The sequence below is a fragment of the Lactuca saligna genome, chromosome 3, assembly GCF_052625555.1.
Source record: "Lactuca saligna cultivar CGN05327 chromosome 3, ASM5262555v1, whole genome shotgun sequence".
Lineage (NCBI taxonomy): Eukaryota > Viridiplantae > Streptophyta > Magnoliopsida > Asterales > Asteraceae > Lactuca > Lactuca saligna.
This window is the reverse complement of record NC_136419.1, coordinates 42,348,218-42,420,306: the sequence shown is the minus strand read 5'-3', so window position 1 is coordinate 42,420,306 and position 72,089 is coordinate 42,348,218. Positions and strand designations below refer to the sequence as shown.

The following is a 72,089-nucleotide window of genomic DNA, read 5'->3' as shown; positions in this document are numbered from 1 at the left end:
TTCGAGCGGTTTTTGGCTTACGCAACGTAAATGAGAGTTGAAGATCTCATTAATAGGAAATCAACGGTAAAAAGACAGACAAAAACAGAGTCCGTATGTAGAAGTTATTAATTTTACGCAGACGTTTAACAGTATAATCTCCTTGTACTGTTAAATTTAAGATCGGTCAAGAATTAGCTGACGGTGTCAAAATGAAAGTTATAGATCTTATTATTACCTACGCGTGGATATAAAGAACGTCAAAAACGGAGGTCGTATGTGAAAGTTACGGATTTTAGAAGTCGGAAGTGTGCTGTGCGAAAATGGGTGATGTGGCACAATCTTGGCCATTGCTTTCTCCCCAAGGCTTGCCACCAAATGGTGACATGTGGCACCAAGTTCAGCCACATTTCACCCTATAAATACCACTTCTCCCACCCTCATTTTCTTCACACCTTTCCCATTCTTTCTTCTCTTTACTCTCTCTCTCTCTCTCTCTCTAGAACCTCTCTCTAGCCCCAAAATCCCCCGAAAAGCCTAGGGAACCTCCCTAGCACGAGGCGGAAGCCCCGAAGTGCTCGAAGGCTCTGAGAAGAAGAGCTTTTTGGCTCGGGAACGCTGCTCCAAGCAAAGCCCGGTTTTCTATAAAACCCGCTGTAAGTGAGCTACGCCTACGCTATTTTTAATATAACTTTTATTTAATTATAGTAACGTTATTAGGAACTTATAATAAATACTTGGGCTATTATTATGGGTTATATAAGTATTTTTTTGACGCTTATATAATAATAATAATAATAGCTAGACTATTAATTAGTCTCGACGAATAATAAACTAAACTCTAGTGGTAATAATACTAGGTTTCGTCGAAGAAAAAATTCTTTTTAAGAAGCGAAGCGCTGTCTGAGTTCGGAATCACCACCTTTTCCGGTGAGTGCATAGTTACTTTCAGCTTACACATAGATATGAAGTATTTTATATAAATTACGTGCTATGTGTGCATATTATCTGAATACTTGCTATCTACGTTAGATGAACGTTGTTATACATGTTTTCAATGATTTAAACTGTATATGTATTTTATATCTACGAAAATGTTGGGGTAAAACATGGGTAGATGTAATAGGTGATGTGTGATAAAATGATGAGAGGCCTCGATGTTGTTGTTGTTGATCCAGTCATCTAGCGGAGTATAGATGACGACCACGGACTCTTCTAGACAGTCCAGTGGAACACTAGCAGGCTCGCAACCTGTAGGTGTTGTGAACGATGTGTTCACCGGTGTACTCCATCCCCCACATGGTTGCCTATTAGGACATTTATTGCTGAGGAATCCCCTTAGCAGTAGTGTTCGTCCCGATGATGATCCTCAGGCTAGGTCCCTTATGATAGGTGTTTAGGGACGTAAAGTGAGGATAACGGGAACGGGTAATCGGGTTACTGTTGATTGATGAAATTAATAAACTTATTTATTGTGGGTTGAAAACCCTATGTGCTCACCAAGCTCCCAAGCCTGACCCACTCAGTTTTATGCATTACAGGTAGTGGCGCATGAGCATAGGTGTGATGTTTTGGACGAGGGATTACGGATATGGGCCTGTAGATATAAAATAATGTAGTAAGGCTTATATTGTACTGTTTATACTTTTGATCTGTACGAACATGACATCCCGAGTCTTTTAATGAAATACATTTCTATGGAAATGCTTTTGATAAATCTTTATCATATTATTGTTTTGGGACAAATTCCGCAACCCTTTTATTAAAAGATAACTCTGATTTTGAAATAAAGTATAAACAAAACCGGTCTTTTCTGGCCGTGATTTTGGGGATGTCACATTCAGCGTGCCCGTTTGCATGCCATCAAGCCTTAAAATAATTGACGTGTTTAATGAGCCGCAATTGTCCTTATTCATGTTTGTTGGGCTGCGTCTTTCACATTCAAGTATCATCAAGTGTTAGTAAATCAAACTACGTTAACATTAAACATATTCATGAGGGAATCATTGGGGTCTAGTGAGAATTATCGGTCGACACCATTGAGTGTTTGGTTGTAGCCTGTAGTTATAATCAGAGTCTCCAGGAGGGAGAGCGAGAGTTTTTGTATAGATCTATATGGGGGTGACTCCCCCACACCTGAGCTGTTCGCTACAGTTAGACTCAGTCAGTCTAGGGTGACAAAATCTTGATGAAAACCGACGTTTGGAAAAATGCCAGGGCAGAAAAATTAGTCATTTATCATGCATGGTTATAACGACTCACATAGAGATCCATTACCATCTATACTTTTCAGGGGAAATCAAATTCATATATTGTGGTGATACAAAAAATTTCATACGATAATACAATTGTTACAATACTATTATAGATCGGGAAATATCGGATTTTCCGGAAAATATCATCATTCTCTTTCTTTTACATACATCAAATGCAAAACAAGGAAAAGTTTTGGGATTCATTCATTTACATATGTTGTAAAATCACATATACACACATATTAGATCATCACATCATATCGTAAACAAACTTTTACAGAAAATATCGGATTTTCTGGGTTACACCATCATTACAAAGTTTTAATCAAACTTGCTTATGAACTCACCAACATTATATATGTTGACCGTTTTCAAAATAACTTGTATTCTCAAATAACCATTATATCGAAGAACCTTCAAGTGTATTTTTGGGAATCTTATTTTGAGAAATGACAACTCTCGTACAATTTACGTTTTGAATATGTAATATTAGACAATGCACTTGATGTGAACAATGTTGGTTGTAATATGCAATGTTTGGCAATGATTGTGTTATGATTCATGTATATTCATTATGATGATAATTCAATTGATAGTCACACGAGCCCTCAGACGTTTCCGCCGTCCAGTACGAGGGTGTGACACAATTAGATTGCGCTAAGACTCATGAGTACTTGAAAATAAAGATTTTAAGTATTGGAACAACATACACTTAGAGATTACATCGTGGATCTAGTCACAAGTAATTCTAATATGACAATATCTTTTATTCTTCAAATTGAGATGCTTTTTTTTTTTTTTTTTTTTTTTTTGCAAAATCTGTTGTATATTGGTTTACTCCAACACTATTTGTAACTGATAGTCATAAAAAATATGTTCGTTTGTGATTAGACGGGTAGGCAAAAATTATGTAGCCAAAGTTTATTTGTTTCTTCTCGTAACTGGAAAATCGATATTTATGGACCCTCGATAATTTGGTGCTGACATCTGAAGTGTTTGACCAAGCCCTAACTAAATTAATGTGTTCAATTTAGAAGTCAGATGTATTATCAGAAATCGTTTAACCAGGAAATAGAATGTTGAACATTGATATTAACCTATATTTATGTCTCATGTTCAGAGAGATATCTTAAACAAAGTAATAAGTTGATCACTTGTTTAAGAACTGAATTTTGATTATAATCGAAGTTTGGCAGTTTTATTGGATGACTATTATCTGTTGATTGTTAGTAAAATATTTTGATCTTAAAAGTTAACGATTGTTCAGACGGAAGACTATTAAAAATAGTATTCGAGATCATTAATTGTTTTGGTAATATTTCTAATAATAATCGTGATCTTTTTGGATTAGCATCATGACACAAAAAACATAAGATAATGAAGATAAATGAAATGAAAATTTACAAAGAAATTAATAATTACTTTGAAATTAAGTAAATTATTTTAATTAATTAAAAATTTTGAATATTAATATTTCAATAATGTTTTTACAACAATTACAACCATTAACAAGAGTGGTGAGCAAAAAATAACCAAATTAATACATATCAACCGATCACCCAACCAACCAATGTATACTTGATAATCCAATATATTTGGATTAGTTGGTGACTTGGTTCTAAAACTACAATATCCAATTGGATATGTTTGGTTTTTATATAACAATGAAAATCCAATTAAACTTGAACCGATCCAAACCACATTACTAACCAATTTAAATTATCAAATTATTATCCAATTTCAATTATAAAAAATGATTAATATCCATACTTTTATAAAGGATATCCAACATGAAATTCCATTGCATAAAATCATTCAATTTCAATTTGGAATAGATCAGTTCCGCATTATCCAATTTCTAATAGATGATTGGATTGGTTCAATAAAAAATTATTTTTTATCGTATATAAAATAATAAACACCTCCTAGAAAATATAAGGTCACGGTTCCTTACTGAAGAACATTGAAAATTTATAAAGACACATTAATTTGATAAAGAAAAACTTAAGATAAGTTATAAACAGAACCAGATGACAAAAAAGAAGTACGCAAAAATTGGGAAAAAAAAAAAGAAAGAGTCAAGATTTCCCATTTGAACCAAAATGAATTCAAAACACTTTGAAGTTTATGTAGCTTCAAAACCAAAACGTCTAAAAGACACCCAAAAATAGTTAATAAAAAAGCAAGTCACTGACTTTATATACTACTACGCTATCGACAGTTGCGGCCTACATGATTTACTCAAATGCCCATGCATTCTCCCTGCGCACTTCTGCTTCTTCTTCTGGACTGAAATCGTTCTTGATGTTGAAGAGCACGCGAATTTGTTCAGGAGTCTTGCCTTTCATCATGTCAGCAACAGCTTGACAGGTCAGATCCAGTAAGTTCTTGATGTTTAGATAGTTAGCAGCCTGAAACATAAAAAGGAATCATTAAACAATAAACCACAACATTAATTCATATATCATCTCTCTCAACAAAAGAATTTATATGATAACAGCTGAAAGGATAACATAACAAGAAGGTAAGAAACAGTGTGACATTGAAATTATTGCTGTCAAAAAATTGATATTAAAGCATAATTGCTATTAAAATCGGAAACAAAAGCAAAACCCTAGAACTATCCCCAAAACTACATCGAAACTACCTACATAAAATTCGAGCATAAACATAACAAAACAGCAATAAGAGATAATAACATTGACGTTAATAAAAAGAATTACGAACCAGAATAAGATCAAACAAAATGCCCTGATCGACATTCACGAATTCGGCATCAAACGACCTCAGATCTTCCGCGGCTGTCTTATCATCGGTGTTCGGTGTTTCAACATGCTTCTTACAGTATTCAATCACCCTCGAGAGGATATTACTTGTGACGTTGGGTAGAGGGATGCAGCTGTCAGCGCAGTCATCTTCGATCATGTGCTTGATCGTCTGAGACTCCACCGCCACCGCCTCATCAACTTCGAACGTCTCACCGTCGGAACTTTTCAGAACGATCTTCTTTGAAGACGAGGTCGCCATAACGAACGACGGGAAGAGATTGAGAACCGAAAGAAAAACCCAAAGTTAGAGTTTTAAGAAAACTAGAAAACTTCTGATTTACGTGAATAGTTGGGTTCTTCTATTTATAGGGAGATGAGACCTTGCGTGTGTAGGACTCTATTTTTATATTTATTTAAATTTTACAAAATTGATCCTTCTTTAAAATGTTTTTAACGAATTACGTCCTTTAACTTTACGTCGCAAAAAGAATTTAAATTAAAAATCAGACTAATTGTCAAAGTCATAAGTTTACATTAATTTATTCTTCAATTTTATTATACCATTATTTTGGCAAGATTAAATATTATTTTTATGTCTCTTTCAATTAAAAATATATTATAAAATCTTTTAGTAAAAATTTGTTGTATTAAACAAATTAATTTGGTTGAGGGATATTTGTAAAATCGGTTATGTATTATAATCGCGTGTCAAGATGGTGAATAATTGATGGTATATTTTTCATTGTATTATTTAAGTTTTAAAGATATTAGGCAAGTTTTAAATCATTGTTTGAATATTACTTAAATTGTAATATTATTTATTATCAGTCATTATCTCTTACTTAGGTTCCAAGTTATCTTGTATAAGGAAACTCTTTTGCATAAATACCCTTGAATATGGAATGATGATAGAAGAATAGAAGAATAGAAGACACGATTTTGAAGTCTAATGAATACTATTATTTTGTTATATGAGGATTATTGTTTTTTATGTGAATTCAAATAGAAATAGACAAGAACCATTCTGCCGTGTGTGTGTATATATATATATATATATATATATATATATATATATATATATATATATATATATATATATATATATATATATATATATATATATATATATATATATATATGAATACGAAAATGTAGTATCAATCATATTTGCAAACCATTAAATATTATGATTTGGGTTAAAATGAGCTATTACAACATACACCACTAGCAACTAATTTTTACATATTCTAACTAATAAAATTTGAGCACAAACCACTTGATACTCGCTTTTTTTTTTCCATAATTAAAACATTCCTACTTGGTAACAAAATTTTATTGAAAACAAAAAAAAAGTGTTATTTATGTGACCATAATTGAGATTATAAATCTTTTTTTACGAAGTTGTAGTGGTAAAATTAAAAACAATAACAATATGGCTGTTTGTCTTTAATGTAATAATAATTTTTTTTTTTTGGAACAACAAATATATTTTATTCCTACACTACTCTTAATTCTCCATTGTACATTGTTCTTGATAACGTTAATTTTAAAAGGTCTAATTTAAAGGTGACCAAAACACAATTCAATTAAATAATAAATCATTACATCCTTAATCATGTTTTGACATCAACAAACCATCCAAGATAAGTACATGTTTAAAACTCCTATTTTAGCAAATCTTATAACAACATTTTTGACAATACATATAAACAATGTGTTTATATTGGTAAATACATAAGTTTGAGGATCGGTATGTACTTTTTGAAATATTGGTGGGCATTTCTGAAAATTTGTAGACATGCATTAAAAAAAATTTGTAGATATTTGTTGAGAATTTTATTATTATGCATTCAATTACATGTGAAAGGAATATCTCTAGCTATCATTGTGAGATGGGGACTCTCTCTCTTAATATTGCAATTTGAATGCATTAATTCTTGCTCATTACGTTTGTTTATTTTTTATTTTTGTCAAACCAATCACACTTAACAATTATGTAAAAAATGGTGTAAAATATTGATTTATAAAATAATGTTGAATAAACAATATAAAACTCCTGAAATTTTGTGTGTGAGTAATCTCAAAAAGTATAGAAGATGTATACTTTGTTTTTTTAGGAAAAGAAGAAGATTTATACTTTTTTAACCATGTACATGACTTTAAAGTTTAGTCAAAAGTTTATTTAACAATATCCAACGATAAACATAAAATCATCTTATAATACGGGAATTCAATAATAACACTAACTAACATTTCACTACAATAAATAATAAATGTGAGCATTAGCGGCAAGAGGTGTGGCCGCCAAAGCTATTTGCGGCGACATGCCGTCGCTAAAGGATCGTCGTTGTTGCTTCGTCGCAATTGCTACATATGTTGCCGTAAATACTATCTATCGCCGCTAATGTCTCGTCGCCATTAGTATTACCTGTCGCCGCTAATGAGTTGTCGCTAATACATAGGTGTTGCGGCTAAAAACATTTTATGTTTTTTTTTTTTAATTTAACATTAAAATATATAAATTCCTATAACATACATACAAACTGCTACAAAACTTAATTTTGTTGAAATGTTAGTCCATACACAAACATACATAGACGGTCCAAGTATTCATTCAAACCAAATACTCATCCACACAAAGTGCAATATATCCAAAATATTAACTTAGACAAAACATTTCATAAAATCTCAATAAAGTAGCTACTCGTCCTCATCACTCTCATCGTTTCATTCGTTATCATTTTGTGGCGGCAATGAGTGAAACTAGTCTTCCAGTTCCGCACAACAGGCCGGGTCCTTTAGTATTATTTGCAGCATTTCCAACTACAAAGAAAGGGAAATATATTACCAACATATCATAATAGCATTGTACTTTTAAAAAATTACCAAAATAAAAAAATACCAACATGTCAAGCCATAACTAATATATCATTATAACATTCTACTTTCTAAATACACTTAAACATACATCATGCACAATATATACATTATAGCATTGTACTTTCCAAAAAGTTACCAATCTACAAAATACAAACATATCAAACTATAACCAAACTACATGATACACAATATTGCATATATATTATAACATTGTATTTTTTTTCCATTATAGCATTGTACTTTCCAAAAAATTACCAAACTACAAAATACCAACATATCAAACTATAACCAAACTACATGATACACATTATTGCATATACACTATAGCATTGTCACTACAACAAACGAGACCTATAGGGTAGGGGTGAGCAAAAACCGAACCGTAAACCAAAAAAAACGAAAAAACCGCATAAACCGAAACCGAAAAACCGAAACCAAAATGAAAACCGATGGTGCGGTTTTTAGTTTTGCAAAAACCGAAAATACTCGGTGCGGTGCGGTTTCTAGTCTCGCAAAAACCGCAAAAAACCGAACCGCACCGCATATATATATATATATATATATATATATATATATATATATATATATATATATATATATATATATATTGAGTATTGATATTTATAAGAACTAAGAACCTATGACAATTAAAATTACTATAAATGTAAATATCTATTTTATTTATCGGAGGATAATTGTATATTTTTAAGCATACATTCAGTGGTATTTACAATAACAAATAATGTTTATGATATTTTTTTAACATTTAAATATGAACAGTACTAGTGATATAGTATCATTTTTATGAATACATTAATTGATATTATCGTATGTACTTTTGAAACAAATATTAAATTAAATTCCTATTATATTGAAGCATTAGAAACATGTTGAATGACTGGTTATATAATTTGATTTCAAACCAAGAGGTAGTGGTATATATTGGTTTTATCTCAAATAAATGATTAACACTCCTCATCTGAGTCAAAGTAACTCGCTTACTTGAGTTTTAGTAAAAAGACAAAACAGGGCAAAAAAGCGCAATAAAAAAGCGCAAAAACCGAACCGCATAAAACCGAACGGTGCGGTTTCTAAATTTCAAAAAACCGAAGTTGCGGTTTTCGGTTCGGTTTTGATCAAAAACCGCACCGAACCGCACCATGCTCACCCCTACTATAGGGACGACAATTGTTGTCTCTATAGGTTCAAAAAGTCGTCCCTATAGGTTTCTGGGGCGATATGTCGTCCTTATAGCTTTCGTCTCTATAGGCCAGTCGCAATAGCTCTGTATTGTCGTCACTAAAAAACTTGTCGCAATTACTAGCCTTTGGTGATGATATGTCACCCTATTCTGATTCGTCGCTATAAGTTTGCTGGTCTCCTTTGATAAAGCTATAGGGACGACATGTCGTCTCTATAGAGACGACTTGTCGTCTCCATAGATGCAACGATAGACACAATGAGTCGTCTCCATAGATGGATACATAGTGGGCAGCAGCCACCCTATAGCAACAGTGTTTCGTAGTGGTTGATGCATCTGAAAAGACGGCATGTCGTCTCTATAGGTATGCCATGTTGTCTTTATAGATTCCCCTATAAAACAACATGTCGTCTCTATAGGTATTTGTAGAGACGACATGTCGTCTCTATAGGTATGCCCATATAGCTCCTTTTAACCACTATAATTTCCCAAAATTTTAAAACAGTAAATTTACAAAATAGCTAAATCGGTAAATTTAATTGAAAAATATTAAAATACAATATAATCTCAAAACATTAAAATATAATACAATCTCAATACATATATCAAAACATTCATTTGAAATGTATAAAAGTTTCATAGAATTACAAATACTACCTAATTTAATCTGATCCACTAGAAATTTGTCAATCAGTACTTTGATCATCATCACTTTGAGCATCATCATTATATATCACTTATCTGTTCGGAAGTTTTACTTGTGAGAGATCAATATTGAATTGAACTGGTGATGGAGGCTGGGCGTTTGGATTTTGAGACATTAACATTTGTTGCATTTGTTGATTAAACTGTTGAGTCAACTGAAGAGCAAATGCATTGAGGTCTACATTATTTGTTGAAGGAGTCGGGGATATTATAAGGTGCTACATTTTTCACTTTTCGACCAACATCCCGTGTATGACCTCTCCTTGCTCCAAGTACACGAGCCAAGCATTCTAGCTGTTTGACTTTTGATTCATCACCACCAACCTCGTCCAACATTTTCTTATACTCATGTTCAATTTTAACCTACAAAAAAAATAATAAACATACAATAGTTTTTTTTAACTAAAAATCGATAGTATGAAGACTATAAGAAGTCAACCAACCTGTCCAACTATAATTAATAAGAACAATAAGTCTAAAATTTCAACATACCTATCATAGCAATCTACTTTCAATATATTTAATCTACTTTAAATAGCAATATAAGCAATATAGGTAATCCACTTTTAATACCATAATAATATATAAACTTTTTACTTACCCACTCTTGTTGTGCTCGCATGTTGCACCATCCACGACATTTTTTATAGTGACTCTTCTTCCAAACCTCAATATAATTCACCTTTCCTGTTGCTTTTCTCTATATAGAGTCTAAAAAAAACTATTATTAAGATTTCATATAACTTTTAATAAATCCTTAAATAATACTAAAAAAACTTACTTCCTTAAACCGTTTTTGGGAATAGGGTTCACTCCCATGTGAACTTGGATAAAGTGGTTTTCCTTTGTCCTCACTATTTTGTACAGACTTTCCCTTCCATTTTTCATTTGTGTAAAGCTTGTCGATAACTTTTCCCAACTCTTTTTCAGATTGTGTCCGTGGGGGATTTCTCTTTACGAATTCTACATCCTTATAGCCTCCCACTGTATCAAAATGTTCCTTTAACTCCCCTTTCTGATGCCTATAACACGATGCACAATCACTGTCGATTCCTTGAATCGTTTGATTCCAGAAAGGTGTGTCTCGGAAAGCTTCAATATCAAAATAGTTCTACAAAAGAAAGGATTATTACACATCTAAAAATTATAAGATTTAAATAAAAATAAAACATTATATTGTATACTTACATGCACTTCGAGATAAACTTTGTTTTTGAATTTTGCAGGGACATCTTTCCAACTTGGATAGGGAAAAGGTACAAATTTTGCAACACTATTTGAGACACATCGTATGTAAACTTGGTAATTGTCTCCACCAAACTTAAATTGTTTTCCCGTAAGTTCAATTTCAAGTGGTAGTGGCCCTTTGTTCTTATCAAACATTCGATTCAAATTTATGTTTCGTCCATTCATACAAGTTTTCTTTGGATTTGCTACATTGACACATGTAATTGAAAAGTTAGTATGTTAAAATTATATTCAATATGAAGACATATTTTATCATAAGAAGTTACTTACATGACTCACAGGATGTCGGGATCTTCTGTGGATGTCGGGGAGGTTCATTCCCACCATCTCTACCATGGCCCCGTGCAACAAGTTCCGACATGTCTTTGATTGAAAAAAATAATAAAAATAAATTAAACAAATATTATAAGCAACAATTAAAACATTGTAAAAACTAACCATTAAAGATACAAAAGCATCACAATACATTCAATCATAATCATCACTGGAATAATATGTGTCTACAGGATCATCATTGTTTTCATCATTATCATCAATAATTTCGTCTTTTGAAGGGTATGTATCACTGTCTTCCTCATCATATTTAATGAAACCTTCATCGACCACAATAAGAGCATCACTTGATTCACCAACTTCGCATAAAGTTGCCCGCATGGGCAAATAGCCTAAGTCGGCGACCAAGTTAGAATGAAATGATTGATCATCCACAATAGGGGAAACACATGTACAACCACATTTGATTCACCATCATTAACCACGTCGACAACCAAGTTATAAACAAATGATTGAGTGTCGTGTAACACATCAACATCATTAAAAAGAATGAGACGTGGATGGTCCCAATGTTTTCGATGGTGAACTTCTTCCACAACTCTCCAATTATTGCCATTTCGAGAAGGATCTTGAAGATGAAACACTTGTTTCGCTTGTGTGGCTAAAATGTATTAGTCACCATCGTACCATGCATTACCGACATACCATTCACGATTGATGTCAATAGTAATGATACCATTTTTCTCAACAGAGCGTCTTTTCCCCGATGTATTAAACCATTTGCAACGAAATAGAACAACCGAGTAACCACTTAAATAGTTCAACTGGATAATCTTCGCCAATTGACCATAAAATGGTGTACCATCTTCTCCAAGTGTAAAAACACCACTCTTCTGAGTAGTACGCCGAAGCTTACGATCATTTACTACAAATCTAACACCATGGACTATGCAAGCAGTGTAAGAAAACGCATTCAACGGACCATGTGCCAATGCCTTTAATTCATTGGTACATTCAGGGGACGAATTTCTTTCCAGATGATAGACCTAGAAAGATATAAGATTAATAACTTCTAATAATATTATACTTTGGATTTATATATAATATATTTATAAAATATATCTACCTTATCACTAAACCATGAAGAAAATTTCGCTTTTACATCTCTTCCCGACTTTTTAGATGTAAATTCGATGTATGTAAGAGAAAGGGTTCAAATTATTTTATCACAATACCTAAAAAGAAAATATAAAAAATAAAAATACTTACGATATATAGCATTTAACTTCATCGCAATTGTATAGTACAAACCAATGCAATGCTTTCGAGGCCACTTTAGAAACAGAAATGATTTTCTTTTTCGACATCGGACGACATTGTAATGAAAACACAGAAAACCGACTCTTCGAAATGCCAACATCAGCATTTCTTTCAGGACAATTAAATTTAGTTTGTATACCATCAAGATACATGGAGCAGAATGTCAACACTTCATCTACAACATAACCTTCTGCTATTGAACCTTTTGATCTTGCTTTGTTTCTTACATAAGCTTTTAACTTTTTCATGTATCTTTCAAAAGGATATATCCATCTCATATGTATAGGCCCTCCAAGAATAGCTTCTTTAGGTAAATGTAGAGCTACATGAACCATTATATCAAAAAATGTTGGAGGATATATCTGATGGGTTTTTGAGATAAGAACTTTCCCTATGTGCACATACAACCCTATAACTTGGATCTAAGTTTCACTAATTGAACATCCAACATATCCAAGACTTTCATGGCTAGATCTAATGGAAACTAACAATCAAAATCATATGAAAATAGATCTAGAATAATACCTTGAGTTACTTGCTTGAAACCTTCTTCTTATAGGAGCTTAAAGTTACAAATGTCACTCCTCTAATGGCTTACAAACACCAACTAGCAAGAAGATGATTTTAGAGATATGAGGAAGAGGAAAATCGGCTCTAGGGTTTCTCCAATCACAAGAGTGGCCGATTTCCTCAACCCTATGGGTCTATTTATACCGTGAGCTCCTAGGGTTTCACCCTTAAACCCTAATTGGATTACTTAGCCTCAAAGCAATCCAAACCCCTTCCTAGATAAGGCCTTGGACGATTTCTAGGTGATCCATATTCGTAAAATCGTCCAACCCTATATCCATAAGGGTTATCAGCTCAAATACAACTTTCATACATTTGACAGTTTATACCCCTTTATTCAATTAATCTCTTTAAGTCACCAAATTAATTCCTAATTAATTTATGACTTATATTAATAAAATAATATTATTATTCTTTTAACATATTATTCCTGTAATACATTAATAATAATATCTCTTCTCTCTAAATCACCCTATCAAGTTTCTATGGTGAAGGCAACCCAAAAGGACAATGCACAACCGGGTCAAGTACTTACCAAAAATAGTTACAACCTTAGACACTAATCCAACAATCTCCCACTTGGATAAGTCTAGTAACTATAAACGCAAACACAATCCGATTAGCAATCGTAGCTCTCAAAGACGCTGTCAACTCTGATCTTATCAATAACCTGTCCTTTAGATAAGGGATCGTACAGTCCTCTGTTTTAATATCATGCAGACGATTATTATACTTGTCGTCCAGCAACTATTTTCTCGATCTCATATTTATTCGACATAGAACTTAATTGAACACATCAATTCAGTCCTGACCGGGCCCGACACATAAGTCAAATCAGATCATCGAGCGGCCGCGATATCGCTTTTACCATCTTAGAATAAAAGTAACTGATAAATTTCGACTTATATGCATTTACTTATCGACTAACCGACTATACACAACAATGCGTTTTATGACATCAATTTACTGATGCGGTTTCACATTATCAATGTACAACCAATTAGTAAATAATAAACCATATATCTAGGTTATAAGACCATATGATATTATCGTCTTGCGATCACCTCAAAGTGATTCCAGCAAGCGCGGGTTTATTCCAATGATCAAAACTTATTCATAAGCACTCATGAACATTGCAGCAAACCTTTTCTATGTCTAATACCATTTAGACAATCTACACACCAATTCACGACAATCTTCATTCATACCTACTTCCAACATATGAACGATTGTGGACAGCTTGAATAATTCGATTATTCTTAATAAACTCAATTATTCTGGAAGTCAAAACATGCAAAAGTGAAACAATAGCTAAACAATTAACATAAGACAGTAACAATACTTATACATAATACTCCTTTATTTAATCATCAAATGTCAATTACATTTATCTATTACATGTTTCTAATACTATCTAATCTAAACTAATATCATCCTTCAACCCAATACTCCTAGCATGCTGCAAGTGATTAACCCTGCTCAGTCCCTTCGTAAGCGGATTTGCTGGGTTATCTTTTGATGATATCCTCTTAACTACAAGGTGTCCTTCTTCTACTCGATGCTTAATCAAGTGATATATTCTGTCGATATGCCGAGATCTACCATGATCCCTCGGTTCCTTGGTCAAGGCAACCGCTCCTTCATTATCACATAAAATTTCCATGGGCTCCTTTATAGCAGAGACAACACCAAGATAGCCAATGAAGTTCTTCAGCCATATTGCCTCTTTTGACGCTTCGCTTGCTGCAATGTACTTTGATTCGCACGTTGAATCGGCTACAATTTCTTGTTTGGAACTTTTCCAAGTTATCGCTCCTCCATTAATGGTAAATACCCATCCCGATTGTGAACGGTAGTTGTCCCTGTCGGTCTGGAAACTGGCGTCACTATATCCTCGCACCTTTAAGTCATCACTCCCTCCGAGAACTAGAAACCATTCATTGGTCCTCTGAAGGTACTTAAGGATGTTCTTGACGGCAATCCAATGCGCTCTACCAGGATTCCCTTGACATCTACTGACCATGCTCAAGGCAAAGGCTACATCGGGTCGAGTACAAGTCATAGCATACATGATCGAGCCAACTGCGAAAGCGTAAGGTACTCGGCTCATCTCAACTATCTCAGCTTCGGTACTCGGACTTTGAGTCTTACTCAATTTGGTATTACTTTGTATCGGTAGTTCTCCCTTCATTGAGTTTTCCATACTAAAATGTTTTAGTACCTTATCTAAGTAAGTATTCTGACTAAGTCCTATTAGTCTCTTACTTCTTTATGTCCCTATCCTTATTCCCAAGATATAGGAAGCCTCTCCGAGGTCCTTCGTAGCGAAGCACTTCCCGAGCCAGGACTTTACTTCCTACAGAGTCGGGATGTCGTTTCCTATGAGCAGTATGTCATCGACATACAAAACGAGAAAGCTAACTATGCTCCCACTGGCTTTGACATATACACATGATTCATCTTCGCTTCGTACAAATCCAAACTCTTTGACTTTCTCATCAAAGCAAAGATTCCATCTGCGAGATGCTTGCTTAAGTCCAGAAATGGACTTCTCAAGCTTACACACTCTATTTGGATGCTTCAGATCAACAAAACCCTCTGGCTGATCCATGTAAACATCCTCAGCTAACTTCCCGTTAAGGAAAGCGGTCTTGACATCCATTTGCCAAATCTCATAATCATGAAATGCGGCAATACCTAGCATCACCCTAATAGATTTTATCTTCGCAACTGGTGAGAAAGTCTCATCATAGTCAACTCCAGGAGTTTGAGTAAAGCCCTTCGCAACCAATTGCGCCTTGTATGTGTGCACGTTTCCATCCATGTCGGTCTTCTTCTTGAAGATCCATTTTCACCCAACCGTATTACGTCCGGGCACATTGTCAACCAAATTCCTGATGGGTTTTGGTCATAAGAACATCCTATGTGCTCATACAAACCCTAATGCTTGGATCTAGGTTTCTCTATTGTATATGCAAGTTATCCAAGACTATAAACCGTAATTCTAGCATACAAGTAATCATATTAACATAAGAATGGGTTTAAGACATTACCTTGATTGTTATGTAGCAATAACAATCCAATTCCTCCTTGTATTGACTTTAGAAAACTTAGAGTCACAAATGTCACTCCTCTAATGGTTCACAAACACCAAGAGCAAGAGGATGAAGAGGAGAGAGGATGGAGGCTGCCCAAAAAACGTGTGAAACCCTAGAAGGATGCTTAGCCACGTTTTTAGGTCATAAAAGATGTATATATAGTTAGGCTATTAGGGTTATCTAACAAGGAAACCCTAAATTGGATGCTTAAGCCCTAAGCAACCCATAGATTCCTTTCCTTAAGGCCTTGGATGATTTCCTCATGGGCATTCCCATAGAATTCGTCCACTCCTTAATATAAGGCAATCTATAGCCCAAATTGCAATTATCTTATAATTACAATTCCAGTCCCTTAAGTTTAATTAATCTGTTTTAGTCACAAAACTAATTACCAATTAATTATTGACTAATATTAATTAAACAATATGATTTCTCCTTTAATATATTATTCTCATAATATATTAATAAATCATATTTAATCCTTTCTCTCCATAATTCATCCTTTCTCTCCATATTTAATCCTTTCTCTCCATATTAAACAATATGATTTCTGCCTGACCTGCTGAATCTGCTCGGTCGTCTGGAGTACAATCTCCGTGCTACCCATCACCCGCTGCCCCACCTCTCCCCAGCAGATGGGGGAGCGACACCTCCGCCCATACAACAGCTCAAAGGGTGGCATACCAATGGTCGAATGATGGATGTGGTTGTACGAAAACTTTGCTAAAGGTAGATAGGTGTCCCAGCTCCCTCCAAAATCCAAAACACATGCTCGGAGCATATCCTCAAGCGTCTGAATCGTCTGCTCGCTCTGTCCGTCCGTCTGCGGGTGGTATACGGTACTGAAATGCAGTCTCGTACCCAACTCCTCATGAAACTTCTTCCAAAACTTGGAAGTAAAACGCACATCTCGATCTGAAACAATCGACATCTGAACCCCATGCCGCGATACCACCTCTCTCACATATAATTCCGCCAACTTCTCCGCAGAAGAGCTCTCGCTGATGGCTAGAAAGTGAGCGCTCTTCATCAGTCTATCCACGATCACCCAAATCGCATCAACTCCCCTCGCAGTCCGTGGCAATTTGTTCCCACTTCAATTCGGAAATCTCCAGCGGCTGCAATTTGCTGTGCGGATGCTGGTGCTCGGCCTTAACCTGACGACAAGTCAGGCACCTCTCGACGAATCATGCAACATCCCTCTTCATACAAGGCCACAAATACTCTTTCCTTAGGTCCAAATACATCTTAGTAGCCCCGGGATGAATCGAGAATTTCGATCGATGCGTTTCCTCCATCAAGATAGTACGCGCACCGCCCACAAACGGTACCCAAATCCGACCCTGAAAAGTCATAAGTCCCCGACCATCCGTAACGAATTCCGATACCTGACCGACCACCCGCTCCCTTTTCTGATTTTCTGATCTCGCAGCCTTAGCCTGAGCCCCTCGGATGGTGTCCAAAATCGGGGTCATCACCGTCAACCTCAAACAAATATCTCGCATCGGGGCACCCTCTGCACTACGACTCAGGGCGTCGGCTACCACATTAGCCTTGCCCGGGTGGTACAGGATCTCGCAATCATAATCCTTTACCACATCCAACCATCTCCTCTGACGCATATTCAGATTTGGCTGATCCATCAAGTACTTCAAGCTCTTGTGGTCTGTATATATCGTACACCGAACCCCATACAGATAGTGACGCCAGATCTTGAGGGCGAAAACCACAGCCCCCAACTCCAGATCATGAGTGGGATATCTTATCTCATGAGGCTTTACCAGCCTCGACGCATACGCGATCGCATGCCCTCTCTGCATCAACATCGCTCCCAACCCCGATATCGATGCATCACAGTACACCACGAAATCCTCCATCCCTTCCGGTAATGCAAGCACGGGAGCTTCGCACAATCTCTGGCAAAGGGTTTCAAATGAGGTCTGTTGTTCCGGACCCCATGAGAAAGTAACACCCTTCCGGGTTAACTTGGTAAGTGGCACCGCAATTTTGGAGAAGTCCCTGATAAATCTCCGATAGTAACCTGCCAGCCCTAAGATGCTCCGGATCTCCACAGGTGACCTCGGCACCTCCCAACTCATCACAGCCTCGATCTTGGCCGGGTCAACCAATATCCCATTCTGGTTAACGAGATGCCCTAAGAACTGGACCTCCCGTAACCAAAAATCACACATGGAGAATTTAGCGAATAGCCTCTCCGATCTCAGAACTCCGAGGAGCTCTCTCAAATGCTCCTCGTGCTGCTCTCTGGTCCTCGAATACACCAGGATGTCATCGATGAATACAATTACCGATCGATCCAACATCAACCTACACACCCTGTTCATGAGGTCCATGAATGTCGCAGGTGCATTGGTGAGCCCGAATGGCATCACCACAAACTCGTAATGCCCATAACGAGTCCTAAACGTCGTCTTCTGGATATCTTTATCCCGAACTCTCATCTGGTGATATCCCGACCTCAGGTCTGTCTTGGAGAACCAAGACGCCCACTGCAATTGATCGAATAGATCATTGATCCTCGGTAGTGGATAACGGTTCTTGACCGTCAACTTGTTCAACTCTCGACAATCAATGCACATTTGGTGTGAACCATCCTTTTTCTTGAAAAAAAGGATCGACGCTCCCCAGGGAGAGCTACTGGGACGGATGAACCCTTTCCCCAACAGCTCCTGCAACTGTGAGGATAACTCCTGCATCTCTGGTGGCGCTAGGCGATATGGCGCCTTAGCGATAGGCGCGGCCCCGGGAATCAAATCGATACGAAACTCCACTTGCCTCTTAGGAGGGACGCCCGACAACTCTTCGGGGAACACGTCCCGGAACTCACGCACTATCGGCACATCATCCACTGAACTTGCCCTCCCAACAGCCTCTCGTACATACGTCACATAGGACACGAATCCCTTGTAGCCCTGCTGCAAACTCCGCCCTGCTTTGGCATCCGAACAGAATACCGAACCACCACGAGTCCCCTCGCCATAAACTGTCAGCACTCCCCCACTAGGATCTCGGATCATCACCAACTGACGCTCGCAATCTATGACAGCCCCAAAACGGCTCAACCAATCCATGCCCACTATAACACAAACATCCTTCATGGCAATCGGTATCAAGTCAATCGGAAACTCCACTCCGAAGATCTCCAGTACGCATCCACGTATCACCTCGGTAGAACATACGCATCCACGTATCACCTCGGTAGAACATACCTCACACTCATCGGCTATGGAAACCTGCAGAGGTCGACTCAACGCCTCCCTCAGAATACTAATGTGCCGACTAAAAGTCACAGATATGAACGACCGACTCGCACCCGAGTCAAACAACACTAATGCAGGTACAGAATTCACAAGAAAAGTACCTACGCATAACATAAAATCATCACAATATAAACTCAGCATAAATAAATGAAGAATATGTACCTGCCACGACATCAGATGTTGCGCGAACCTCTTCCGCTGTCAACTGAAAGGCTCTCCCCCTAACCTTCGGTGCCTTGGCCTTTGCCGGCGGGTCTCAGTAGCTCGAACTGCAAGTACGGATCCCTGTACTGTCCTCTGAAGCTGGGGGCACTCGGCCTTCCGATGGCCGGTTTGGTTGCAATGGAAGCAAACCGAGAACCCCTTAGGACAATCCCTCGCGAAATGCCCTTCATTCCCACACTTGTAGCATACCCCAGACTTGCATGACCCATCATGGCTCTTGCCGCACTTCCCACAAGTACGTCCCCTCGAACTACTCGTCCTCGAATCAGCGGGATTTGTCCACTTGGCGGCTGGCTACGACTGTGCCGGTCGCCGATCACCCCTCTGAGACTCGGCTTCCTCCCTCGCCTGCGTCTCAAGCTCAATCTCCCTCTTCCGGGCATTTTCCTGGAGCTCGGAAAACGTCTGGTAAGTCGATTTCGCCACGAACTCACGAATGTCCCTCCTCAGAATACTCAGATATCGGCTCATGCGAGCCTGCTCAGTGGACACCTGTTCCGGGCAAAACAATGTCCGCTCATGAAACATCCTCGTAATCACTATCACCGACTCAATCCCCTGCTTGAGGGTCAGAAACTCCTGGGCTAAACGTTCCCTCTCCACCTGGGGAACATACTCGTCACGAAACATCGCAATAAACCTCTCCCAGGTCACTGCAGTCAGCTCAATTGTCGAATAGCTCGCGGTCACAAACTTCCACCAATCCTTCGCCCCCAAGCGAAGCTGGTTGAGGGAAAACCGCACCCTCAAGTGCTCAGGACACGAGCACATATAGAAACACCACTCTATGTCTGAGATCCACCTCATGGCGGCGATCGGATCCTTTGTAGCATCAAACTCTGGTGGTTTCGTGTTGCTGAACTCTCGGTACAGCAACGAATCACCACCCTGTGGCTGCAGCAACAACAGCATCAGTCAAAGCAGCGTAACGCTCGTCAAACGTCTCGATCAGTGTGGTCTTAATAGACCCAAACATCTCCAGAATCTCGGCTGTGATGGCAGCAGCCAGCTCATCATGGATGATCTGACGGATCTCCTCATCACTCATCCCACTGCCCTCGATGGTATGCCGTGTCCTGACCATGATCAATCTCTGAAATACAACATAAGAACTATTAGGGACACTTTCGAGCATACTCACACTCGACAAATTAATCACTCTCAACTTCTGGTACCCCATGGATTCTTACTTGGACTGCGCACCAATCCGGTGTCTTCAATAGTACGGGCCCAAAACTATCGTCCACACCGAATCAATATACAACCCAAGTCCTCCTCCTAGGATCCCAAGTCATAGATACTCTACTCTTGCTATGCAGTGGCTACCCTCAGTAGACCTCTCACGAGCTCCTCACTGCTACCTACTCACTCTCAAAGTATCTCATAGCAACAACAATCTCCTAGGCTAAAGCATCACAAATCAGGCCACTCTAGTCCTAATAGGAATACATAGCCTCTTTAGCATGCACAACATAATATCTCATAACTCATAACATATAATGTAAGGGTATTTTGGGGATTCACCGTTCGGGCGCAAGATTCGAAAACCTGCAATTATGCTCACAAGATTCGAAAGTACCCGAAATAGTCATAAAATAACAAAAAGGAAAATATGCATGGAAATTATCTAAATTATGAATGAAATATGCTAAAATAAACTATAAAAAGAAGTAAGCAAAACTAACTATCAAATCACCCCAAGCTTAAACCTTACTTGTCCTCATGTAAGACAAGACTAAAATGAACTCGGGATGAACTATCCTAAGAAAATAAAAAGAATTGATAGAACCGTAGAACCTGATCCCCGTTAGTCAACATGGTCAGAATTGATCTTGCTATTACCTCACGAATTTTTCATCCGATGACAATGGAACCATAAACCACACCCAGGACAACTCCTTTAGGTGAATAAGCAGGGATGAGCAGTCGCAGCCTCAATGGAACATGCATACAATGAAGAATATCTGTAGTAGGGAGAAAGCAGCTGGAAGGGCTCGGGTGGAGCTCTTCTTTAAGTGTCACTCTGATCTCACATTTGCCGGTTTCTCTCATGTGTAACTAGGTTTAATCGCTCGGGCACCGTTGTAGGAATCGATTCACTTGGTGTTGGCCCAAACCTCCCGTAGTATCCGACTCGACAGTCTCCCTAACATCACCAATTTGCGAAAAACAACTCGATCTATATACAATAAAACATACCTAAATAAATGAATATCAAACGCCGGGTAACCAAAATGTTAGAAAATTTAGTTCAATAATTGAACCGGTCACCCTTCTCAGATTTCTGCAGCTGGGAATTTGTCTGCACACCATTTATTTTTATTTTTATTATATATATATATATATATTCAAAAATAACGAAATTGTCCACATACGGACTAAAAGACTTCTCTAAAATCCTAAGAAAATCGCAAAAAGATATGGTGATGTAAAAAGACTGGATATGGATTCTACTCGGGGACAAGCACTAGTGCTTCATCCTAACGGTTCAAACATGATCAAGTGTGATCCTCTCGGCGGTAGTGACCGCAAGGCTAAGACATCCATTGCTATAGTATATCCTACAGTCATTAGTATTGTATGCATAATTCTTCATGAAAACTACCTGGCCATGATCACTTACCCCTTTAAGCTACCAGCATCTGATCCTAAGTATGAAATCCCAAACTGCAGCTAGTGGTCTCAGTTCGATGGGTGAGATAGCAACAAGATCCTGGACCAATAATGATATAATAACTATGAACCTGTTCCATGGCATCCAAGGAGATGAGAATAAACAGATAACAAAAATGCCTGAATGTTAATGCCCTAAGCTAAATGTTATGCAAAAATATAAAAGGTGAAAAAGAAGAAAATAAAATCTTTTTGGAATTAAAAAAAATGAATGAAAATTAGCTTAAAACTAATATGTTATGCAACCTAATTAAAAATGCATGAAAAAATAAAAGGAAAATGAAATGCCCCACCCCAAGCTTAAGAACAAGCATTGTCCTCAATGCTTAAGGTAAGGGCAAAAATGACCTAAATCGGAGGATTGGATGACAGGAGATGTTTGTGGCGGTGGTTTCTTGAAATTATGACCGATAGAACTCCGCTAATCTTGAATTTTCCGGTGAGGTGGGTGTTGGAAGGTTATATGAGAGGAATGGAGTGGGAGGTCAAGATGATTAAATGAAGAAGAAGGGAAGCTGAACATTTTAATCTATGGGTCAAAAAGGGTCAATTTCGGTCAATGTTGGTCAAGAAAAGTCAAAAGGTCAACTCATTAAAACCTTTGGTCAACACCTGGTCAAATAATAGCCAAAAATAGCCCAAATTGCCCAGCACAGTGCGCGGGTCGCGTAGTGTAGCACGCGGGTCGCGCAGACCTTGCAGTTAAGTCTTGGGCCAATGTCGCTTCATCACACCTGGCCGCGCAACCAACCCGCACAACAGCACGCGGGTCGCGCAACCCCCTGATCCTGATCTTCATTTTTGCTTCATTTTTCTTTGTTTTTCACCCGTTCTTGCTTTGGAAGGCCCCAAACACCTAGAAACTCTTGATTTCTTCAAAAACAACTCTTTTGAATCCCAAAAATATCTTCCAAACTCATTTATTCAAATTAAAAACATGAAAACACAATGCTTTCCAAAAATGCCCTTCTTTAACGTCTTTGGCGAGACGCCTCCAAATTTCACTTTAACACTTTGGGGCGTCCAAATGGACAACATCTTGGACATTTGAATCAAAAAATTCATTGAATAGCTTCAATCGATGTCCATTAACCTTGTAAATTTTCCCCGTGTCGACATTTTTTAATTTCCGCACCTCCATTGGGACTCTTTTCTTGTATTTGACTTTCTTTTTACGGGAGAACCATACCAGACTCAGACCTTTGATGATAGCAATCATCCAACCATATTCTTTCTTGTACTTGTTTAGTAAGGTGACCAACTCTTCCCTCTTTGACATGGTGGTTGAGTAGGTGACCGGTTGGGCGTCTTCTTTCTCGGGATAGGTATCCTTTGAAGGGTCCGGCAGATTTATCGTTTCCGGATCTTGTGGTTGTTCTACCACTAGAGTTAGTTTCTCATTGGTAGTGGGTGGCTCAATCTCTCTTTCGTTAACCCTTATTACTTCGTTTATAGTTTCATTGACAACATTCTCAATTTCTTCTTACTCTTTGACAACTTCTTCCACTTCTACTTCTTCTTCCTCTTCTTCATATAACACTCTTGAGCCATCAAAAGTTTTCTCATCTTTCAAAGGAATGCAACATGCGTTATGACATGGGCTCTCTTCAGATGGTAATTTGTGTTGAGCTTCCACTATACTCAATGATTGAGCAATTTGTGTTATTTGTTGCTCTAAGATTTTGAGGCTAGCTTGAGTTGTTTCTTGGAAAATTTGGGTAGAAGTGGCAATGCTTTTCACAATGTCCTCTAAGGACATGCTTGGCGTTTCAGTTTGTTGAGGAGGGTAAGGATAGGGTTCTAGGAACAGTGGAGTTGGTTGGTATTGGTTATTTCCCCATGTTTGGTATGGATTTTGGTAATGGTTATTTTCCCAAACTTGGTTGTTGTCCCACCATTGATCATGTTGAGGCTTATCATAACTCCATTGGTTTGACCGGTAGTAGCTTCCCTTATCTTGCACTTCTTCCCATTCTCCTTGTAAATATGGACACGTGTCGGAATGATGTCCATTTTGGGCACAAAAATCGCAAAGAAGAGGTGTGGACTGCACACTTTGGTCACTTTCAATCATCATAACTAACTGAGCTAGCTCAGAAAATTGGTCTTCAGTGCAAGGAGTGTTCATTTCCAAATCATACTTTTTTTTAATTTCTGGGTTTTAAATTAGAGTACCTGCACAATGAGATGTAGGCATAGAGAAACAAACTGATTAAATCAAAACCAATCCCCGACAACGGCGCCAAAAATTTGGTGGTTGTCGAGGCCAACACAAATAATAACCCTAAATATTACACACTAAAATAGTGTATAGTGGTAAAGGGATCAAATCCACAAAGATTGGTTCAATTTATAACTCTATGAAAAAAAATCTCTTTGTAAAAATACTTGTAAAATGACAATAAATATAAAATGGGGGGGGGGGGGTGTTTGGTGTTTTGAAACACTTGAAACAAACTAGAATTAACTATGATTTAAATAGACAAATGCAACAAAAATAAGAGTTTGATGTAAAATCAATAAGGGAGAGAAGGTTGACTTAAAGTTTCCTCACTTTGACTTTTGATGAACATATCATTAGATTCCAATGGTGCAATACTTTGATTTAAATCCTTAATTTGGCTATAGTAATCCAAGGAGCTTGAGATTACCTAGACTTTTCTTAATTGTTGAAATGGCTAGAGAAGCTCATAACAATTTCCTTAGTCAAAGTCACTAATTCCAAATAGCATGTAATTAGTGAAAGTCAACTAGCATTAAGAACCAAAAAGTCACCAAATCCAAGAGGGGTCAAATGCTTTCACCACCATGTTGGAGGAAATGTTTTTATGATTGTGTGAAGCAAAAACAACACAAAAATCATTTGTTGCTTGCTAATTTGAGGATCCTTTACTTAATCAAGAAATTAGCCAACTAATCACCACAAACACATTTAAACTCATGAACTAAAACATACAAGTAATGATAAGATGTTAAAACACAAAACATTCCCATAAAGATTCAAGAACATGTTCATGGATTCTTCAACATTCAACAAAAGTTCAAAGGATTAACCAAAAGTCAACCAAGATTAGCTTAGCCAAGCATGGCTAAACCCAAAGAAACAAAGTTAGAGAAAATTGTACCAAACATTAAGCAAGAATCAAGAGGTAAAAATATGATGTTCTTCAAGGGTTCTTGGCCTTCAAAAGTCTTCAAAACTCCAGAGAGAATCTCTAAAAATCGGATGTCTAAGAGTCTTTAAAAGATGGGCACCAACCTTCCTCAAATAGCCTTCCAAATGGATTTCCGAAATTACCCCTGCAGAGCCTTGCGCGACCCGCGTGATGCTGCGCGGGTGGGTTGCGCGGGTGGTGCCTGACATGGGCTTCTTTGAGATTTTGGGCCTCCGAAGCATATCCCACTAGCCCAGATCGAATCCAATCACCTCCTAGCCCATTTTCTTCAAGTTTTTCTTCATTTTAAGCCCAATTTGACCTCTCCAAATCCTCCAAAGCTCGTGAACTCGCCCGATTAATAATCTACGTACACTTGAATATTCCCCCGCATCTTGCAAATTTAAAGTTTATTTCTCTCCAAGCCTTCAAATAATCATCAAGATCACTCCATGCATCATCTCCACTACCCATCAAGCCCAACATCATTTTTGTCTACCAAATCTCATCGCCACCCATACGTCCCGAACACTTCCGCTCCGCTAGACCCGAAAACCTGCAATTATGCTCACAAGATTCGAAAGTACCCGAAATAGTCATGAAATAACAAAAAGGAAAATATGCATGGAAATTATCTAAATTATGAATGAAATATGCTAAAATAAACTATAAAAAGAAGTAAACAAAACTAACTATCAAGTCCCCTCGCCATAAACTGTCTGCACTCCCCCACTAGGATCTCGGATCATCACCAACTGACGCTCGCAATCTATGATAGCCCCAAAACGGCTCAACCAATCCATGCTCACTATAACACAAACATCCCTCATGGAAATCGATATCAAGTCAATCGGAAACTCCACTCCGAAGATCTCCAGTACGCATCCACGTATCACCTCGGTAGAACATACCTCACGCTCATCAGCTATGGAAACCTGCAGAGGTCGACTCAACGCCTCCCTCGGAATACTAATGTGTCGACTAAAAGTCACAGATATGAACGACCAACTCTCACCCGAGTCTAACAACACTAATGCAGGTACAGAATTCACAAGAAAAGTACCTACGCATAACATATAATCATCACAATATAAACTCAACATAAATAAATGAAGAATATGTACCTGCCACGACATCAAATGCTGCGCAAACCTCTTCCGCTGTCAACTGAAAGGCTCTCCCCTAACCTTCGGTGCTTCGGCCTTTGCCGGAGGGTCTCAGTAGCTCGAACTGCAGGTACGGATCCCTGTATTGTCCTCTGAAGCTGGGGGCACTCGGCCTTCCGATGGCCGGTTTGGTTGCAATGGAAGCAAACCGAGAACCCCTTAGGACAATCCCTCGCGAAATGCCCTTCCTTCCCACACTTGTAGCATACCCCAGAATTGCATGACCCATCATGACTCTTGCCGCACTTCCCAAAAGTACGCCCCCTCGAACTACTCGTCCTCGAATCAGCGGGATTTGTCCGCTTGGCGGCTGGCTGCGACTGTGTCGGTCGCTGATCACCCCTCTGAGACTCGGCTTCCTCCCTCGCCCGTGTCTCAAGCACAATCTCCCTCTTCCGGGCATTTTCCTGGAGCTCGGCAAACGTCTGGTAAGTCGAGTTCGCCACGAACTCACGAATGTCCCTCCTCAGAATACTCAGATATCGATTCATGCGAGCCTGCTCAGTGGACACCTGTTTCGGGCAAAACAATGCCCGCTCATGAAACATCCTCGTAATCACTGTCACCGACTCAGTCCCCTGCTTGAGGGTCAGAAACTCCTGGGCTAAACGTTCCCTCTCCACCTGGGGAACATACTCGTCACGAAACATCGCAGTAAACCTCTCCCAGGTCACTGCAGTCAGCTCAGCTGTCGAATAGCTCGCGGTCACAAACTTCCACCAGTCCTTCGCCCCCAAGCGAATCTGGTTGAGGGCAAACCGCACCCTCAAGTGCTCCGGAAATGAGCACGTATAGAAACACTCCTCTATGTTTGAGATCCACCTCATGGCGGCGATCAGATCCTTTGTAGCATCAAACTCTGGTGGTTTCGTGTTGCTGAACTCTCGGTACAGCAACGAATTACCACCCTGGGGTCTCGCAGCAGCAACAACTGCTATGGCTGCAGCAACAGCAACATCAGTCAAATTAGTGTAACGCTCGTCAAACGTCTAGATCAGTGTGGTCTTAATAGACCCAAACATCTCCGGAATCTCAGCTCTGATGGCAGCAGCCAGCTCATCATGGATGATCTGACGGATCTCCTCATCACTCATCCCACTGCCCTCGATGGTATGCCGTGTCCTGACCATGATCAATCTCTGAAATACAACATAAGAACTATTAGGGACACTTTCGAGCATACTCACACTCGACAAATTAATCACTCTCAACTTCTGGTACCCCAAGGATTCTTACTTGGACTGCGCACCAATCCGGTGTCTTCAATAGTACGGGCCCAATACTATCATCCACACCGAATCAATATACAACCTAAGTCCTCCTCCTAGGATCCCAAGTCATAGATACTCTACTCTTGCTATGCAGTGGCTACCCTCAGTAGACCTCTCACGAGCTCCTCACTGCTACCTACTCACCCTCAAAGTATCTCATAGCAGCATCAATCTCCTAGGCTAAAGCATCACAAATTAGACCACTCTAGTCCTAATAGGAATACCTAGCCTCTCTAGCATGCACAACATAATATCTCATAACTCATAACATATAATGTAAGGGCATTTTGGGGATTCACCGTTCGGGCACTGGCTGACCGTACACACCTTCCACTCTGCTTGGTTCCAAAACCTGTTTTTCTTTTTAGAAAATTTTAGTTTTGTTTGAAAATTTCTCAAATCCTCGGTTTGAGTTCAAATACGCCCGAAGGTGCATCCGAATCCCTCAAACCAAGGCTCTGATACCAACTTGTAACAACGTAAAATTTCGAATTTAATTTTTCATTTTTAAATCACAAAATGTATATCATATCATAATCTCAAAGCCATAACAACAATGTTTTCAAACAAATCCCAAGATCTCTCTAACATAAACTCCATCGGTGTGGGTGGGTACAAGTCAAGCCTTCGCCTTCCCACGGTCCTCGCTGGTACCTGAGACATCAAACACAACAACTGTAAGCATAAATGCTTAGTGAGTTCCCCAAAATACCACATATCACAAATATGCCACTCGAGGCTAAACCCGACCCTCCGGTCAAGATGTCTCAGCGGGACCCTCCAGTCCCGCAGCTCGTCGGACCCTCCGGTCCAATCATAGCTCGTTGGGCCCTCCGGCCCGGTCAGTATCGTTGGGCCCTCCGGCCCGGTCTATATAATCATGCAACATACAAATAACACATAGCACGAAATCTCTAAGACAACACATAAACTCATACATAGCACATGAGACCCTCTGGTCAACTCGAAATACCTACTCAAGGTAATGTATAGTGAGAAGACTCACCTCGCGTATCTCGGTAACTCGTAAATCTCGTAACTACTAGTGCTCGATCTCCCGAGCTATCATCCTCCTACAACACAAGCATAACTCTACTTAATACCACCTTGACTCTGGCTGACTAACACTATAAAGTCAAACTAGTCAACCCTGGTCAACGGTCAATGGTCAACGGTCAACGGTTGACCCGACTTGCCGAGTCTGGCGTGGACTCACCGAGTCCCGACGGGAACCCGATCCCTCTGAATCTCTTCCGACTCACCGAGTCACTCACCCGACTCGGTTACTCAGTCCCTGGTTCGTAATCACTGAACAACCTGCACCAACTCGTCGAGTCTGGGATTGGACTCGGCGAGTGCATTCCATGCACAACCTCAAACGACCTTCTAAGGTCAGATCCACTCTAGTAACTCATAGATCCAGTCTCCTTAAGCTTATTGACCACGTAAATTCCAAGTCTTGGTGCTCATTAAGCATCAAATAGCTCATTAATGGAGTTTTAGCCTCAAATACATTGATCCCAATCCAAAACCTCCATGGATGCACATAAAGCTTGGGCAAGGAGGTGCTCTGGACCTCTATGGGTCCAGATTCAAGGCCATAACTCGCCAAGGGACCATGAGGATGCTAGATCTAGCCACAAATGGGTTCAAAAACCCTAAATCTATATGAACATCACAATAACAAAGAAGGATTTGAATGGTACCTCAGATGTGATGTCCTAGACCTTAGTTCTTCAAGAATCCACCCATCTCTTGCTTCCTCTTGGCTAGATCTCCTCTTCCCTTGCTAGACAACAACTCCAAGAATCAACAATGGCTCCTTCCCTTACTTGAATCACTCAAATGCTCTAGGGTTTCACTATGGGGACTAATGAGCGCAAATGACAGCCATAAGGCCCTTTAAATAGGCCTCAAACCCGGGGAATTAGGGTTTCATTAAACAGCGCAGACTCGCCGAGTCCACCAAGGCGACTCGCCGAGTCCGGGCATCAATCCGGGTGAAAAACCGCGTCTCAACTCGGCGAGTCTACGCACCAACTCGCCGAGTCCCTCCACAAAACTCAAAATAAAAAGATTAATTAATATACCTGAAATCCCGGATGTTACATTAATGAAGTTTCAAAAATTCAATCTCTCAACCCAAGTAAGTCTATTTTCGTAATTTATTCTTGGTTTGGTTTTCGAACTATGATTACCCTTTATATTTGATAATTATTTATTTAGCTATATATGTTTTCAATTTTTTTAGTATTTAATTATTTTCTTATATGTAGTTGAATTTTTTTCATCAAATTTCAAATAAGTTATTTTTTATCTTATATTTGGTAATATCCGATTTATTAATTTTATCTTTTGTATTACAGGACGGTTATTGGAAGCATGATAAAAATGGGATATTTAAGTACACGATTGGTTAAAACAAATATATGTTGCTCCAACAAATGTATGTTGCTCCAGAAAAAACATAAGTGAAAATATCACATTTCTTTCTAACCGGATGAATCAAAATCATAAGTGAAAATATCACATTTCTTTCTAAAAATTGTGAAATTCCAAAAAAAACTTAACCCCTTTTGACTTATAAGTGATTGAGATGGAGCTTTACATCAATTTAGGTATCATATAGCAGTATCAAAGCAATCTCCAATGTTATTTACCTTTTACTCACACCCAAGAATACTCAAATCCTCAAATCCATAACACACCAATCAAGTTTAAAGGATTCTAACTTTCTAAGAGAATTGGCTAGGGTCCGTAGGTGAGATTTGTTTACCTCTAATTCACTAGGAATTTGATGTTTTCCGTATATTGAATTCTAATACACTATACACACATAATTCCATCGCTCTTAATTGCACCGGAAATCAAATTTCACCACTTCTTGTTGCTCTTGATTGACCAAACACACAAAACATACCACTATTAAGGTTAGTGGCATTCTTATGCTTCCCTCTAATAAGGTGTCGTTTGTTTTGGAAGTGGTTAAATATCTTTTGTCTTTTTCCAAGTTTACGGAAGAAGACGTGCACTTGCGAAACGTCTACTCGCCAGAAGTGAAAAGTGCTCAACAAGTACTTTTGTAGAAAAACATTTATTCTCCTCCGAATAACCCAACTTTAACCCAGGTCGTGAACGCAAAAGTACAATAATTTACCCTACATTGCGAATTTATTAAATATAAAGGACATATAATAATGATAATGTGCTATAACTTCATTTGAAAAAGACTTTGATGTTAGTATGTAGATTTATTTTAGGTGTTTACATGAATGGGTAACACCAATGTAACTTGAATAGTTACAATACTAGTTTGTTTTGTTCAACTGTTAGGAGTTATTAGGGCTATAAACGAATTAGATTTTCAGCAAACGAAAGTTCATTTATTTAATAAATGAACGGACATGTACACAAATTTTCATTCGTTTAGTTAAATGAACGAAAATGAACAATGGTCATATTCATTCAGTTATGTTTGTTTATATTTGTTCATTTAAGTTCCTTTTATATTCATATATGTTCAATTATATTTGATTACATTACTATATTATATGTTTAATTATGTTTGTTTATTTCCGTTCGTTTATATTCGTTTAGCATGTTACAAACTTAAGCGAACGAACATGAATAAGAAAACCTGTTCATTTATCCATTCGTGTTCATTCATTTGTCCGGCTAACTTAAATGAACGAACCTAAACAACCAACGTTCATGTTCGGAGTTATTGTTTTTCGCCTTTTGGTGTTCCTATCATATGTTTGAATTTCATTTAAATAAATAAGAAAATTTTAGGTTACTATTTTCTTGAAAAAAGACCAAGACTAAGGGGTACACCATTACTCGTATTGTATGATAATACACTATCGACTTACCTCAAGAATCAAAGCAAACTAGATACAAACCACAATACATATCGAATGCAATTCCACTTGCACATTGCAAATATACATAGAGTAGTGAGCATAAGCAATACACATGTAGACAGTAATCAATGGAATACGTACGCAGTGTCATCCAAGAGAATCATTGCCCATCTTTAGAGTTTGGAAACGGGTAGCCCTGTAAGTATTCAACAATAATTATATATAATAAGTTGTAATTTATGTCAATGCATTTTTTATAAATTTTTATATACTCTTTCTAGTTACCTAGTTGTTTCGCATTGACAATGCTTGGGCATGCTGATGGAGGTGGTGTGTTCTCATCCAAAAACGCGTCTACTTGGTTTGGGTTTGACCAGGTTGGAAACCCTTTGATTTTTCCCTATACATATATTTTCAACAAAATGCAAAAACAAAGTTACAAATCTCATTCATTTCAAATTATAAACATAAATGTAATTAAATAAAGCACATTGTTATCATATGTACTTAACAGTTGCATACCAATACGTTTAGTGCAGCTAGTGTGGCCATTCCTTCACGAGTCCACTGCATAAACATAAACAAATATATGAGAAAACAAAAATAATAATGATTTAAAAAATATAAACAATATATAAAAACTTATTTACCTTTGATGCAGAAGCAATATGAGGGACAACAATGGCGTTTTTCATGTCAGCTAACCCAGGTTTCATGTATGGTTCATCCTCAAAAACATCAAGCCCAACTCGAAACATTGGATTTTGCTTCAAATGCTCCACAAGAGCTTCTTCATCAACCACAGGTCCTCGACTACAGTTTATAAGGATTGCTTCCTATATTTCAGATTTGACTAAATTAGCCTTACGAGGACATGTTTGTCATTTCACGTTTTTTCAAATGTGAAATTACGGATTTTACCTTTTTCATCTTCGAGAGGCGTTCTTTGTTGATGAGATGATATGTGGTTTTGTCCAATATTGGGTGTAGACTTATCTATGTAATCATTATAGCAAAACCAAACATCAAATAGATATAAATATTAAAATAAATATGAAGGGGTAATTATGGAAAAACTTACGACATCAGCTACTTGAAGAACCTCATCCATTGATGATGCGCGTTTCCATGTGACAGGTTCTTCGCCACTGGCTTTCAAGAATTGACCATAAGCTGTAACAAACTTCTCTAGACGTGTGGCTTGGTAAAGATCATAATAAATTAAGTTCATCTTGAATCCTTCAATCTGATAATCAACCAAATGTTTTTCTTTTTCAAGTTTAGTTTAATCACAAAAGGGTAAGATTGTAATTTTCCAACCCTTACCATCATTCTAGCGTATGCAGATCCAATACGACCTGCTCCAATCACACCAACAGTTTGTCCTTTAAGCAAATTCCCCACAAACCTGCAACAAATTAATAAAAGAGTAATCGTTTAAACAATTCCAATAAAGGAGAAAATGTTTTGGTTTTGGTGAAGGGTAAATATGAGATTTTACAGATGTGGAAGCCATCCATCGTATAGGCCAGCTCTCATGAACCCATCAGCTTCAACTATCCTTCTTGAAGCAGCAAGTGAAAGTGATGCTGCTAACTCTGCTGTGGTCTCTGTAAGTACACCCTGCGCATAAATCATAGTTTTTGAAGTTTTAATTCAGATTGTTGGTTTTGTGAAGATAATAAAAATTTATACTTATATTATTAATATGATTATGAAGTATGAACTCACAGGAGTGTTTCCAACAGCAACACCATACTTGGTTGCTGCATTGACATCAACATTGTTGTAACCCACAGCCATGTTGCTGAAAGCTTTTCCACCTGCTTTGCTCAATGCAGAAAACAATGTCTCCCCCCAGTCTTCAGTCAACTAAAACCCAAAATCGACAAATATTCAATAAAGGAAATCAGTTTCCAGATTCATAGCAACTCTAAAGAATCCAGAATCACCAAAAAGCCCCAAATTAAAGTGGAAATACAAGCGTCGATAAACAAAAGCAATCTGAATTACGAAACGTTACCTGGCCGATAACTCCATCGCACCTATTTCCAATCAAAGCAATGATGTCTTCAACAGATAGTATCGTTTTCTTCTCTGTGCATATCTGAAACATAAAAAACATCGATCGACAATTAGAAAATCCAATTTGAAATTGATCATGTGAAGATTAATCAAAACTACTTACTTCAACACGACAATCTTGTTGAACCAGTAAATTAATCCAGCGTGTACCCGGCATGGATTTTGTGCTAACAACTCTGTATTTGCCATTAGGGTTCCATACTTCAATGGAAACTGGTCTCGCCATTTCAGAAAACTTGAAATTGGAGAACGAATTGGTTGTGGTTGACGAGTGAAATGAGTGTGAGCTTCATCACCCTGACGCTTTTTGAACTTGCTGGTTGGATTGATTTGCTGTGGGAGGACTACTGTGTTGTGTGGTGGAGAGTCTTCTGATTTTGAGTTGTGACGTTGACTTTCTGTATCAACCGATGGATGATATGAGTGTGTGGTAGTGTATATGATTATGGTGGAATGACGAAGCAGTTGATTATTTTGAGTTTTGGAAAGTTTGGACCTCTCATTTGCATGTAGGGAAATGAGGATATAGCTATTACCATTGGATGCCACGTATTTTGTTCTTTATCCATTGTTTTGATTTGACTAAGATACCCTTCATATTAACGGTAGATAATCTCCGTATGTTTTTAGTTTTTATAATACGATATAAGAAATAAATGTAAGTTTTTTATTTTTTATTTTTTTTACTCGTCGCATTCTCATTTAATTTGTCAAATGTTATTTTGTAGTTATTTTAAATTAGCTTTTTATATTATTTTATGAATTTTTTCTATTTTATTAAATTAAACATATAATTAAAACTCAATATCCTTATTAGTAATAGAACTTATGGTACAAAAAAATCATTCTCTTTTTAACTATTACCCTCGTTCTCCTGGTACCCTTCTTCTCTTTTTTACTGTATGTTTTTATTAATTTGCTTTTCCCGTTATTTCTTATTATTTCTTCAATTCGATAGAGAACAATGGCAACTCACCCTCCTAACTAAAAATCCATGTTCTTTTCATGTAGTGCCTATATACGTAATTCAGTGTTTGTCCACGGAATATTGAGTTTTAATTATATGTTTAATGTGTATGTCTATAAATAGTATCAAACGATTTCCAAGCCAATTTACAAAAGCTACCACCTACACATGACCCATCAAACATAACAAAGATCTTAATATTATCACTGTTAAGCTTTCAACTTTTACCATTCATTTTGTCCCTTCAATTAATTCAAACATATACATTCCACAAAAAAAACAAACAAACACCTATCTAACCCATGCAACGCATGAGATCCTACGAGTTTTGTACTAAGGCATGGTACTTTTTAAAAATATTTACAATGTGTGGTAGTTCCCAATATAATTACCAAAACATGGTATTTTGGTATTTATAGTTACTTATCAATTTAAATTAAATGGAATATACATAAATCAATTTCACTCGAATTTTTACTTACTTTAAACCAATGTTGTAAAAATCGTTCGACGTTAGCTAATCGGTGGACTGGGGTTAAGGGATTAATCGGCTAGGCGGAGATTAACCGGGGAATTAATTGGGGACCATTAATTACTAATTTGTTAGATTTTAAAAAATTAAATATGACTAATATCATATAAAAGTTCATAAATACCACTAGTATCATAATAAAATAGGTTAATATGATAAATACAACATTAATCATACCTCAAATAGTTTCTATTGAGATATAACTTCTTCAAAATGTTAAAAATTCATCGGGTTCTACTGTTTCAGTCATTTTGTATGCATAGATTAATCGTTAGGCGCTCTCTAATCGGTCGAGTAACGCCTAGGGATTAATCGAAGATTAATCGGGACCTAATCGAGATTTTTACACTGCTTTAAACCAATTTTACAATAAAAAAAATGAGTTATAGATAATATCTATCCACCATAATTTTTATAGTAAGAATTTATAATTAAAATTAAAAGAAATGATCATGTCTTTATTATATCAAAGTTTTTTTTCTTTTTATTTTGTTAAAATAGTTTTTTGTTAAAAGCATATTTGCTCGAGTGATTAATAAAATCACTTAAACTTGTTCAAAACAATTTTAAGCTAAATTATCAAGTAATAAATATTGCGGATGTTATTTTTTCTTAATAATTCTATATCAACAGTTGTTTAATTCTTGACAAAACAACATATAATTTTTTTCTAACTTTTATGAATAAAAGCATAATCACAAAAGTAACAAAACTAAAAACAACCATCAAAGGTCATAAATACAAATATATACCTTGCATAAATCTTATACAATCAAACATCACTAAAAAAATTCTAATAAATCCTACTTGATCAACCACAATTACACATCAGCAGGTCGTTTTCTAGGTTTAGAGGGACATGTTTTTTTGATTATGACCGCTTTGTCTACACAATCCACAAAGATTAACCTTTTTTCCGTCTTTAATATCCATTCCATTTTGTAGCCTTGTCGAGTGAGGATGACCTTTTTCCTTTCGTTTTAGCTCTGAATTTGGAAGCATTTGTCTAATAGATGTCTCGGGCCAATATGCTTCATGAGGAACTGGGAAAAACTCAGGTGCCCAAGTATCAGAATACTCAAAAATTGAGTAAAATTGTTGAATATATTGACTCGTATTTAAAGAAAGAAATGCACATGCACTCAATACATGAGAGCACGGATATTTATATATTTCCCACTTACCACAAGTGCAAGTTTTTTTCTCTAAATCAACTACTTGCACATTTTTGCCTTTTTTAGTAACCACCTCAAATATTCCTTTCGCCCAGTTGAAAGATTTCAAGGTATGTGCACTAGCTTTTGTCATTGATGCTGCTTGTTTTGCAACAACGTGTGGATTAAACACATCTCCATTAGCTTGAGCAACATATCCCAAAGAACGCCTCACATCAAAGTAGTGAACCAATCTATAGAATGTAAGTTGGACACACGAAGTTATTGCTAAAAACGAGCACCTTTGAGTACACTGTTAAAAATCTTAGACATATTTGTTGTGAGTAAACCGTAACGCTTTCCACCATCATGTGCAAGTGTCCATCTACGAAGTGAATGCCCCTCGAGCCATTAGCGAGCTTGTGCATTAAGTTTACCAATTTCTTCCATGATAGAGTTAAACTTGCGAACTTGATTCTGGCGTCCGGCACGGTAAGCTTGTAACGCCCGTGTTTCTGGGCTTGCCATTTTTAGCAATGTAATAGTCTAGGTTAACCTTTGTAACTAAATTTTAAATAATAAAAATGTATTATTTGTGAATTATGTGATTTATGTGTGTATTTTCTTAATTTTTATAATTTAATGAATTAAGAATAAAATAAGCATCAAAATTAAAGTGTGAGATAAGCCCGACATCTTTGCATAAAGTTGTAGTGGTTGAAACAAGGATTCCGGAGATATAAGGAATGTCAAAATCCGAGTTATAACGAAGAAGTTATGACCTGTCGAAGTTTCGCGACAGAACCGACACGACGCCGAGTGACGTAAAATATGAATTTAAGGTAGAGCGATATTTAGCCTTACCAACGTAAACGAAAGTCGTAGATTTCGTTAAACCGAGAGCGTGCATAAAAGGAACGCCCAAATCTGACTTCGTATGAGGAAGTTATGATTTTATGAAGTTTCGACTTAGCAGTATACAGCCCGAATACTCGATTTGAGATCGAGCGGTTTTTAGCCAAAACAATCTAAATGAGAATCGAAGATCTTGTTGTTAGTAGCGAAGCAATGAAAAGTTAGGCGAGAACGGACGTCAGACGAAGAAGTTATGAATTTATAACGAAGTTTTTCTGTCCCGACCTTCTAAAAATAAATAATAAAAATAAAAGTCAAAATTAGCCGACGGAGTCTAAATGAAAGTTGTAGAGTATGGTCTGACCTTCGCGTGGATATAAATAACGTCGAAAACGGAGCTCGTATGCGAAAGTCAGCAAGTCAAACCGTTTGACTCAATTTTCCCATGAGTACTAAAATTCACATTATGAAACTTCTCCCAAAACTCTCTTTGTATGAGAAATCTCTATAAGTATGTTAAATCTCTCCCAAATCTCTCTAAGTATGTGAAACTTCTCCCAAAACTCTCTTTGTATGAGAAATCTCTATAAGTATGTTAAATCTCTCCCAAGTCTCTCTAAGTATGTGAAATCTCTCCCAAATCTCTCCAAGTATGTGAAATCTCTCTCGAATATCTCTCTGTATGACAAATCTCTCCAAGTATGTGAAACCTCTCTCAAACATCTCCTTGCATGAGAAATCTCTCCAAGAATGTCAAATCTCTCCCAAATCTCTCCAAGTATGTGAAATCTCTCCCAAATCTCTCTCAAAAGCTTCCCGTAACTTTTTAGAATCATTCGGGTCATTCCGACCCTTAACCGGGTCAAAAACGGCTTAAAACGGGATAAAAACAAGAAAAATGGACCTTAGGAACCGAAACCCTCTTATAAGAGGCGAAGTTCCTTAGGTCATCTCTCGCTGTGAAACTCCAAAACAAGAAAAATGGCCCCCGTCTTTTTGATTTAAACGACTACAAAAAGGGCTTTTCGCCTATCCCCTGAATATCGAAACTATCATCTCTCATAAACACCCATCACGGACCCTTGGGTCATCTCTCGCTGTGAAACTCCAAAACACGAACCAGAGGAGTGTCATATTTCCCGAAGCCTTATCACATGTATATACGGGAGACCTTCGGGAATGTCGCGCATGTAGCAGACAAAATTCAAGCATAGAAGCTTGGGACAGATAGAGTACAAGTCCTGCCATGAGCTTCGGGCTAAGGTTGCCCAGAAGAACGAGTGAATGTCCTATCATTCAAAAAAGGCATAGTCGCGTAAACCAAACCCACATACTTCCTACCGAGCTACAAGAGCTGTCAGGTCAAACCTGTCGAACTACTCAACAATGAAATTGAAGAACCAAGTTTCTCACCCTGAAAAGTTCTCGTCCTATTCTTCAAATTAGAAAGACAAATTGCTCACAATTCCATCGATTTCAGAGGCCCCGACAACATCTCTAATAGAAACCTTTACTATCTGCCTCGCATTGACGAATAGGCCGACCAACCTCAAGAAACGAGGTACCCTTCAGGAATTGGACCTAAGATCCGAATATCACCAGTCACGAGTATTGAAGAAGGATATCCGAGAACAATCCTCCAATTTCGATGCAGACGCTGAAAGTTCGTAGTGATAACCCTCGGATAGGACCAAACCACTCGTTGGAGTCATGAACGTAATAAATAGGATATACCCTTCTTGCTAGGATCAGTTCATCATCGTCATTGCAAATGACTTACGTATCTACCCTCGTAGTAAGAAGGAAACCAAGGAGAACAGTTAAAACAAACCACGAAAGCATTACGATCAGAGAAGTATTACCCGAAGTTCTCTAGATACGAGTTTTGGAATTGAGGAGTTCAATTCGCAAGACACATCGTTACCAAGGTGGGAAATTCATGAGGACCCTTTCAATTGATCAAAACCGTTGAGAAACAATCAGCATCGAAGGCGTTAGCAGAAATACGCCAAAAATTCTGGGTCTTGCTGACCTACCGTCTTAATTCCTTTGGAACTTCTCGAAAAAAAAAAAAAAAAAACGAACCCCCTCCCAACTTTGACCCTAAAGGGAGCAACCCTTGACAGGAAGAGAAACAAGAAGAAGAAACCTTTAGAACACCGGTATAACCGACGAAATTCCTTTAGAGACACTCACTCTGGGAAGGCTTAGTACGCTTCGGAAAGCATGGAAAGCCAATACCCCAAATAATTGTGTCTTTCGAGATTCTTGTCAGAATCAGCCCTGTAACTCGCTCCTTCATTCTACTCCCGCGAGTTTGGTAAAGTACACTCTACCCAACACGTCCCAAATTTACAAGAAGTACCTATCCGATGAGACTCTTGCAATTCCCCTCGACGAGATCGAGTTCCACAAGAGCCTCACCTTCTTAGAAGAACCATGGTGACTATGGATCGAGGTCAAGCGGATGAAACAACGCCACTTCCCATTAGTGAAAGTTCGCTGGAATATTAACCATGGACCTAGAGTCACATGGGAGCGCGTGAGTCAGTCGATTAGGAAGTATCCTCACTTCTCGGCTTGATTATTCATGCCTACTCCTTGCCTAACTTCAAATTTCGGGACGAAATTCCCTCTAACGGGGGGATGATATGACAACCGTCAAATTTCGGTTAAGTCAAAGTCAACTAAAGTCAGCAAGTCAAACCGTTTGACTCAATTTTCCCATGAGTACTAAAATTCACATTATGAAACTTCTCCCAAAACTCTCTTTGTATGAGAAATCTCTATAAGTATGTTAAATCTCTCCCAAATCTCTCTAAGTATGTGAAACTTCTCCCAAAACTCTCTTTGTATGAGAAATCTCTATAAGTATGTTAAATCTCTCCCAAGTCTCTCTAAGTATGTGAAATCTCTCCCAAATCTCTCCAAGTATGTGAAATCTCTCTCGAATATCTCTCTGTATGACAAATCTCTCCAAGTATGTGAAACCTCTCTCAAACATCTCCTTGCATGAGAAATCTCTCCAAGAATGTCAAATCTCTCCCAAATCTCTCCAAGTATGTGAAATCTCTCCCAAATCTCTCTCAAAAGCTTCCCGTAACTTTTTAGAATCATTCGGGTCATTCCGACCCTTAACCGGGTCAAAAACGGCTTAAAACGGGATAAAAACAAGAAAAATGGACCTTAGGAACCGAAACCCTCTTATAAGAGGCGAAGTTCCTTAGAACCCGAAGGTCCTCTTAGGGACCGAAAGTAAGAGGACCGAACCCGAGCAGGAGGAACCGAACCCAAGAGCAGGAGGAACCAAACCCGAGCCCAGTAGGAACCGAACCGAAGGTACTGTTCACCCGAACCGAAAGTCCTGTTCACTACAGTTCGCTCGGTTCTGACATTCTCGCCTTTTATCGCCGAACCGAGCCTCGGTCTCTGATCTCTATTCTCTCGCTCGGTCTCTGATCTCCGCTCCTCGCCCTCTGTTCTCTCCTCCCCCTCTCGGTTCCTACCCTCTCCCTTCTCTCCTCTCGGTTCTGCCTCCCTCTCTCTCTCGGTTCAGCATCAGGAGGCCGAGCCTCGGCCAGAATTCGTAAAATTGTCACTTTTAGCCCATTTTTGATATTTTTAACATTTTAAGCCCGTTTTCGTGATTTTAAAGCGGGATTTTCTCCAGAAATTATATTTTAACATAATAAACCCTAAATATTCATAATTTAAACATATTTTGATGAAAATCATTATTTAAATAATAAAAATCAAGTGGGTGAATTATTAAAGGTGGAGTGTTGACTTTGCCTTATCCAATGTCACAAGCAACCACCCCACACCCACTCTTTGACTAACCATACCTCCCCACCTTACCTAGGTCACTTCAATGTCCCTTACACTCATATTACACTCATTCCCACGTTTTTAGAGCTGAATATTCATCCTCTCTCCTCACTTCTCTCATTTACTCTCATTTCACAAGAAGATCAAACTCTTTCCTCTCTCACTTTATCTCTCTAGAAATTCGAGATTCAAGGGCTGAGCTTGAGTTTTTCCTCCACATTTGGTAAGCATAATCCATTCTCTTTATGATTATCTCACTTATTTCCACTCAAATCATGGATATCTTACACAAACTCCATTATATTTATGTTAGAGCTTCGAATCTTCAAGTGATTCTTCAAGTGTTCTTAGGTTGAACACTTCTCTTCTTCAACACTTATCTACTGAAATCACTCAAGGTGAGTTCATACCCCTACATTCTCATGATTTCTCAAGTTTTCAGGGGGGGAATACAAGTTAAAACACTAAGAACATAACTAAAATTTTCTAACAGCCTTCATCAGAAAAGTTCAACTCCATTCACGGGCTGTTTTGGGCCTCTTAAACATTTTTGTTTTCTAAACTGTACAAGGTGCAAATAGTTCAAGTTTGTAGATTTAAAATGACTACTTGCACATCTCCATACGATTTTTCTACAATTTATGGTGATTTTTACAAAACTGCCTATCATTTCAAACAACAATCCGGACCAGTCTGTGATTTTGGACTTTTTCACCCAAGTTAGAGGTCATTATAAATTGTGATAAAAATTATGAGCAAACTAGACACATTTTGTGAACTCTCAGAAGTTACGGATCTAGTTTTTGACTTCGTATGATTTTTCTATGATTTTTCCAAAACTGGGCAGAATTGCTAAAGTTAGCCAACAGCATGTAAATATCATAACACTTTGTATTATGTTGAGCAAAGTGTATAATTATAAGTTCTAATATTTGAATGTGTTTCCTTGTTAGTTTATCATTATGAACTGAAACTAAGTCATTCATATTAAATATTATTCATTCATTTTAGAAACGTATTATTTAACTATAAAAAGTATAGTTTGATAAATTCATAACACTAATACATTTCCATAAAAGAGTTCATGCATATTATATACATTTTAGATAAACTATAATAGGTATAGTTTATGATACATCACTCAACGCACTCGTACAAGAAGGGTACATTCATACAAGAAATATTTATATTCACACACATTTCACGTAAACTTGTTAACCTATATTGTGAGACTCTCTCTCTCTCTCTCCCCGTACGTCCGAGTGCGGGATATAATTCCTGGTAGTTATAATCAGAATCTCCTTGAGGGAGAACGTGATACTTGTATATAGATCTATATTGGGTTTGACACCCCACACCTTGCTGCTAGCTACAGTTGGACCTGCAGGTCTACGGGTGACAAATGTCATTTTATTTTTCGCAACACTGAGAACGTCGTGGCAGGTTCACATAGTCATAGTATGATTATAGCGACTCACATAGGGATATAACAATCCATAAGTTTACGGGATTTTATTTTTAAAACCTAAACGAGTTTTATGTCGATTTAAAATCACCTTTTTATCTCTATGAGTACAGATATTACTGTACACTTATGGTTTTGGTAGTTACGACTACACATCATTTGAAACCACATTTATACTTTTAAGTATGGTCAATACTTGTTATTTCTCGGTCCTCTAATTTAGGACTACATATATATAAAGTATAAACGAACATGAGAACATACAGAAATTTCATTTAATTCAAATGCGTCCATGTCCATTTAAGTGCATAACAATTTCTATTAATAAGAAAGGTTACTTATACATTTTGGTCTTCAGTCATAAGACTACATTACGCAGATTTAAAGAAAATATCGGATTTTCTGGATACATATTCTAACGCTTTTACAAGGAAAACGATTTACTTTTCCAATGAAATCTCTTATGAACTCACCAACCTTTGTGTTGACACTTTTCAAAACTACTTGTATTCTCAGGAATTCAGTGAAAACAGGAAATCAACAACGTTTTGAGGATGGGACGATAAATCGTCAAACAGTTCATTTTGTATTATAATGTAATTGATGTGAATCATGTAAACATGTGCTTTGATGTAACGTTTTCAATTATGTTTGTGTTGGTTGTATTTACTTTGAACACTATTATACTCATTGTTGTGATACTCTACATGAAGTCCTCCACCCCCGGACGTTTCCGCCATCCTTGGTTTGGGGGTGTGACACGAGGATCCCGAAGAGCGTTATTCCAGAGCCGAAACGCTGCCCGCGAGGAGCCCGGTTTTGTGAAGATCTTCCAGATCTACGGAGAAACACCTCTTCTGCAAGCCGTAGTGCTGCCCGATCATCTTTTGATCAAGTGAGTGTGTAGTTATTTTCATTCCAACGCAATATTATGAAGTATTTCCTATAAAATACGTGTTATGTGTATATATTTGGTTGTTATACGTGTGAATGTATATTCACTCTCTTCTATCTTATAGATATGATGTATTCTCTATTAAATACGTGTTATGTGTGTATGCCTCATCTGTTATGTGGAATATGTATTGCTTAAAGCATGTTATACAGGTTTTTAAACTATGTATAAAAACGTATATTTTTATCTACTAATATGTTGGGTAGAACATGGGTAGATAATTGGTGTGTAATAAACAGATGAGAGCCCTCGGTGTTATTGGTGTTATTCTAGTCATTCAGCAGAGTATGGATGACGACCACGGACTATTCTAGACTGTCCCGTGGAACACTAGCAGGCTCATTACCTGTAGGTGTTGTGAACGACGTGTTCACCGGTGTACTCTATCCCCCACATGGTTGCCTTTAGGACACTTAATGTTGAGGAAGCCCCTCTGCAGTAATGTCCGTCCCGATGAAAAATCCTGAAATAGGTTCCTTATAATAGACGTTATTTTTAGGAACGTAAGGTGAGGATAACGGGAATGGGTAATCGGGTTTATTGTTGATTGTTGAAATTAAATATAATTATTGTGGGTTGAAAACCCTATATGCTCACCAGGCTCCCAAGCCTGACCCACTCAGTTGATTTATTTTACAGGAAGTGGCGCAAGAGCTTAAGATGGGCGAACATCAAGTTGTTTTGTTTACAAGTCTGTATATGTATGTATTTGTTGAATGACTTGTAATGCTATCGTTTATGCTTTATGATCTGTATCGGAACATGACATCCCGTCTTTTGATTATGATATGAAATCATATTTCTTTATGAAATGTTTTGATAAATATCTATTTTATCATGTTTTGTTTTTGGGAACAAATTCCGCATCTCTTTTAAAATTAAAAGGATTTACTCTGAAAATTATTTTAAAAAGCATAAATGAAATCGGTCTTTTCTGACCGAGATTTTGGGGATGTCACAAAGCTAAAACTTTCAGATGTGAATTGTGAAACTTGTCATGGAAGTTGTTGACAAAATGTCGCAAACAATACATGTAAAAAAATGCTTAAATGTGAGTTTTAAATTAAATTTATCATAAAAGTGGTTAATAAAAAAAAACAAACCTGTGAAAACTTTGTGGCTCTAACCATGGAGATCCTTGTTCATTAACAACCTTTAAGATTCCACTATGTCGGTCAGATATTAAACAAATGCCATCACGCTCTTTCACCACATGTTTCTTAACATAACTAAGAAACCAATACCAATTATTATATGATTCATTCTCAACAATAGCAAATGCAATAGGAAAAATCTGATTATTACTATCAACCCCCATTGCAATCATCATCTTGCCCTTGTATTTACCATATAAATGTGTCGCATCAATGCTAATAACAGGCCGACAATGCTCAAATCCACGGATAGATGGCACAAAAGCCCAAAAAACACACCTGAACTCTACCCGATCCACATTACTACTCTCCACTTGATCCACATTACTCAATCTAGCAGTGCACCATTCAACTGCAGTCCCTGGATTGAAACACTGAAGTGCAACAAGAAACTTTGGTAAAGCAATATAAGATTCCTCCCAGTTTCCAAATATGTGTTCAATTGCCTTCTGCTTTCCCACCCATACCTTCTTGTACGAAGGAGTATATCCAAATTTATCAACTATTTAAGCTCTTAAAGTAGGAACACTAATAGATGGTTGTTCCTTTATAAGGTGTTCAGTTTCTTGAGCGGTCAAGTTTGCATCTAGATTTGGGTGGTCTTGAGTAATTCTATATTGAAAACAAGTATGTGGACCAATGTATCATGTTATTTCAAAATAACCACTGCGTTGATGTTTACATGCACACAGTTGCCACTTACAACTTGTTTGTGAGCATAACTTACATCTTACCTTCCAAATTGTTGGGCATGTTTCAACCACTTCATATTGTTGATGCTTTTTAATCGTATAAAGTTTGATAGCTCTGATAAGTTCATCCTTATTTAAAAAAAAAATCTCCTAACTCTTGAGTTAAATCATTTTTACTTTGAGAGTGTGATACCATCCAATTGTCATCATTAGCCACATCTATTCCTTCTAAACTACTCCTTCCGCCCCAAAATTATAGTTCATCATTCCTTTTTGGTTTGTCCCAAAATAACAATCAACTTCTAAAAATAAATAATATTTTTACCAAAATATCCCCTCATTATTACTTAACCAACTAAGCATTTAATAGAACATTAAATGCAAAGTAAGGACAAAACTATAATTTTATTATATAAAGTTAGTGATAATTAATGTTTTTCTTAATCTGTGTGTTTTTTGTCTGTGGACAATAATATTGTGACGGAGAGAGTATTAAAACTAGAAGATACCTCAATGTCATCTCCTTCTACGGTTGCATTTCTCCCATTCTCAATTTCACATTCATCTCCACTTTCGTCTTTTTCATTGTCCATGTCAAACCCACTATTCATATCATTGTTCACAACCGCAAATTGGGAAATTATGTTAAAGTCCTTGTTCAAAATCATGTCTGTCAAACTGACAGTATGATTCATAGTGGGTAATAAATTGGTGTTTGTTTCTTGTTCTATCAAAATCGGTTCATGAGTTCTGCAAGTAATGTTACAAAAAAATAATCAACAACAAATTAATATAAGTAAAAAAGAGTTTAAAAAAAATGATGTATCAAATAAGTCTTCATACCTAGGTGTTATATTCGTGTGATCTTTATTGCCACTAACTTCAACCTCTAAGTATAAATCTATGTTGCTTAGTTCTTGATGGAGACTAAGCACATCAAACATGATCTCAACGTCATTATCGTCCTTGATTGGGAGAGGTATATATTTCATTACCTTTCCAACAACTGATGGGTATCTGCAAATTACTTTAATATGACATTGTTGTCTATCAATTGATGTCGCGATATGAATTTGTTTGATTAAGTCATTGAATTGTGTTCCATATTGAACCTTGATATCTTTACTTGGAGGCTTGTTGTAGGTTATACCTTCTTCACCATCACAAATTTTACCATCACGATAACACAACAATGTAACAAATTTTGATGGCATATTGATGACAATCTATAAACAACAAAACATTAAAAAAAAAGTCATATAATATAACACATTAATACAAAACATAATTTCATATAAAATAAAACATTAATATAAAGCATATTTAATTGATTATAAAACCTATAAACATATACAAAAGAAAACACTCCATAATGTTTTGGTTATAAAACCTATAAATATATAAAAAAAATCACTATATGATAGCATAAGATTAAATTAATACACAAATATATAAGAGTATAAGGTATGGGTCATGTTGCATCTCGTTGTTGCTGAGGTGGAGCATCCTCAACACCCTTAAGAAGCATCAACACCCCTCCCTCCCTTCTTGTTGTATCTAGTTGTGTTGCTTCTTGTTGTGGCCATGACTAGATGCAACGTGATTTTCTATTGGTTGCCTAAATTCTCTCTTTCTCTCTATATCTATCTATCTATCTATCTATCTCTCTCTTTCTATATCTCTCCTCTTAACATGGTGTTATAAGACCATGAACACCACCCCCTCTTCTTGTTGCTTCTTGTCATAAAACCACTTCAAGTTGCCCATACCATATGCTCTAATGGAATGGAAAGTGACGAAAGAAAGTTGAATCGGTAACAGTGAATCATAATCAAATTAATTTCTATACTATACAATTGTTGACTAAAAAAACAATACACAATCTCCAACCAAAACCATTGACAAAGGACAAATTAAACAAAGAATCCAAGAAAATTTACTTACCTACAACTTCATGAACAACGCAATTACAATAAGAAATTCAGGTAATTGTAAATGGATTGTAGGCAATTAGGATGAGTGTAGGGAGACTCGTTGTCGCTGGTTGTTTTCGTAGCGGCAACACACTGATGACGGACACGTGAGAGAATGCGTGAATATTAATCGCGTGAAGTTAACGAATAAAAAAAGGGTTTGTTATTATTTGTTTTTCAACTACAATTACTTGGTAAATAAGTTTTAAACTACCCTTATCTTGTAAATACTTTTTCCAACTGTTATGTTTTTGTAAAAAAACTCGGGATCCTACACTAGTTTCACATAATATTTTAATATAATAATTATAATAAATGTAGTAATACATGGATATTAATTTTATTAATAAACTTACATTTTATTTAAAATTTCCAAAATTAAAACTTATTATTTATTTTATTTGTTTAAATTTAAAACATAAAAAACATTTTCATTATAATAATTCATTATATTTCTTATAAATTCAAAGTTCTCAAATATTTTGATATTTATATTTAACTGTTTTTTTTTTAAATTAACTGTTGGATAAGGTGTCTAAGTCCATAACTATTTCTGGTATGTACTTGACCCGACCCGGCATGGTCCATTTGGGTTGCATGGCACCATGCAATTGGATAGACTAAATGAGAGAAATAACGCTTGGAGATTATTAATATATTATAAGTTCTAATATATTAATAATAATATTATTTGATTAGTTTGATCAAGAATTAATTTAGAATTAATTAAGTGATCAAAAGATAACTAATTAAATATATGGGTTGATTAAGTAAATCATCCATATCTTGTATAGTGGGCTAAAAGGCTCCATGGATCATCAAGTTGGGTTCCACCCATAGGATGCTCCATGGGAGTTACAAACCCATGGGTCATGGAAATGAAGAGTCATGACACATTAGGGTTTAACCCTAGATGTGTCAACACTATATAAGTAATATGATCTCCTCCCAAATCGGTTACACATATACACACTAAGTAATAGAGGGCTTGGCCGATTTTTGAAGAGTGTGTATTCTCTCATAAGTTCTTCCAAGAGCATTTGGTGTTGTGTGAAGCATTTGAGGCATCACCACTTGGGGTGCTAGGCTCACAAGGTTTCAAGGAACACAAGCAACAACAAGGTAAGTTATTCTATCTATACTTTATGTTTAAATTGTTCCCCATGTATGCTAGATAGTAATATAACCTTGGAAATCAACTTTGCATGACAAATTAGACAAACATAGATCCAAGGTTATTAGGGTTGCATGTACACTTAGGAAGTGTTAGAATGCTCAAAACCCATCAGTGGTATCAGAGCCAGGTTTTTTGTTCTTATTTGTGCTTAAAAGTTGAAAACAGAATCGAAAATTTGCTGTCTGCGAACGGACTCGTCGAGTCTATTGGGGGGACTCGTCGAGTCCATGAGTATCTTCAACCAACTCGGCGAGTCAATTTATGCACTCGGCGAGTAGGGTCGAATGAGTGCAGAATTTCGATTCAGTTGCTGGAAAATGAATTAGAAACATTACCCTAAACTGTTTTGGTAATTAAAAACTTGTTTTTGGTGGTGTAATGTCTTTGCTAATTCATTTACAACAACTAGTTATCAAAATTACAAAGTTTTATGTAATTTTTGATTGTGTTCATAGTCATGTTCTTGTTCTTATGATGTTTTAGATGATCATAGGAATTATTTGTAACCTATTTGGTAGTTTAATTCTTGATCATAATGTGTTTTAATGGAGTCCATAACTTATCCTTAAGTTATGGAAAACCAAGAGTCACACTTGAGTTAAAACCATTAAGAAAAACACAAGAGTTAGAAAAATGAAGAGTCTTCATTTTATTACTCTATTAAACACATAAGTTACAAGAAATGAAAAGTTTTGAAAGTTACAAAACTTGCCCTCAAGTTTTGGAACAAGTAAAGTTAAGTTAAAACTTTAAGTTCCAACCCCTAGAATTTTAAAAGTTAAAATTCAACCCTTATACTTATATTATGATGATTTAATAATTATATATATATGTATAAGAACAAGTCGTCTTACCGCTAGTACGCCTCATTCACGAAGCCGGTCTATAAGGTGGGTATAAGGTTGTTGCCTATAAAATGGTGACTTAATGGGTGAATATTCTCACCCACCGCTTGCTTGACTGGTGGAGGGTCGTTAGCCGAACGGGTAAGACAAGGACTTATAAATTCTCATTCAAAGTATGATGAATATATAAAGTAACTAAATGTTTATTAAATTCCCAATCTTAGTTACTTTAGGAAAAATGTGAATAAGGTGCTAATCCATGAAATTACACTTTACACTTTGTCTGAGTCGTTGGTGGAGCGTGTGTGGTTAACCGGCACACTAACTTGGACTTAACAAGGTAGGTAAAGGGTGACTTAAGGTTTATTATAGTATCGGTGGAGCGTGTGTGGTTTACCGGCACATCGATTGAGTGATAAACTTTAAGGGTACCAAGTGATTTGCATGGTTACTTCACACCTCGTTTTGTGATCCTCGGCATCCCAGTCACAAAACCTGGAGGGCACTCCCGAGATTGAAACATGCCTTTGAAAAGTTCATTGGATCTCAAAGAATCTAGGAATTTCTAAAACCAATAAAAACTAAATATTTATTATTTCGGTTTTCGTGGTGGAAATTGGTGAATCGTCATTCACCTACCTTTCAAATATGGTATAGCTTAGATTACAGCATACCTCTTCTAAGTTATATTATATTGTGATTGGATCCTAGCCTTAATATTACATTTGGGTGTTTTATTAAGGACTCTCTTAAATCTAAACTAAACTTGTTCTTCTTTTCAGATGTCTTCAAATAATGCTTCTGGCTCGAATCCTAATGGCTCCTTTACTCTTATGAGTCTGTGTGGGAAAGTCACCTTTGATGGATCCAACTTCAATAAGTGGATCAGAAACATCAGGATGATTACCCGCTACGAGGACAAAGAATATGTCCTTGACAAGGAGCTTAAGGAAATTGACGAGTCCACTGCAACTCCACAGGAGATCGCTGACTTTCATACTCATGAAAGAGATGCAACCAAGGTGGCTTGCATCATGTTAGCCACCATGACAGCTGAACTCCAAAAGTCTTATGAAGACTTCTACCCTTATGAAATGCACCAAGATTTGATGGAAAGATACCATCAAAGTGCACGACAAGAGAGGTACGAAGTCATCTGCTCCATGATAACGACCATGATGAAGGACGGAGAGTCCGTCACGAGCCACATGCAGAAAATGCAAAGGTATGTGGATCGGTTGCTGAAGCTCAATGTGAACTTCCCTGAGGAGCTTGCAATAGATATCATTTTGCACTCCTTACCATCGTGCTATGATCAATTCCGCATGACATATCACATGAACAAGGAAGAGGTCACCCTCAGCAAACTTTAGGGACTTCTCAAGACCGCAGAAACAGGTCTTAAGGGGAAGTCGGTTGCTATCACTCCTACTCCAGAAACAACTCCGGTCTTGGCAATCGGGCAGAGTCGAGGGAGGAAGAGAAAGAGATCTTCAAAGGGTACCAAGGCTCGGACCCTTGATGGCTCTTCTTCAAGTGGAACCAAGAAAGGTTTCATTACTCCTTCTTCTGACCCAAAAGAGGCTGAATGCTTCTATTGCCACGAAAAAGCTCATTGGAAGCGGAACTGCCCAAAGTACCAGCAAGATGTAAAGGATGGGAAAGTCAAACCCAACCATGCAGGTATTTACACTATCATTTCTAATAACTCACCCCATTCGAAATCTTGGGTCCTTGATACAGGTTGCGGTATTCATATTTGTTGTGACTTGCAGGGACTAGGAAGAAGTGAGAATGTGGAGCAAGGAAGAATAAACTTAATCATGGGGAATAGGAAAGTTACACCTGTCACCAAGATTGGAGTTTATACTTTATCGCTAAGTAGTGGGTTAAATTTAGATTTGAATAAGTGTTGTTATTCGCCAGAAATGGCAAGAAATATTATTTCCTTTCATGCATTGTACAAACAAGGTTTCACCTTTTCGTTTGATAATGAAGTTGGTTCGATTAATGCTTTCTTTAATAATGTACTTTATTTTAAAGCATTACCTTGTGATGGTGTGTATGAAGCTGTATCTATTGTAGATAACTTAGGAAATAATGTTTTGTGTATTGATTCTACTACTAATAATAACTTGGATAGAGCATCATTATGGCATTGTCGTCTTGGACATATAAGCAAGAAACGCATAGGCCAACTCCAAAAGGATGGAGTCTTGGAGTCGTTTGACCTAAAGTCAAATGATAGTTGCGAATCATGCTTACTTGGAAAAATGACAAAGTCACCCTTCACAGGCTCATGTGAAAGGGGTGAAGGTTTGTTGGACCTTATACACACGGATGTGTGTGGACCATTCAAACATGCCACAAGGGATGCTAATCGTTATTATTTGACTTTTACCGATGATTACAGTAGATATGGATATGTCTACTTAATCAAGCATAAGTCAGAGACTTTCGAGAAGTTTAAGGAATTTAAACAGGAAGTCGAGAATCAATTGGGCAGGAACATTAAGATGCTTCGATCCGATCGAGGTGGTGAGTATCTTAGTTCAGAGTTCCTCGACTATCTAAAGGAATGTGGGATTATCTCACAATTGACACCTCCCAGGACACCGCAGTTGAATGGTGTGGCTGAGAGGCGTAATCGAACCTTGTTGGACATGGTTCGTTCCATGATGAGTCGAGCTTCGCTACCAATCTCATTCTGGGGGTATGCCTTAGAGACTGCCGCCCATATCCTTAATCTAGTCCCTACAAAGAAAGTTTCCAAAACTCCTCACGAGATGTGGACTGGTAAAGTACCTAAACTAGACCACATCAAGATTTGGGGCTGCGAGGCTTTCGTGAGACGCGAGACTCATGATAAGCTCGAACCCCGAAGCGAGAGGTGTATTTTCATCGGCTACCCACAGCAATCCTTTGGTTACCTCTTCTACAGACCTAGTGACAATGTGGTCTTTGTAGCAAGAAGAGGAGTCTTTCGAGAAAGAGAGTTTATAAGCCAAGGAGACAGTGGGAGGCAAGTTGATCTTGAAGAAATTCAAGAATCAAGTGGTGAAGGAACTTCAAACTCTAGCCCTCAACTTGAGGAGGAAACTCCTGTTGAGCCAATTGACGAATCTGTACCTCTGAGGCGTTCCACGAGAGTTAGGAGTGCACCTGAGCATTACTATGGATTCCATATTACTGCAGAAGGTGAGACACTTATTAGTGATGAGACACTAGTAAGTCAAGATGACCCTAACAGCTACGAGGAAGCCATGGCAGGCCCCGAGTCTGCCAAATGGAAAGAGGCTATGGATAGCGAGATACAATCCATGTATGACAATCAAGTTTGGAACTTGGTTGAGAATGTACCAGGTCGAAAGACTGTAGGGTGCAAATGGGTTTTCAAGAAGAAGACCGACATGGATGGTAAAGTACACACTTATAAGGCTAGACTGGTTGCAAAGGGCTTCTCTCAAATTCCTGGAGTGGATTATGATGAGACCTTTTCTCCGGTAGCCAAGAGTAAGTCTATTCGAGTTCTGTTAGCCATAGCCGCATTTCATGACTATGAAATTTGGCAAATGGATGTCAAAACCGCTTTCCTTAATGGGAAGTTGGCTGAAGATGTTTACATGAGTCAGCCAGAGGATTTTGTCAGTAACGAGTACCCTAATAGAGTGTGTAAGCTTGAGAAGTCCATTTATGGATTAAAGCAAGCACCTCGCAGATGGAATCTTTGCTTTGATGAAAAGGTCAAGGAATTTGGCTTTTCTAGGAGTGAAGATGAATCTTGTGTGTATGTCAAGGCTAGTGGGAGTATAGTTAGCTTCTTGGTATTGTATGTGGATGACATACTACTCATAGGAAACGACATTCCAACCTTGTCGGAAGTAAAGTCCTGGCTTGGAAAGTGTTTCGCTATGAAGGACCTTGGTGAAGCTGCCTATATTTTGGGGATAAGGATCTTGAGAGATCGGAGTAAAAGACTAATTGGACTTAGTCAAAGTACCTACTTGGAGAAGGTTCTGAAGAGATTCAGAATGCAAGACTCCAAGAAAGGAGAGTTGCCCATCCAGAGTAGCGCCAAGTTGAGTAAGACACAAAGCCCTAGCACTGAGGCTGAGATAGCAGAAATGAGTCGAATACCTTATGCTTCGGCTGTAGGTTCGATCATGTATGCTATGACGTGTACTCGACCTGATGTAGCCTTTGCCTTGAGCATGGTTAGCAGGTTTCAGGGGAACCCTGGCAAGGCACACTGGACTGCGGTAAAGACTATTCTCAAGTACCTACGAAGGACTAAGGACTGGGTCCTTACCCTCGGTGGGAGTGATGACTTGAGAGTTGTAGGGTATAGTGATGCTAGCTTCCAGACTAATAGGGATAACTTCCGCTCTCAGTCGGGCTGGGTCTTTACCCTAAATGGAGGAGCAATTTCTTGGAAGAGTTCCAAGCAAGAGACAGTGGCAGATTCTACTTGTGAATCAGAGTATATTGCAGCTAGCGAAGCGGCAAAGGAGGCGTTATGGCTGAGGAACTTCATTGGAGACCTTGGAGTTGTACCAGCTATTAAAGAGCCGATGGAAATTTTCTGTGATAGTGAAAGTGCTGTTGCCTTAGCCAAGGAACCAAGGGATCACGGGAGATCCAGACACATCGACAGAAAATACCATTTCATCAGACATCGGATCGAAGAAGGACTCCTCGTGGCAAAGAGGGTATCATCGGATGAGAACCCAGCAGATCCCCTCACGAAGGGACTGACTCGGGTTAAGCATCTCCAGCATGCTCGGAGCATAGGGATGAAGGATGATATTAAATTTAGTAGTTAGATAATCTCGAAATTTGTAAAGTGTAATTGACATTTGATGATGAATAAAAGTGTTTTATTTATAAGTAAAGTGTTGCTATCTCTTGTCGATCGTTTACTATATTTCTTTTGCATGTTTTGACTTCCAGAATAATTTTGTTTGGTTTAACATATTATTCAAACCTCCACAGTCGGTCATATGTCGGAAGTAGGTATGAATCAAGACTGTCATGATTGGTTGTAGAGGTCTGGGACAAGGCTACAACAATCATGAGTGCTCATAAGTTCTGAGCATTGGACTCAACCCACGCTCACTGGAATCACTTCATGGAATTCTATCTCGAGTGATCGTGAGACGGTAATATCATATAAGTCTTTAAACCTAGAGATATGATTTGTTACTTACAAGTTGATTATGCATTGATTGTACGAAAAACACATTGGTAACTCGATGTTATAAAATCGTGCTTTTATGTGTAATTCAATGAGTAGTAGAACAAACATATGAGTCGAAGTTTATCTGTTCCTTCTTGGATTAGAAGCTGATATCTGGGCCCCTCGATGATTTTGTTTTGACCTATGTACCGGGCCCGGTCAGAACTAAATTGATGTGTTCAATAAAGTTCTTTGTCAAACAAATCGGAAATCGGGAAACAAATGTTGGACAATAAGTAAGACATTGTTCCATGTATTTGTCCGACTGATATCTAGAACAGAGGATTATATGATCACTTATCTTAAATGGCGTACCATCGTCTTCTCAAGTTTCGAGAAACCTTGTAAAGAGCTACGATTGCCGATCGGTTCCTGAAGTCATACTTGCAGTAATAGTTACTAGACTTATCCAAGTGGGAGACTGTTGGATAAGGTGTCTAAGTCCATAACTATTTCTGGTATGTACTTGACCCGACCCGGCATGGTCCATTTGGGTTGCATGGCACCATGCAATTGGATAGACTAAATGAGAGAAATAACGCTTGGAGATTATTAATATATTATAAGTTCTAATATAATAATAATAATATTATTTGATTAGTTTGATCAAGAATTAATTTAGAATTAATTAAGTGATCAAAAGATAACTAATTAAATATATGGGTTGATTAAGTAAATCATCCATATCTTGTATAGTGGGCTAAAAGGCTCCATGGATCATCAAGTTGGGTTCCACCCATAGGATGCTCCATGGATGCTCCATGGGAGTTACAAACCCATGGGTCATGGAAATGAAGAGTCATGACACATTAGGGTTTAACCCTAGATGTGTCAACACTATATAAGTAATATGATCTCCTCCCAAATCGGTTACACATATACACACTAAGTAATAGAGGGCTTGGCCGATTTTTGAAGAGTGTGTATTCTCTCATAAGTTCTTCCAAGAGCATTTGGTGTTGTGTGAAGCATTTGAGGCATCACCACTTGGGGTGCTAGGCTCACAAGGTTTCAAGGAACACAAGCAACAACAAGGTAAGTTATTCTATCTATACTTTATGTTTAAATTGTTCCCCATGTATGCTAGATAGTAATATAACCTTGGAAATCAACTTTGCATGACAAATTAGACAAACATAGATCCAAGGTTATTAGGGTTGCATGTACACTTAGGAAGTGTTAGAATGCTCAAAACCCATCATTAACTCATATAATACATAAGTCTCACTACTAGTCTCTATTATATTATACGGTATGTCACCCATGATTTGGAGTTAGGGGCAGTAGTTTTTGCCCTCAAGATTTAGAGAGACTATCTGTATGGGGATTGTTGTACTATCTACACGTATCACTAGAGTCTGAGGCATTTTATGGACCAGCTGAACCTGAACATGAGGCAGCGCAGGTGGCTGGACGTAGTCAATGATTTTGACTGCAAGATCCTTTACCATTCGGGTAAAGCGAATGCGATGGTGGATGCTTTGAGCCGCAAGTCGGATGGATTTTCGGATATGGAGATGTATATGAGGATATCAGTGGATTCCCCACTTTTGGGATTGATCAGGGAGGCTCAGGCCGAGGGTGTTTGGGAAGAGAATTGAAAGAAAGAGAGGATCAAGGATGAGATTGGTAGATTTCTCTCAGATAATCGTGGGTTGTTGACTCGATGTGGATGGGTCTGGGTTCCGATGTATGGTAGGGTCAGATAGATTGTGTTAGAGGAGGCTCACAAATCTTGCTTTTCTATTCATATAGGGTCACCAAGATGTATCGGGGATTTGAGATTGGGTTATTGGTGGTCGTGTATAAAGAGAGAGATAGCCTAGTATATTGAGAGGTGCATGTCCTACATGATTATCAAAGCTGAGCATCATAGGCAGCATGGTAAGCTGCAGCCTCTGGAGGTTCCCATGTGGAAATAGGAACAAAATTCAATGGATTTTATCACCAAGTTGCCAAGGATGGAAAAGAGTTTTGATGCTATATGGGTCATTGTGGGTCGATTGACTAAGAGTTCCCACTTTTTGGCGATTTGGGAGAGTTCTTCAACTGACAAGTTGGACGATGTGTATGTTCGCGAGATTGTTGCTCGCCATGGGGTTCCAGTATCAATCGTTTCAGACAGTGACGTTTGGTTCACCTCCCATTTTTGGAAGAAGTTCCACGAGAAATTGGGCATGAGGTTGCACTTCAACACTACTTATCATCCGCAGACCAACGGCCAGAGTGAGCGGACGATACAGACCATTGAGGATATGCTGCGGGCCTGCGTTATCAATTTCGGTAGGAGTTGAGACTCCTACCTACCTCTTGCAAAGTTTTCTTATAACAACAATTATCACTCCATCATTGGTGCTCCGTCTTTCGAGCTCTTATATTAACAGAGATGTCGTACCCCGGTTTGTTAGGGCGAGGTTGGTCACAATTTTATAAGATGGACCAAAGTGGTCCTTTAGACCACAGAGCTGATTCAATAGATCAGGAAAAGACTACAGACTGCTCAGAGTCGGCAGAAAAGCTATGTCGAACGACGTTGATCCGAGTTGGAGTTTCAGGTCGGCAACATGATATTACTGAAGGTCACACCTTGGAAACGTGTGATACGCTTCAAGAAGAGGGGGAAATTAAGGCCTCAATATATTAGGACTTTTCGGGTGATTGACAGGGTTAACAAGGTTTCCTACAAATTAGATCTTCTTGAGTAGCTTAGACAGATTCACAACAATTTCCACGTTTCGCATATGCGAAAGTGCATATTGGATGAGGAGGAAGTGGTTTCCTTGGATGATATTCAGGTCGATGAGTGCTTGGACTATGTTGAGAGACCATTGGCTATCCTGGAAAGGAAGTTGAAGATTTTGCATAACAATGAAGTATATTTGGTAAATATACGGTGACAGCACCGGATGGGCTCCGACTGGACCTGGGAGCCGGAAGCTGAGATGCAGAAGCATTATCCGGATTTTTTCACCGCAACAAACTTCGAGGATGAAGTCTAGTTCAAGTGGGGGAGAATTGTAAGATCCTGATGTTGAAGTACTTCTAAGTCCATCCTTATAATTTTATTTCATGTCATTTTAGTCCCTAAGTCCAAGGAAATGTGTTTTGAAGCCCTAGTAACAATTTCGTAATTTTGTCCAGAGGAGTACGCCGAGCGTACATGTGTGTACGTTGAGTGTACTGAGGCGTGCCCTAGTATGTTGGCTGTACACTTATGTACGCGGGGCGTACTAGCTCCAGGGGAAAACCCTAATTTTTAGGGTTTGGGTGGTATTTAAGCAACATTAAGCCTCAAAGTTGGGTGGTATTTAAGCAACAATGGACATGGGGCTCTCATGGCCCTAAAGTTGGCACCTTTATGCCATGAGACCCCTCTTAAGGCCCAGATCTGAAGGCTAGAGTCCACATAACACTCCTTAGATCCGAAAAATGGCTTGAAAACCCTAAATGCACCCAAGATCTACAATCTAAAGATGAACAACCAAATGGAAAACCAAAGCAGGAGCATTTTACCTTGATTAAGCTGAAGATGGGATTAGATTTCTGGATCCACAAGCCCCAAGTCGAATACTCAAGATCCTCTTATTCCTTCCAATCTTCACAAGTCAATAAAAGCACCAAAATGGCCTTAACACACACACAAACGGCTAGGGTTTCGATATGCAGCTCTAGGAGAGTGTTAGGGATAATGGAGGCTGAGTTAAGGCGTTTATATAAGGTGCAAACCCTCATATTAGGGTTTTTGTCCAGGCAGCACAGACTCGTTGAGTCCAGTCGCTGACTCGTCGAGTCAGCCACTTAACTCCCGTGTCCAAACCGCTTCTACTCGACGAGTTGGGCCACCAACTCGCAGAGTCCTAGGCCAAAATGCAAAATACTTAATTTAAAAATACATACTAGGAACCAGGTGTTACACAAGCACTCTATACCTATCATTGAATCGCAGGACACCCACTATATCTGGTGTTCTGATTTGGATCTCCCCGAACTTGTGCTCTGATAACGATTCCATCATCGACACATCTATGTCCGATATCCTCTCTTTTTCTTTCTGGTTTGGATCTCGTATACTCAAAAATTATTTCACCATGGATAAAGTTGAAGAAACTATTATTGGGTTTGGAGTTCACGAGAGAACTTGTGATGAATCAAGATCCTTCATAACACTAGAAAGAATCCCCGTTTGCTACGCCCTCTGACATCTTCATCTGCTTCTTTACGAACTCGTTTCCCCATTTTAATCGATCAATAGTCACGTCCCCACTCCACAAAATCCCCTTCATTAACTGACTTGATCCTACAACAATCATCCTTGCAACAAACCCACTGTAATCCTCAACATTTGTGCCAACGTCGTCTACCAAGGTTTTTTTAACAGCATCAAAAGAGAATAAGGTGATTGTTCATGGTTCTTGAAATAAAAATACACCTTTACAGATAATTTGATAAACCCACTTGTGGTTGATCAAAGAAAGTTAAAATTGAGTAAATCTTGCTCCTATACCTCAAAGGATTCTACTTGAAATTTATAATGAAAAGCAATGTTACTGGGCAATCAAAGCCATGCTTTCACTTTCAAAGTTCATGCCACCAACATTAGATGCAACCACCTCCACCCATCATCTCCACACCCATGTTCTTCGAATCTGGTATCACTTGCAAGTTACAATCAGATTCAATAGAATCATGTTCATTGTTCTCTTTTGTTTACATCATGACCTTATTCAACGTATCACTAGACCTGTGGATCGAGAGAAAGGGTAATAGAGATCAGAGTTTAGAGTTTTACCCATTTTGGGGTTTTAGTGAGAGATAGAGAGAGAGAGAGAGAGAGAGAGAGAGAGAGAGAGAGAGAGAAAGAGAGAGGGAAAAAGACGTAAGGGAGATAAAGTTTTACCTATTTTATTGTTATTGTTATTATTGAAATGTTAATAAAATGTAAAACCAAAAACACAGAAAAACTTTGATTTTGGATATTTTTACAAGTGAAAAACTTTTTGTACCCTACCAAAAAAATTTTTAATACCTCAAGGACCAATCTTGTAGTTTTGTTAAAGAAAAATCTTTATAACACTTCCCGCTGCCCAATCTCCCCGTTTCTATGACCCTAGTTCTACGCGGGAAACAATCCAGCAAAGAGTGAGAAATGGCGACGGAGGACAACGGCGGCGAAGACTACCACGTGGAGGAGGAATTCCGTGTCTGGAAGAAGAATACACCTTTCTTGTACGATCTCGTCGTCTCTCACGCTCTTGAATGGCCCTCTCTCACCGTCCAGTGGCTCCCGTCAGAGCCGTCGCTGGACTCCGACGGTTCCTTTGCCGTTCACAAATTGATCCTTGGGACACACACCTCCGACGACTGTCCTAACTTCCTACTCGTCGCAGAAGTCCACTTGCCGGTCAATCATTCGACAGCACTTGAAGGCAATTTGGAAAACCACAAAATCCCTAAGGTCAGCTAGCTATTCAATTGATTTTTACTTATTCTCTATACACAACCATTCCTCACTCAACCTGAATAGCAGGGATCTGAAATTTGACCATGTTAATTTATGCACAAAACACTTCTGTCAATGTTGTATCGAGAACTTTTGTGAATGTTAAGCGTAGACAAACCGTTCGACGAAATTACTGGTCTGATCTGTGAGTCTATGCGCCTGCTTTTCGATAAAGTAACCCTAAAAAGTTTGATGCACCTGTATATGTATTGTAGGTAGAGATTATTCACAGGATAAATGTTGACGGAGAGGTGAACAGGGCACGGTGTATGCCGCAGACTCCATCAATCATTGCAGCAAAGACCAGTTCTTCAGACATCTATGTATTCGACTCCACAAAGCAACCTTTAGATCATGAAGGAGGCCCTTGTGAACCTGACATTAAGCTAAGAGGTCATGACAAAGAAGGATATGGCCTCTCATGGAATCCTTTCAAAGAAGGCTACCTCTTAAGTGGCTCCAACGATTGCAAAATCTGCTTGTGGGATTTGTCTACTATGCCAGACAACAAAGTTCTTGATGCAAAACATATCTACGAGGTAAATAACATCCATTATCATCCTCTTCCTATTCAATTTTCAAGAATTTATGGTTGACTAACACTGAAAACAGGATCATGGGAGTGTGGTTGGAGATGTATCATGGCATTTGAAGAACGAATTTCTATTCGGATCTGTTGGTGACGACTGCAAGCTTATGATTTGGGATTTACGCACAAACAAACATCAACAATCTGTTGTTGTTCATGAGAAAGAAGTGAACTACTTATCTTTTAATCCGTATAATGAATGGGTTCTTGCTACAGCCTCTTCAGATACAACCGTTGGTCTATTTGACATGCGAAAGCTCACATCACCTCTACATGTTTTAAGCAATACGTACATTTCTTAACCTTGACCTTGACTTTGACTTTGACTTTTATCTCATGTGATGATGTGGTTTTGCAGGGATGAGGTGTTTCAAGTGGAGTGGGACCCGAACCATGAAACTGTGCTTGCTTCTTGTGCTGATGACAGAAGGTTGATGGTTTGGGATCTGAACAGGTACTTAAATTATTTAAAATGTTGGGTGAGTTATTTATTTATTTATTTATTAATCTGATGATCAACGTGTTGTATTAGGATTGGAGATGAACAATTGGAAGGAGAAGCAGAGGATGGCCCACCAGAGCTTTTATTTTCTCATGGTGGACATAAGGCAAAGATATCTGACTTTTCATGGAACAAGAACAAGCCATGGGTGATATCTAGTGTTGCTGAAGATAATGCTTTGCAGGTGTGGCAAATGGCTGAAAGCATTTATCGTGAAGATGATGACAATTAAGATTTTTTATTTCTTATTTTTCTTTATTTATGTCTTGAATTGTTACTGTTGTATTGAACATGCCAAGATTCCCTATTAAGTTGTATGGAAATTTGCCATCTGATTTAGGCTTGGATGATATGCTAAAATGGAGTAATACAAACCAGAGAGAAAAGAAACAATTTTGCCCCTCTAGTTGTGTAGAAACATGAGTGTTTTCATTTGGTTGCAATACATCTAAAAAAATGTTGTTTAATATCCAATTCTAGACAAATTACACCTTGTATATTCCCTTAGGTAACGTCATGGTAATTTGTTAAACAACTAAATATGTAGATGAAAATTTGTTTGTTTGTGTTTGTTGGTTAATCTTAAATGGACAAAAATTGAACTTTGTTTACAACCTACTTTTCTACTATGTAAATTATCCAACTAGAACTTTATATTTTATAAGCAGATTATGTTTAGTTGATAAGTTAATTTATTTTTCAAGTTTTTTAAATTGTTATGTTTAACAAGCTAAAAAACAACTTAAAAGTTAGCTTATAAGTTAATTTCTTCTAAAAACTATTTGGATTAGCTTTTCGGGATTTTTTTTTTCAAATATACTTTTAATTATATGTAAACATCATATATTTCTAAATGGTATTGTATGTTATTTTATGACTTTCAGTTAGTTTTATCAAACGTTATTTTTTATCGATTAGTTTATAAACTAGCAAAACGTTATTTTTTATAAGTTAGTTTATAAACTAGCAACTAGCTCTTCAGCTAAAAGTTAGTATGCTAAATATAACCTTAGTGTTAGTTATCAATTTAATTTAGGGTTTAGATTATTTTTGATCACTTAACTTTTGATTTTATGCTTATTTGGTCACTTAACTATTTTTAAGATTTAAAAGGTCATCAAACTTTTGATTTTGTGCTCATTTAGTCACTTAACTTTTGGTTTGGTCACTTAACTTTTAGATTTGTGCTCATTTAGTCACCTAACTTTTAAAATTGTGCTCATTTAATCACTAAACTTTTGAAAAAAATTAAAAGTTTAGTGACCAAATGAGCACAATTTTAAAAGTTAGGTGATTAAATGTGACCAAACCAAAAGTTAAATGACTAAATGAGAACAAAGCCAAAAGTTTAATGACCTTTTAAAACTTAAGAAGAGTTAAATAACCAAATGAGCTCGAAACCAAAAGTTAAGTGACCAAAAATAACCTAAACCCTTTAATTTAATATGACTTTTTTTATTTTGTATTTTCTATATTTTTTAGGGTTAATATCATAAAAAACTTTATATATTGTGTTTTTTTTTGGATTATACTGCAACTTTATTTTGTTTTTTCTAAAATAACTTTATTTTTCCATTTTTTTTTTCTGAATTAACCCTTTTAACATTTTTTTTTTTTCCAAAAAAAACATATAAAATGTGAGTGTTTTTTTGGAAAAAAAAGTAAAAGTTAGAGGGATTTTTCGAAAAAAAAAAGAAAAAATACAAGGTTTATTTAAAAGAAAAAATTAACTTTAATCTGAAAAAAAAAACTCTATATATAAGTTTTTTTTTATTATTTTTTTATTTTATAATATTAACCTTTTTTCTATTTACATATATAGCACATATATAAAAAATATTTTATTTCAAAACAAACTAAAATAGTTATATTAAACATAAAAATAAACTTAAGACAGGAATATAAAATTTTAGAATTTTAAAATATACATTGATATTAACTTTATTTGTAAAAAAAATTGATTTGCATTATTATAAGAAATAAAGTCTAATCTCAAATTTAAAAAATTCGTTAAAAAATAAAGAAGAAAAAATGAAATGTGCACTTGATAATTTGATACGACTGTTTTGTCCATTTGATTTGGCTGAGATGGACTCAGAGTGTTCTCCGACCCTACTTTGTTTTTCGGTTCCACACTTCAACTCCTTTCATATAAACACTTTTGGTTGTTAATTTTAGTTATAATTTGACATGCAATAATTAATATCATTTCAAATGTTAAATATGTTTAATTAGTCCTAAATAAAAATTTAATTTTAATGTATTGATCCAAATAAATTTTATAACATGTACGAATAATTTATTTTGTTATAGTTTTGTAATATTATAATTTATAAAATTATTATAATAAATAAGATATACATATTTGTAAAAAGCTAATTATTAGAACATGTGCTTTTATGATTTTTAAAAGTTACAAAAAAAGGAATTTACTAGAATAGCCAAATTCCTTCATGACTTTGCAAAAAATAGTAAAAAATTAGTATTTTTAAAAAAATAATTACAATAATTATAGGTAGTTAGACTCATGTGAGATTTCATGCCTCCCAATTACGATCTCACCTTCATGGGTTGTTATTTGGCGTACGACCCATGACAACCTAATATTGTGTAGGTATAAAATGTACATTTTTTTATTTATTTTTATTTTTAAAATGTAGATAGTTAAGAGACATCTACGATTTGTTGAAAATGTAAAAATAAAAATCGTTTCAATAATTTTAGGTATATATACTATTGGTCCATGGGTCGAAGATGGGTCAGTTTGCAACCCATATACATGCAATTGCATCTAGGAGGCATGAAATCAGATCACACATGAGCTTAATCACATGTGATTTGTATTGCTATTTTCGGAAACATGTAATTTTTTTTGAAAAGTCATTAACGAATATGGCTATTTTCGTAAACATCTATATTTTTTTTTCTCTAAAAATGGAGTATGATCAAAGATGAAACATTATTTTCACAAATTTAGTTTAAAAAAAATGAAGATGAATTCGAGATTGTCTTATAAAATAAAATGTGTCTTGTTCGTGATCCAATATGTCGAAGATATTCTTAGTGATTTATCTCTCATAAACAACCCTAAGACATAAATAACTCAAGAGACAAGAATACAAGTACTTGCTAAACTCACCCCAACACAATTGACACAAAAATATGTTGTCCCACCATTAGAATTAGTATTATAAACAAAACAAAATCACCCATTAATCAACATAAAAATATAATTCTCCCCAAACATGTTACATTCGATTATGTCTCAGATGTTCTTTCCTTCTAATCATAGGTGTGCATACCAAATTTTGATACTAATCTAGACCGATTCAAAACCGGTCTGGTGTGAATAATAATTGTTAAAGAAACAGAAGACATTTGTCAAGAATCAAAACATATTTGATGTCATTTTCCAATATCTGATGACCCTTGTTAGGAAGTGATGTGAATAACATACGAAACTAAAAGTACACAAATACACAATATTTACATGGTTCAGTTAAGGTGACATAAGTCCATGGAGTAAAGAGGAGTATTCTTATTCACAAAGTTCTCAAACAAACGTTGCAAGTACAATTTAGTAGAGATTCGCGTACTCACTAAGGATTCAAGATACAGAAAAATAAATGACAGACATGCCTATTTATAGACGAGGGTTCAGACCTAAAACCCTAATGGGTCAAGCCCATTAATCCATAGGCCCGTGAAAGGTGTCAACCAATCCCAATATGCCATGCAACAACTTCTTGAACCTTCATTATTGATATATATTGCATGAGCATCAACAAAATACATGATGGAGCATCATGAACCAAGATGGCTGATCATGAATACTCATGGTGCATCATGATGGAGCATTATCCATGGCCATTGTCTATGAGAATCCTCCATGAGCATCACCGTGAACATTATCCACGAGTATTGTCCGTGAACATCATCCATAAGCATCGTCCATGAGCATCACAAGTGGCGCACTCTTGCACCAAGATGGTGTATCATGCTAGAAGATGCATGTCTTGTTCCATAGTGGCACATCTTCTTCACAAGGTGGCATATCCTCCTCCTAGATGGCGTATCTAGCTTCCCAATTGATATACTTTATCTATAGTTGGCTCACCCTTCCAAAATGGCGCATCCTTGCATCATGGAGCATCAGTGATGTTCCATTCCATTCTTAGGTGATCTACTCGTTTCTTTGGTGCTCCGTTCCTTTCTTAGATGCTCTATTCCTTTCTCACATGCTTTATTCTTTTCTCACATGTTTCATTCTCTTCTCAGGTGCTCCATGCTCATTCAAGTGCTCAATTGAACTCCAAATGTTCCATTGAAACCAAATGCTCCATGAAAATGCTACAAATGTTCAAGTCACATTTAACAATAACTATGGACAAATCTGTTTAGGACAAAACTTGATACTATCCAACCAGATTCGAGGCAAAAATACAACATATAAAACTGGATATTGATCGGATACAAACCAGATTGGGCGAACATGATTTCAAAATCCATTTGAAAAACTGCAATCTTTATTATATATATTATTAAAATTTAAAATTTCAATAAAAAAGAAATTGCAATACATTTTAAACTTCAAAAAGAGGAAACAAATCATATCTAATGGAAATATATGCTTTCGTTGTTGTTTTGAAAGTGGTGGTCGTTGGTAGTAGTAGTGATCGTTCATCACTTAGTTATCATTGTTGTATTATTTTTCGAAGGTGAGTTCTTCAGCGGGGTAAGTGGGACCGAGCTCGCTACTACGAGTGCTACTTCATACATGTTTAGTAGTTTCAATTCTTAAAGTATTATAAAATCTAATTTTTTTTTGAAACGGTATAAAATCTAATTGGTTCGTTATTACCAAAGCTAGATGATACCCCATGTTTCTAAGTGAGTCATGTAAATTGGTTGAACCATATTGATAAGCTTCAAATAATTTTGAGCAAGTATTTTTAAATATACGATATACATTTTGAGCAAACTTTATGTCAATATGGAGTAAACCCAAATCATAAGAACTATTTTCATGTAAAGATTCACCCAGCCAATATTTGTTGAGAGGTCTACCATTCTTCGTCAAATGTATTTTGGAATTCTAAAATGGTTATTATATAATCCAATATTCTATATGAATTTTCTTTGGAATGCAAATATCCCAACAATTTAAACATTGTCGTATGTTTCGTTGTATGCCAAGTTAGCCAATGATCAGTACTTAACACAAAGGTACAAATCAGATAACCGATTGGAGCCGACCAAACATCAAACTTTAATTTAGAGTAAATTACATGAATGATCCCTATGATTTAGGGTAATTTGTGCGTTTGGTTCCTAACTTATTTTTTTAACTCGAAAGATCCCTACTCTTTGTTTTTGTTACGCGTTTGATCCCTATCTTACCTAAAAATATTATTTTGCCATTGATTTTTTAATTTATTTAAAGAAACACACCCCCAACCTCACCCCCTTACCTTACCTTACTTACTCCGCAATTTTTCCCTAAATAGATAATAATCTTTTTAGATAAGACAGGAACCAAACGCGTAACAAAAACAAATTATAGGGACCAATGCATAACAAAAACAACAGTAGAGACTTTTCGAGTTAAAAAAATAAGTTAGAGACCAAACACACAAATTACCCCAAACCATAGGGACCATTCGTGTAAATTACTCTTAATTTTACTAAAGCCTTTCTTTTCAAAACTTTGAATCAATTGACTTTGTAGCCAAATTCTACATATACAATGTATGAATGACGTCTAAGGGTCGAACGAATTACGTGACAAAAATGAAGTTGAATAATCTCTTGGACGAGCTCCATCAATCAATGGGTTGTTGAAAAGGTCGAAAGACCAACTTTCTTGAATCACAAACATTGCTTTTGTTACCCAATTCAAACTTTGATTGTATGCCCAAACTGTGCTTTGATTTGACATTGTTACTTGACCTTGATTTGGACCAAATTTCACCGTCTTGCAAAATAAATTCGAGTGGTTTCTCAATATGATACTTCCATCTTCCTTAAAAGAAGTTACCAGATTTATTGCATCAAGCTTTTCTTGGACCCTTGACATTTCACAATCATTTTGAAGCATAAACTTTAACAACCGTTAAGTTGGTTGATGAGGCTCCAATGACCACATTCTAATGCTAGTGAGTAGTGGACGAGATTGTGTTTTTGAGTGGCGTGATGAACAAACATAACATATTCGATAACCGTATATACTAACAAATAAAGGGTAAAAGGGTCATTTTGACCATAAAAAAGGTCACAAAACGATTCCTATGAAACCAGTTTCATTCTAAACCGTTTTTTTTTTTTTTTCTTACCTCTACTCTTACCATAAAAACTAAAGGGCTTTGCACTGTGATAGAATTCAAGTAGAGCATGTAGTCAGAAATTATGAGCTGCCATATATTATTCAAAACAGATGGATGACAACAACATTCATCTAAGCTCCATAAAGATTAAAAAAACTCCAACTAAATAAACATACAAAACATGGACCACAAAACCCTAGTAATCCACTAGTTATTGTACACCAACAAAGATCCATGCATCACTCCAGTACTCAATTCATCTACGACCACCTATTATGAAAGAAAAAAACAATTCAAGATCAAGACAAATTATGTATTAAAAAATCACATCAAAACAAATAAACTTAAAACCATGGTGAAAGATCTTGGAAAAAAATTATTAAAATCTGATTCTTGTTTGATGTTTACCTTTTCTTTTACTTCCAGCAGTAGACTGATTCGGCATCAATCCTTGGTTCCCTAAACATTGTAGATCCTCAAAGTCACAGCCATTGATGTCCAGATCATGGTGCATCGATTCACCACCCTGCAAATTACAAGGATTCAACAAGAACCCACTACTCAAATTCTGATTACCCACCGGATGGTGGCGTTTTTGATAAGGAAAAGATCCGATTTCTCCATCGATTCTCCCTCTAATGTCAACAAGCAAACACTTTAGCCTCGCTACTTCTGCTTCTAATCCTACTTGACTCTGAACTCTTCTCATCAATTGTTGATTCAATGCTGTCAATCTAACTACTTCATCTTCTAATGAAGCTGCACGCGCCTTCTTCTTTTCACGATACTTTCTCACAGCTTCCCGGTTTCCTGATGGACGATTCTTACCTTTTTTGTCGGAGGATTCAGCGGTGTCTTCTGTAGGGGTTTTGTCGTCATCGCTCGTAGCTGGTAGGATTTTGGTGTGGACATGGTAACATGTGTGCGTGTGTGACGAATCAGGTCCCGGAGGGTTGCATGTGTGCTTATGAGTACACGCGTGTGTGTCGTTGAAGATTTCATCGAAGAAGCTGTTCATGGAACCACTGCTCGGGATATCACCCACAAACATCTCGTGGTTGGAGAAATCGAGTTCTCCGTCATCCATTGCTTCCGATTTGTAACCTATAAACCCTAGAAACACAGATAATGAAGATAAAATCAACACAGAAACTAATTTTGATGCAAATTGAGCTCTAAAGAGAAGTAACCACAAAAAATGGTAACTAATCAAGTAATCATGAAGAGATTATCTCTGGATATGCTAAGAATTTCAACAGAATTCAACTGGAATCGTCTAATCGATCAATACACAGTAATTGACCAATTCGATTGAAGAAATTTACCGATAAAGAAACCCTGGAACTGAGTGAACTGTTTAATTGAGTAATTAAGCAATTGAGCGTGATAGATGAAGATGGTAATTTGGGGCGAAAGAGAAAATCCTTTTCATAACAATGTCAATGGATGAAAAAGAACGATCGAAGAAGATGGGCCACTGGCAGAGAGATTCCCGGAAAGGAAGAGAGAGTCCTTTTTTTGTAAAAGAAAAGTAATAGAAAGGCTAAAGGGGTTGATTTATATGTACTTGAGGGGGCTAATATGTAAATTCAGGAGAATGTTTGGTGGACACCATGATCTACTAAATGATTAAAATAAATAATGCTACAGGTCTATGCAGATTCCCCCTGAATGTACCATTGTTTTATGCATAAAGTGGAAGTGTATTACGCACCGTTGATGTTGTATTTTTCCTTTATACAAAAAGTAAAATATAATGTTTTATATTATTATCACGTACCTAAATTTTTTTATAATAATATTGTGAAGATGCTACATTTTAATTACTTTTATTAATTCTATATCTTGAATATGTTATGTGACCCATTAAATAAACGAATATTATATCAGAAATCATCTTACCAACGTTAAGCGGTGGACAACAAAAGCGAATACAAATTTCACCTTTACTTAAAAAAACATATTGCATTGTTTATAAATGATATAAAGTATTTGTTATTTATTAGGGTTAATATCGTACTAAAGTACTAGTTATTTATCGGAAAAGTCCTTAATTTTTTTTTTCAAAAAAACTTTAATTTTTTCGCCCGAAGAAAACTCACATTTAAGAATATTTTTGGAATCTAATTTCATATTTCATGTTTTTTTTTTTCAGTTAGAAACATATTTAATCTTGAAAATGATTTGATCTATAATAATATAATTCTATTCGTTTGACATTAAATTTTTATTTATGTTTGAACCAACTTTTATTTTTATTGATAATTATCATCTTAATAGTTTTCAACATTAGAATTTAAAGGAAACATTGGATTTGTTCAAAACATTGCTAAATATGAATATATCCAATTCTTTTTTGCAAAATGCATATTACATTTATTTACTTAGAGATATAAGAGATGAAAAACGACAATTTAAGTTGGTTTGATATCTTATGTTGTTTTAATAACTAAACAAAAATACAACTTCAGAACACCAATCTATGTTTGGAATATAATTTTAGTTTTCATGTTTTGTCCAAAGAAATATTGTCAAACTAGACTAGTTAGTTAACTATAATCTTTGAGCCTCTTATAGATAGATTTTGATATGTATTTTGCCAACAAGAATTAAACATAATATATTTTTCTTTGTTTCGAGAAAAATCAAATGCTTCATTTATGTTTATAATGTTAAAAATTATCAAAAACATCATAAACAGAAACAAACAGAAAAAAGGTTCATGGATCTCATGAACCGCGTATGCAGATCAATGTTGGATCGGTCTGTGATAGTATTCCAAGACTCAGGAGTAGCACGAGGAACACCTGAGGGAGATGCTAGAGACTTTAAGGAGGGAGAGGTTTTTCGCGAAGTTCTCAAAGTGTGAGTTCTGGTTGCGTGAAGTGCATTTCCTTGGACACCTCGTCAACCAGAAGGGTAATCTAGTAGATCCGGCCAAGATAGAGGTTGTGATGCAGTGGGAGGTCCCGTGGTCTCCATATGGGATTTAGAGCTTCCTAGATTTGGCAGGGCACTACAAGAGATTCATTGAGGATTTCTCCAAGATAGCAGTTCCGCTCACCCGACTGACTAAGAAGTCAATAGTGTTTCGCTTGGGGCCTAAGCAGTAGGCAACATTTGAGACCCTTAGACAACGATTGTGTGAGGCATCGATTCTTACCCTGCAGAGGGAGTGGATGAATGTGTAGTCTATTGTGATGCTTCTATCACAGGAGTGGGAGCAGTGTTGATGCAGCGAGGGCATGCGATAGTGTATGCCTCCAAACAGTTGAAGCCTCACGAGGCAAACTATCCGACGCACGATTTAGAGCTGGGGGCGGTGGTGTTTGCCCTCAAGATTTGGAGACATTACCTCTATGGGGTCCATTGTACCATTTACACTGATCACAAAAGTTAGAGGTACCTCATGGATCAGCCGAATTTGAACATGAGGCAACACAGATGGTTAGACGTGGTAAAGGATTATGATTGTGAGATCCTTTATCACCCAGGTAAGGCCAACTCCCTATGCTGCAAGGCGGTAGCATCCCCAATCAGAGATATTTGTTTGAGGATGATAATGATTAATCCCTTGTTGGAGCAGATTAGAGAGGCACAGGTTGAGGGCCTGAAGGAGGAGAAGCAGAAGTGTGAGAGGATTGTGGGCCAAGTGGCTTCCTTTTACTATGACAATCGAGGATTGTTGACCCTTCATGGGAGAGTATGGGTATCGTACCGGGGTGGAGTACGGCAGGTGTTAATGGGTGAGGCTCATGAGTCTCGTTTCTCCATCCACCCAGGGGCGACAAAGATGTACAGAGATCTTCGACCTGATTATTAGTGGCCCTACATAAAGCAGGACGTAGCTTGGTACGTGGAGAGATGCCTTGCCTGCAGGAAGGTCAAGGCGGAGCACCAGAGGTCCCACAACAAGACGCATCCATTAGATATTACCATGTGGAAATGGGAGGATATCACTATGGACTTCATCACTAAGCTCCCAGGACCGCACGTGGAGTTGATTCGATTTGGGTCGTGGTGGATCGGCTGACCAAGAGCGCACATTTCATACCGATCCAGGAGAGTATATCGGCTGAGAAGCTAGTCGATATTTATGTGCGCAAGGTAGTGGCACGACATGGAGTTCCTGTATCAGTAGTATCAGATCGTGATGTCTGGCTCACTTCTAGGTTTTGGAAGCGGTTTCATGACGAGATGGAGACTCGTCTTCATTTTAGCACCGTTTTACATCCTCATACGGACGGGCAGAGTGAAAGGACGATTCAGAATCTCGAGGACATGCTTCAGGCATGTGTCCTAGATTTCGGTGGCAGTTAGGATACA

At 37.2% G+C, this 72,089-nt stretch overlaps 5 protein-coding genes across 5 annotated transcripts; 1 reads left to right on the top strand and 4 right to left on the bottom strand.

The window, feature by feature from the left end:
* Positions 1–4,289: 4,289 nt before the first annotated feature.
* On the bottom strand, positions 4,290–5,322 carry LOC145033610 (SKP1-like protein 1B). Its single transcript, XM_078982192.1, has 2 exons — positions 4,962–5,322; positions 4,290–4,645 (listed from the first exon to the last, which is right to left on the bottom strand). The coding sequence occupies exons 1-2, from the start codon at positions 5,259–5,261 to the stop codon at positions 4,472–4,474; spliced, it is 474 nt and encodes a 157-aa protein (XP_078838318.1). The 5' UTR covers positions 5,262–5,322; the 3' UTR covers positions 4,290–4,471.
* A 26,657-nt stretch (positions 5,323–31,979) lies between these two features.
* On the bottom strand, positions 31,980–34,311 carry HPR (hydroxypyruvate reductase). The gene is made up of 11 exons (XM_078984505.1): positions 34,120–34,311; positions 33,955–34,038; positions 33,663–33,803; positions 33,433–33,554; positions 33,258–33,339; positions 33,013–33,177; positions 32,853–32,927; positions 32,582–32,767; positions 32,454–32,498; positions 32,217–32,331; positions 31,980–32,127 (listed from the first exon to the last, which is right to left on the bottom strand). The coding sequence occupies exons 1-11, from the start codon at positions 34,240–34,242 to the stop codon at positions 32,105–32,107; spliced, it is 1,161 nt and encodes a 386-aa protein (XP_078840631.1). The 5' UTR covers positions 34,243–34,311; the 3' UTR covers positions 31,980–32,104.
* A 2,053-nt stretch (positions 34,312–36,364) lies between these two features.
* On the bottom strand, positions 36,365–47,385 carry LOC145035425 (uncharacterized). The gene is made up of 5 exons (XM_078983970.1): positions 47,326–47,385; positions 46,462–46,844; positions 46,128–46,368; positions 44,876–45,393; positions 36,365–36,923 (listed from the first exon to the last, which is right to left on the bottom strand). Exons 1-5 carry the CDS (start codon positions 47,383–47,385, stop codon positions 36,365–36,367), a joined length of 1,761 nt encoding a protein of 586 aa, XP_078840096.1.
* Positions 47,386–59,961: 12,576 nt separating this feature from the next.
* Positions 59,962–61,790, top strand: LOC145036012 (WD-40 repeat-containing protein MSI3-like). The gene is made up of 5 exons (XM_078984502.1): positions 59,962–60,304; positions 60,565–60,888; positions 60,962–61,227; positions 61,297–61,392; positions 61,471–61,790. The coding sequence occupies exons 1-5, from the start codon at positions 59,996–59,998 to the stop codon at positions 61,670–61,672; spliced, it is 1,197 nt and encodes a 398-aa protein (XP_078840628.1). The 5' UTR covers positions 59,962–59,995; the 3' UTR covers positions 61,673–61,790.
* A 6,025-nt stretch (positions 61,791–67,815) lies between these two features.
* On the bottom strand, positions 67,816–69,303 carry LOC145036008 (basic leucine zipper 19-like). Its single transcript, XM_078984499.1, has 3 exons — positions 69,089–69,303; positions 68,172–68,876; positions 67,816–68,033 (listed from the first exon to the last, which is right to left on the bottom strand). Exons 2-3 carry the CDS (start codon positions 68,848–68,850, stop codon positions 68,020–68,022), a joined length of 693 nt encoding a protein of 230 aa, XP_078840625.1. The 5' UTR covers positions 68,851–68,876; positions 69,089–69,303; the 3' UTR covers positions 67,816–68,019.
* Positions 69,304–72,089: the final 2,786 nt, after the last annotated feature.

Coding starts and splice junctions, on each gene's coding strand:
- LOC145033610 (XM_078982192.1), bottom strand. CDS start 5,261: ATGGCGACCTCGTCTTCAAAGAAGATCGTTCTGAAAAGTTCCGACGGT. Junction 4,646..4,961: donor TTTTGTTTGATCTTATTCTG/GTTCGTAATTCT, acceptor TTTATGTTTCAG/GCTGCTAACTATCTAAACAT.
- HPR (XM_078984505.1), bottom strand. CDS start 34,242: ATGGCGAGACCAGTTTCCATTGAAGTATGGAACCCTAATGGCAAATAC. Junction 33,804..33,954: donor GCGATGGAGTTATCGGCCAG/GTAACGTTTCGT, acceptor TTTGGGTTTTAG/TTGACTGAAGACTGGGGGGA. Junction 33,178..33,257: donor CTGCATACGCTAGAATGATG/GTAAGGGTTGGA, acceptor GTTGATTATCAG/ATTGAAGGATTCAAGATGAA.
- LOC145035425 (XM_078983970.1), bottom strand. CDS start 47,385: ATGGGCAACTTGAAGTGGTTTTATGACAAGAAGCAACAAGAAGAGGGG. Junction 45,394..46,127: donor TAGAAGGAGATGACATTGAG/GTATCTTCTAGT, acceptor TCGTACAAGAAG/GTATGGGTGGGAAAGCAGAA. Junction 36,924..44,875: donor GAGCCACAAAGTTTTCACAG/GTTTGTTTTTTT, acceptor TACATTCTATAG/ATTGGTTCACTACTTTGATG.
- LOC145036012 (XM_078984502.1), top strand. CDS start 59,996: ATGGCGACGGAGGACAACGGCGGCGAAGACTACCACGTGGAGGAGGAA. Junction 60,305..60,564: donor AAAACCACAAAATCCCTAAG/GTCAGCTAGCTA, acceptor TATGTATTGTAG/GTAGAGATTATTCACAGGAT. Junction 60,889..60,961: donor ATGCAAAACATATCTACGAG/GTAAATAACATC, acceptor CACTGAAAACAG/GATCATGGGAGTGTGGTTGG.
- LOC145036008 (XM_078984499.1), bottom strand. CDS start 68,850: ATGGATGACGGAGAACTCGATTTCTCCAACCACGAGATGTTTGTGGGT.